We start from the raw sequence: 59,221 nt of genomic DNA on the forward strand, positions 1-59,221 counted from the left end.
GTTTTGCAAGTACAGTCGAAGCCTTAAATTGCCTTTTTGGGTCCGGGCGATCTCGGGGAGGGGGGGGGGGAGAGGACCGAGCGCTGTGGCAGTATTCACCCATCCTACCTGGACTGGAACGAGCTGAAAGTCAGCCTGGGACAAACGTGACTTTGAAATGGAAAAGATGGCGCAGGGAGCTCAGAGGACCGGTGTCACCGCTGGGGTGTCACTGGGGCTGGCGTTCGGAGGCGTCGGCTGGGGCCGGGAGCCCCGGGAAGGGGGTTTTCTCCTGGAGTGGAGGGAAACTTCTCCTTGCCTGATCCTTTTCTCTCTCGCTCCCATCCCACCTCCCCTTGACCTCCCTTTTCCCCTGCCTGCTCGCTTCCCTAGGATCAGATTTTCCACTTCGTACCAGACTGGCCACGCTTGTTTTAACAGCTTAAGTAGTAATTGCCGGGGCTGGGAGGGGGCAGGGGGGAAATGAGATAGTGTCTGCAGCCTGGAAAACCCTGGAGCTAAGGTGAAAGCCTGGTCAGGGAAGAGTCACGGAGACTTTTCTCCTTTTTTTTTGGGGGGGGGGGGGCTGGAAGTGTCTGTTCCCTCCCGCCAGCAGAGCTGAAACAAAGGCTGTGTGTGGTTTCAGGTGGGGTACGGACAGCCGGAGCCCATTAGGCTGGAGCAGTAGGGGCTGCCTTTGCTGCAGCTGTCTCTGCTCTGGAGGAGCAGGGCAAGAAAACACACTGCACAGCCTGAAGCTCGGGGGAAAGGCTAGACGGACCTTTAAGGGTCCCTGTTCCTTGGAGAAAGGGGAGGGAGCAGGTTGCTCTGGGCTGGGTCAGGTCTTTCCTAGCTGGCTGCGTTTATCTGAACCCACCTTCTCAATTCGAGGGTGTCTTGGGTTGGTCCCGCTGTCCTCTGCAGGGTTGTTACCGTGCAGGCTGTGAAGAAATGGTGACCTCCATCTGCCTGCACCCGAGGTGCTTGAAAATGAGGATGCACCTACCCATGGGTGCATTGGTGGGGCAGGAGCCCTCCTCCCTGGGTGCAGGGCGTTACCGGAGGGGGAGACATGGCACAAGTGCCCTTCCCTCCAGGACGGGGTGCTGAGCCGCTTCCTGCGCTCCCTTGTCTTGAAGGGAGAAGATGAGCCATAAAACTCGCATCCATGTCTGGGATCTTTGAAAGTGACCCCAAAAAATCCCCGTTTTGGGGTGCAGTGTGTGCTTGGATGCATGGAGGCGAACAGTTCGGGAGAGGCTGAAGTTATGGCTGCTTTAAGCCTTTAGATGGTGAAAGTCTATAGTGGGCTTGGTCCAGGGTGGGGAGAGTCACTTTTTTTCCACCTTCTGCTGAAGAAGCACTAGAAGAGGCTGGGCAGGGGTCCCCAGGTGTGGGTGTGGGTCTCAAGTCGTTGGGAGCTGCATTTCCAACCATGCGGCATCCAGCATCCCTCCGGCCGGCCTTGTGCCGCCAAGGCAAAGGTTCCTGGCGGGCGCTTGTCCCGGCCTCGCCGCTTTTGATCTTGGTGACACAGGGATCTCAGGCCCCCGCGTGAAACACGGGCCACCCCTCGGGGGCTGCTCCCCTGGCTCCGGAGAGGGGTCAGCAGGGCAGGAGCCGACCCAAACCCCAGCACTGGCACCTTCTCGGACTGTGTTGCTGTGACCACATGGACCCCAGCGTGGGGATGGGCGAAATCTGGGCTCCAGTTTTTCTCTTCCCCCCTTCCCTTCCCTCCTGCAGCAGCATCCTCAGAAGGACCCTGGGGCACCCCGAAGTGGCTCTATGCCCCCAGGCTGCATCCTCGGGGAGCGAGGTGCCATGGCAGCCTGCAACGCTGCCTCCCGGCTAGACCGAGGCGGGTTTGGGGGTCGGGGATCTCCATGCGTAACACTGCTGCAGGCAGCCGGGCGCTGGCAGTGCCCGCTCAGCAGCCGGTGTCTGGGGTCGGCTGGGGGGCTCCGGGGGGCTCTGGGCTGCCAGGGCAGGCGGGGTACGCCCCCGGCAGCTCCCAGGCCAGGCTGTCCTGATGCAATTCCCTGTTTGCAAAACACCTCATCAGCCTCCCCGCGAGTGTCCTGGGGCAGCGTAACCTCCTCTCCACGTCCAGGGCCAGCCGGACCCTCGGGTGGCTGCTTGGCCACGTAACCGGGGTGAGTGGGGTCCCCGGGCACAGCCACGGAACACGGTCCAGCCCTCCGTGTCTGGTCACGGCAAGCTGATTTCAGGCCCCCGGGGAGCCCCGGCACGGAGCCACTGGCAGCGCAGCCGTCTGCCGGCCCCGGCAGCCGCTCGGGCAGGGAAGTGGCAGCGGTTGCAGGTCGTGGCACTGTGTCAGTGGCACCAGCTGGAGATCAGCGTGCCGGGGCACGGCGGTTGTGTCCCGCTCGCACCAGCGTGGCGGGTGTCGAGAGCTCCCCCGAAACGCCTGGTCCAGTGCAATGGGGCTTCTCCTGGGAGCCTCAAGCGGGGGGAGCACCAAACCATCGCATGTAAAAACACCTCTGGGGCGCGGGCGGGTTGGTTTCCCCGCTAAAAATGTCAAGAAAAGGCTCCCCACCTTCTTTGGCCCCCCTCCACTGCCCCCCCAGTTCGCAGCCCTGCAGAAGGGAGGCTGGGGGTTCTGAGCTGCCCCCCCCCCCCCCCCCCCCCCGGGGCAAAACCCCCTCGGGTGGGTTTGCTGCTTCCCAGGAGCTGCAGAGCCTGCCTCGGCGCTGAGGCGGGTGGGTCACGGCTCTCGCCAGCGCCGGAAGAGTTAATGCTCCCAAAAATGCCGTGAAATGTGCCTGCTGCAGGTCAGTCTCCACCGGGGATTAGGGAAATCTGGCCGGTGAGCCAGGGCCGGCTCCTGCCAGCTTAGGGCCGGCTGCGGGACGTGCTCAGGGAGGCAGCGGCAGGATTGAAGCCCAGGCACAGCGTGCCGGAGCAGTCCCGCCGGGGTCTGGCACGGCCAGGCGCTGCCTTCCAGCTCGGAATAATACAGCCAGTTTAAAAAGCCTGGCCATAAATCAGCGGGGAGGGAAGGCTGGGAGCCGCCGCCAGGCTGGGTGAGCCCCTCCAGGGGGGCTGGGTGGGCACCCACCCTGCCGTGCTGCCGGGCGAGCCAGCGTCCTGTGCTTGGCGGCGCGGCACTCTCGGGATGCTGGCCGGCGAGCAGAGATGAGCAGGGTGGACACGTGCCGGCACCGGCACCCTGCTCCTGGGCACAAGGCTGCCTTTGCCCAGCGGGTGCCAAGAGGCGCGGTGCGGGGTGAGGGGCTCCCAGGCCAGCCCGGTCCCCGGCAGCCCCGCAGCGTGGGCTCCACGTGTCTCCCCGCCGGCGGCCCTGTCCGAGTGGACAACAGGCTCTGGCTGTTTTCTCATCCTGCAGGAATTCGGCTCCGTGGGCCGGGCAGGTTTTTTTTGTGTGTGTGTGTGTCCCCTCCTTTCACTCTCCCTCTTTGGAGACTTTCCGCATTCTGCCTTTGATCTCCCCCCTGTGTTTGCCCAGCCGATCGCTGGGCTCGCCGGGGTTAGAGGCTGAGGTCAGCGCCTTTCCCATTCCAAACACCCAGAAACATCAGTGGGAAGGGAGGGGATTCAGATTACAACCTTCCCATCCTCCCCTTCCACCCCACTCGCCCCGCTCGCCGTGCCGGCGGGGAGCCGGGATGGACTGAGCCCCTCTCGCCGAGGGACGCCGCTGCCACCGTGTCCCCGGCACCCCGAGAGCCGAGCGGCGGCGATGGATGGAGGTGGCGGGCAGCATCGCTGGTGGTCCGGCAGGCGCTGGGCGTGCTGAAGGGCAGAGGTTTGATCCTCTCCTCCTCCTCCTCCTCTTTGTCCCCCCGCCCGCCCGCCTTCTCCCTCGTCCCCTCCATCCTGAATGTGATTTATCCTGAGCCCTCGCCAGCGAGCCAGGCCGGCGGACCGGGGTGGCCAGATGCCTCCTCGCGGGAATTTTGGCCGCCCGGGCCGGAGCCGGCGAGCGGGTGGGCGGCAGCGTGCCCCCATGGGCATCACGCTCCTCCTGCCTTTGCTGGCGGTGGCAGCGGCCGGGCTGAGCCTGCAGCCGGGCAGGATGCGGCACCTGGGGGTCTGCCCCAACCAGCTGAACCCCAACCTGTGGGTAGATGCGCAGAGCACCTGTGAGCGGGAGTGCCAGGCTGACCAGGTGAGCGGGGGGGCTGCGGGGGCTGCGGGAGGGGGTGTGGGTGTGTGGGGGGACATCCCCAGGTCCCCTGAGGGAGATGCTTTGGGGTGCAGGTCCCGTGCCCGGTGGCACAGCCAGTTCAGTTGTTTCGGTGCAACGCGCTCAGCCTGGCTGCAACTTCACCCCCCCCCGAGCCCCTGCTGTTGGCAGGCGCAACGGATGCCCTGGGGCCACTCCCTGGCCCTCAGCAGGCGAAGAAACTGCTTGTAGCCCCCCATGTCCCACCCCGGGCTGTGCCCCGTGGCCAGGACACCCCCTCTGTGCACCCCCAGGATGCTCCCACCCAGCCGAGGGGAACGGGTGCCTGGGACAGGGACCTCCATCAGGCGGTGGACAGCCTCCCCCGGCCCCCTCTCCCGACTTTTCCCTGAGGTGAGGAGCCCACCCACAGACCAGGCTGCCCGTCCCAGAGAGCTGCGGCTCTGGGCTCCACAGCAGCAAGCAGGGGCACCAGCACCTCCACCCCGGTTAGGGCTGCCTGGACCCGGGGGGAGTGACTCCTTTGCAATTCATCTGTGCAATGAGTTCTGCCTCCCCTCAGCCAGCTAAAGCTGAGAGGGGTGAGACACTGTCTGCTGGGGGAGAAGGGGCTGTCATCACTGTCGTGCCCCCCCTGCTGGGGAGGGTCTGGGGGAGCTGAGGGGGGGCTGGGGCCAGCGCAGCCATTCTGGGGTGGTCTGGCTCTTACCCGGAGCCCAGCGATGCTGGGGGGTGCACAGGGCGGCGCAGGGGACACTTGCCCACCCGAAAGCCCCGTGTGGGGTGGGAGCAGCATGCACGGCCACTGCACGGCGGTGACTTCCACGTCCCAACCCCCGATTTCCTCTCCCGCCCCCCCGGCCAGGACTGCGAAGGCTTCGAGAAATGCTGCACCAACGTGTGCGGGCTGCGGAGCTGCGTGGCCGCCCGCTTTGCCGACGGCAGCCTGCCGGCGCTGGCGCTGGCGCCGGCAGCCTCGTGCGAGAGCTTCGTGTGCGCGCAGCAGGGCTCCGACTGCGACATCTGGGACGGGCAGCCCGTCTGCAAGTGCAAGGACCGCTGCGAGAAGGAGCCAAACTTCACCTGCGCCTCCGACGGCCTCACCTACTACAACAAGTGCTACATGGACGCCGAGGCGTGCCTGCGCGGCACCCGCCTCACCACCGTCCCCTGCAAGCACATCTTCACCTGGCCTGACACCAGCCCCGTGCCGCAGGAGACGACGGCGCGCCCCACGCCGGGAGCCGGCCCCGAGGTGCCGGTGCCCCCTGCCCTCTACAGCAACCCCTTCCACCAGTCGGTGCGTGCCGGCGGCACCGTCAGCTTCCGCTGCGACGTCAGCGGGCGCCCGCGGCCGGACATCACCTGGGAGAAGCAGAGCGAGCGGGAGGAGAACTTCATCATGCGGCCGGACCAGATGTACGGCAACGTGGTGGTCACCAACATCGGCCAGCTGGTCATCTACAACGCCCGCCACGAGGACGCCGGCATCTACACCTGCACAGCCAGGAACGCTGCTGGGCTGCTCCGCGCCGACTTCCCACTGTCGGTGGTCAGGCGGGAGCCGGGGGGGACTCCACAGGCTGGCAGCCCCCAGCCCTTCCCCAGCGCCGAGTGCCTGAAGGAGCCGGACCGGCGGCGGTGCGAGGCCCTGGAGGTGCGCTGGCACTTCGACGCCAAGCAGGGCTCCTGCCTCACCTTCCGCTACGGGGGCTGCGGGGCCAACAGGAACCATTTCGAGACCTACGAGGAGTGCCGGGCTGCCTGCTTGGGCAGCGCCCGCCCCACCTGCCTGCTGCCCATGGTGCAGGGCCCCTGCCAGAACTGGGAACCCCGCTGGGCGTACAACCACCTGCTGAAGCAGTGCCACTCCTTCGTCTACGGCGGCTGTGAGGGCAACACCAACAACTTCGAGAGCAAGGAGACCTGCGAGGACGTCTGCCCCTTCCCCAAGAGCCTGCAGTGCAAGGCTTGCCGCCTGAAGAGCAAGATGGTGCTGAGCCTCTGCCGCAGCGACTTCGCCATCGTGGGCCGGCTGATGGAGATCGTGGAGGACCAGGACTCCGGCATCGCCCGCTTCGCCCTCGAGGATGTCCTCAAGGATGAGAAGATGGGCCTCAAGTTCTTCAACATCAAGTACCTGGAGGTGACCTTGACTGACATGGACTGGAGCTGCCCCTGCCCCAACATGACGGCGGAGGACGGGCCGCTCATCATCATGGGTGAGGTGCACGACGGCATGGCCACGCTGGACCCCAGCAGCTACGTCCGGGCGGCCAACGACAAGCGGGTGAAGAAGATCTACGAGCTGATGGAGAAGAAAACCTGCGACCTCCTGAACCGCTTTCAGGACTAGGAGAGAGCCGGGACGTGCCGACGTGGGGGGGCCACTGTCGTGTAGTTCCCTACCAACCCCATGCTGAGCCCCAGCCCAGCTCCCACCTCCCCTGTAATTTATCTGCCGTATGTGTCCCCCCCCCCCCAGCCCGGCCAGCAGCAATAAAGGACTGGATTGGGTTGCAGAGGGGTGGGAGGTCTGCCAGGAACACCCCCCCCCCCCCGCCCCCCCCCCAAAAAAAACCCCTTCCCATCGCACCGAAGCCTCCAGGCCCAGGTGCCTTGGGTGTTCCTGGTGCAGGATCTGACCCCCCCCCATTGGCGCTGCAGCAGGGGGATTGGGGATGCTCTCCCCCGCCCCCAGTGTCAGTGCTGAAAGCATCAGGGAGCTGCTGGGGGGGGTGGCAAAGCCCTGGAGTTTATTGGTGGGAGGGATGGGGTCCTTGGGGTGGGGAAAGGGGGACAGGTCCCCCCGCCATTGGCACAGCATCCTCTGGGGAAACCGGCACTGAGCAAGAGGTCTCCCCCGCGCCCAGGGGTGCTGTGCCCCCCCCATGCCTATGCCCCCTGTGGCAGCTGCGGCAGCTCCTCTGGGCCAGGCTGGGGCGCCCCATTGCAAAGGGAGCCCCGAAGGGGCCAGGGGAGATGGATCCCCCCCCCCAGCCCACCAGCCAAGCCCAGCCCAGGCTGGGGCAAGTGGGGCACCGTCCCATCGCTGCTGTCCCCAGCCGTGGCTGGCACCGGTGCGGGGATGGTGTGACCCCTCGAGGAGGCATCAATGAGGGGGGGGGTGGCCGTGCCGGGAGATGCCGGGAGGTGCTGGAAGGTGGGGGCAGGTTACTGCTTGCGGAAGATGAGACTTTTGTTGTTGGCCGGCATGTCCACCTGGAAGCACAGAGCCGGGGGTCAGGGTGGGGGTCCCCACTGGTGCGGGGACTGTCCCCCCCCGGCAGACCCCAGCACCTACCATCCTCTCCAGGTGCAGCCCGTTGGCCTCAGCCAGCTGCCGCAGCAGCGCCGTGTCCCGAAGGCCCCAGGTGGGATTGCTGCCGGGGAGGGAGGCGTGGGTCAGACAGACGGACATCTCACCCCTGCGCTCCCTGAAGCATCCCCATCTCCCGGGGGTGCCCCCAGGTGGGGGGGGCTCCCCCCGGTCGATGCTTTAGGTCTTGTCTTGAAGGACCACGCTGGGAGGGAGTTCCTTGCGGCTGCAGGCAGCACAGGCAGGGCAGGCAGCATGGGCAGGACGGGCCATGAGCAGCCCTGGGCCCCCCCGACCCCCCCTTCCTACCTCTGCCTCAGGCTGCGGTCAAAGTCCACGTTGCTCTGGGGGCTGATCCGGCCATCCACGGCGTAGGGCTGCCAGGACACGAAGCCAGAGCTGCAGGCACGAGCCATCGTGTGTGTCCCCTGAGCTCCCCCCGCAGCCCATGGGCTGCTGTCCCCACCACACACAGAAGCCAAGCGAGAAGGGACATGGCCCCTGAGAGGGACCACGGGTCCCATCACCCACCGCGGGCCCCCCCAGACCCTGCCCTGGATGGGGCAAGGGAGGACAGGATCCCTCCCGTCCTGGGAGCGAACAGCCAAAGCCGCCCCATCCAGGGCTCAGCATGTGCCCCAAAAGGCTGAGACCCCCAAACCCGAGCCCCCCCCCCTTTCCCAGCCTCCCCACACCATGCCTAGAGCTGCCCTCCCATCTGCCCCCCCCCAGCATGCCCAGGGACACCCTGTGCCCGGTGGGATGCTCCCGCACCAAGACGGGTGCTCAGCCGAGCAGCACCCACCCCGTAGGTGAAGAGCACACCTCCAGGCTTCAGCAGCACCCCAGCACCCTTGAACAGGCCCTGGGGAAAGAGAGAGGTGGGGACTGGGTCAGGGGGCTGGTGACACCCCCCCGGGAGTCCCCTCCTTGGCCCTGGGACCCCCAGACCAGGGGACAGGGACCTGGCGAGGGCCGGCGTGGTTCCAGCCCTGCCCCGCTCACCTCGGTGCACCGCAGCTCCGCGATGTGCATCATGTTGATGCTGACGAGGAGGTCGAGGGTGGCGGGCTGGGTGCCCCCCCACGTCTCCCAGCCCTGTGAGACGTCCAGCAGGATGGGGGGCAGCACGTTGGGCACCTGCATGGCCTCCGCGTAGGCAGCGATGCTGTGGGCACCAAACCCCACGTCAACCCCAGCCGGGGCATTGCCTGCCCCCCCGCACATCCCCCCCACCAGCACCTGCTGCAGGCAGACCCGAAACCTGCCTGCCCCGGCTACCGGCAGCATCTCCCAGGTGGAGTCTCTGATGTCTAATAATAAGGTTGTGCTTGCAACACAGCCGGGGGGGGCTCTGCACAGGGCGAGGGGTCTGGTATCGCCGAGCTTTGCAACAGGCCAAAGGGTGACGGGGCTGCTGGGGGCGCTGCCGGGGCGGCCGGAGAACCGGCAGCAGCCAGACAACTGGCAGCAGATGGACCGAGAGACCCCTGCGCCTAAAAAATTTCCTAATTCACCATTGCCTCTCAGCAGGGCAGCCGCAGCACGCTGCCCTCCCGGCTGCCTGCATGCGCGCTGCCCGCGCCCACGTGCCCAGGCTGCCTGCGTGCTGCCTGCACCCACACGCCCGTGCTGCCTGCAGCACTGCCAGCACCCACGTGCTCAGGCTGCCTGCACGCCACCCCGCACCCACGCGCCTGGGCTGCCCGCAGCGCTGCCTGCACCCCTGCGCCCGGGCTGCCTGAACACCGCCAGTACCGCTGCACCAGTACCGTGTGATTTTGGTGTGATTTATACCCTTTTCGGCACATTTACCAGCCAGGTCTCAGTTCCCGAAGCGTCAGAGCAGGGAACCGCAGCCTCCCGGCCCCAGCCTGGGGATTATTTTTAACCAGGGCAGCGTGTGCTTGGTGCCGCTGCTGGAGAGGTGACGGGTGGGAAGGACGCCGGCTGCGCTCCCCCGGGACAGGCGCCGATTTTGGCACCGGGTTTATTTTTTTTCATGGGGGAATTCCTCCCCGCGCTGCAGAGCTGGGGTTTATTTTTGTTTCCTGAATGGAAACCGAGCCCTTCCAGCCAGGCGCTGCAATGCCTGGAATGGGCATTTGGCCACGGCCGGATCCGCACACGCCAACGCAGAGCAAATAAACACAGCCCGATGCGGCTTGCCGGGGCGGCGCAATGCCCGGAGTGGGGTGCGAGCCACCCACCACACACGGGTGGGAGCCACCGGGGTGTCCCAGTGAGCTGGGCATCAGGCCCGGCATCACCGGGGAGCATTGCGGCCCACGCGTGGGTAACAGGAGGGCGACTGCCGCTCAGCAATGCGTGGTCGGGCGCTTTGCAGGCAGGAATCGCTCCGCAGCGGGGTGGGCTGGCGGAGACTTGGATGTTGGGGCTTTTCTGGGAAAAATAAAGGACTGAGCCAGGGAGCCTGCGCTGTTTGGGAATCGGATGTCGGGGCTTTTCTGGGAAAAATATAGCAAGCATTGACTTGGGGAGCCTGGGCTGTCTGAGAGTTGAATATTGGGTCTTTTCTGGAAAAAAAATAAAGCATCAAGCACGGGAGCTTGGGCTGTCCCAGAGTTCAGTATCGCATCTTTTCTGGTTAAAAATAAGCATCGAGCTGGGGAGCCCGGGCTGTCTGAGGGTTGAATATTGGGTCTTTCCTGGACTGAAACACAGCACCGAGCTGGGGAGCCCAAGCACTCCAGCCGTGGGTCCGTCGGGAGGGGAAGGGGCTGGAGGCTGTGCTCCCCAGGGACCCCCCCCCGTGCTCCCCGCTCACCTGCGCAGCGCCCGGGGGTCGATGTCGGAGGGCTGCCAGAGGGTCTGCGGCAGCGCCCGGGCAAAGTGCGTGGCGTGCAGCCCCGCGCCCGCCCCCACCTCCAGCACCCGCAGGACGCCGGGTCCCGCGTGGGGGCCGGGCCCCACGTACTCCCGTAGCACCGCCAGGATCGGGCCCTTGTTGCGCTCCGCCGCCGCCGGCGCCTGCATGGCTGGAGCGGGCGCTGGCCGCAGTGCGGGGACTACAAGTCCCAGCCGCCCCCACGGGGACCGCCCCCACGCGCCGCGGGTGGAGCCTCCCACGGGGGGGGGGGGGAGAAACCGCCCCCACGCGCCGCGGGTGGAGCCTCCCACGGGGGGGGGGGGGGGGGGGGGGGAGAAAAAAAAACCCAAAAAGTGACAGTGCGGCTTTGCGCCGCCCGGGAATCGAACCCGGGTCGCAAGAATGGGAATCTTGCATGATACCACTACACCAGCGGCGCCGCTGGCCGAGGGGCCGCCCCGCCGGCACTCGGCCTGCCCACGCGCGACCGCGGGGCGGGGCGGAGCCCCCGGGGCGGCGTGGGGCGGCGCGTGCTGCCGCCCTCCCGCCACGCATGGGCCTTTCCCACCCTACTCCCACCACACCCAACAGGACCAGGTCGATGCTCCGCGTGGACACCCCAGGAAAATGGGGGTGCGTGGGACGCCCCGGCTGCGGGGAGCCGGAGGGGGGGCAGCGGGGTTACCCCGCGGCGTGAATCTTGGGCACACGGGACTCCCAGCGAAACCCCCGCCCGCCCCCAGCCCTTCTGCAACGACTCCCGCTGACGATGGACGCCTGGAAGGATCCAGCCGGAGCCCGAGGATCTGGGGTTTGGGGCTTCTGAGCGCGGGAGGGCTCGGGGCTGCACCGGTGCGCCCACGGGCACCCTATAAACCCCGGGCAGGTCTCAGGTGGGGAAACTGAGGCACAACTCCCCTGGGTGACAGGGCAGGTGACGAGCCGGTGGTGGGGTCCTCCTGGGTCACAGCCGTATTTAAGCACAGTAACGAGGGCCGCATCCTGTAGGGTTGGGGGGAGCCGCATGGGGGCTGACGGCTGCTGGGTGCCCCCCTGTGAGCCACCCACGGGTGGCTGGCACCCTGCAGGATCAGGCCCTGCTTTGCAGGATGCTCTTTTGGGGGGCCAGGCACCCTCCCGCACCGCCTCCCACCCCGGCAGGGCTGTGCCACCACAGCCATGTGGCCGGCAGGGTGGAAAGGCCAAGGTCACCCTTGTGGGGGGGCTTTGCTGCCCCCGGAGCAAGGCTGGAGCACCCCCTAAGACCCCGGTGGGTTTGTCACACAGCCTGTCCCCAAAACCCTGGATGCCACCCAGCTACGGGCAATGGTGTGGGGTGGCTGGGGACCGGCTGGGGGTCACATCCTGGGGCTGCACCTCCTGCCACATGGGGAGACCTCGGCACACCTTCCCTGCTCCAAAGGTCACCGCGATGGCCGGGACATGGCCGCCCGCCCCGGCTTCCCACCTTGCGGGGTGGCCCGCGGCTCCCGGGCGGTCATGGGGTGCGCGGCTCGGGGCTCACCAGGCTCGTTACAGTGCTGTCCCCATGGTGGTGGCACAGCCTCTGTCTCTGCACTCCCTCGCTGTCCCCTGCCTGGGTCCTATGTGTCCGGGAGTGACTCCTACATCTCCCCCGTGTGTCCCATGGCTCCAGTGTCCCCTGTCTCCGGAACGACCCCGTGCATGTCCCCTCTGTGTTCCCTGTGACTCCTGTGTCCCCTGCGTGCCTGTGCCATCTTGTGTCCCGCGCGTCTCCTGTGCCCTGTCTCCTACTTGACCCGTGTGTGCACCCTATGTGTCCCATGCGTGTCGCGTGTCTCCCACCCCCCACGCGTACCCTCTGCCTGTCCCATGCGTGTCCCCTGTGTGTCCCCATGTCCCACGTGTGCCCCCGTGTCCCCTGTGTGCCCTCCACATCCCACGAATGCCCCCTATGTGTCCCGCGTGTGTCCCATGGGTCCCCACATCCCACGTGTCCCCCCTTATGTGCCCCGTGCGTGTCCCCCCCCGGCCCACGCGTGCCCCCTATGTGTCCCGCGCGCGCCCCGCGTATCCCCCCCACGCCCCAACGTCTCCCCCCCCCCTCCCCGCCTCTGCCTCCGACGCCTCCCACGCGCGCCTCCCCCCCGTCCCTCACACGCCTCTGTAGGTGCCCCGTTCCCCGCGCCCCCCGCCCCGGCTCCACCGCCCGCCCCCCGCGCTCCGCTGCCCCCCCCCCCCGGCCCGCCCCGCGCGGGCCCTTTAAGGGCGGGGGCGTGTCGCGGCGGCCGGCCCGGCCCGGCCCGTTAAAGGCCCGGCGAGGGGCGCGCGCCGCACTCGGGCGGGGGCGGCGGGGCCGGTGCGGGGCCGGGGCCGGTGCGGGGCCGCGGCCGCAGGATGTACACGCTGACGCGCGGCCCCAGCAAGCTGGCCACGCAGCGCCGCACAGGTACCGGGGACCCCGGGGAAGGGGGGCGCGGGGGGGGGTGGGGTGGGTGGCGGTGCGTGGGCACCGGCCCCGGCCCCGTCCCGCTCCGCTTCCCCCCGGGCCGCTCTGACGCCCCGCCGCCGCCCGCAGGTCCGACGCAGCAGGCGGTGGAGAGCAGCAAGCTGGGCGAGCTGCGGGGCCGGCCTCAGCCCGGCGCCTGGCCCCCCGCCAGGTGAGCCCCGCGGCGGCGGCGGCGGCGGCCGCCGTGACCTTGGGGAAAGGTTACCGGGGCGGCCGGGCCGCGCCGCCGGGGGAGGGGCCGCCGGTGGGTGGGTGGGCCCGGCGCCGTCGCTCGGTGCCCGCATGCCGGGACGTGCGGGGGGTTGCGGCGCTGCCGGTCCCCGCCCGCTTCCCACGGGGACTGTCCACTCGTGGCGTGGGCCGCCCCTCGGGGGGGGGGGGTGGGGGGAACGGGACCGGAGTTGGTCGTCCCCGTCTCGTCCTCCCCCCAAAAAGCACGGGGGAACGGGATTCGTGGCCAGTGGAGCGGGCAAAGTGCAGGCAGCGGCGGGCTGGGGGGGCACCGCGCTGCCTGGGGTGCTGCTGCCTGCGTGTGGGTGCCGAGGGGAGCCGGGGGCCGGGCCGGGCTGGGGTTGTGCAACCCACCCGCAAACCCCGGGGGAGGCACCGATTGCACAAACCCGCTGGCGGAACCGGTGCCGGGCGAGTGCCCGCACCGCGCCGGGGACCGGTGTGTAACCGCCTGGTCCCCGGGGCTGGCGGGTCCCAGCTGCAGCCCTGGATTCATGGAGGCCGTGGTGGCCCACGGGAGGGTTTGGAGGTTGCCCTGGAGGAAGGGAGGGAGGGAAGGGGACAGCTTTTGGGTGAAACTCCCAGCTTGTAGCAGGAATAACTGGAGCTGTTGGGCAGGTGTCGGAGGGGATTTAAGCAGCTGGAGGGGTGATGGCTTCTCCTCCTAAGGAGATGCTTTCTCAGCTGGAGAGCTGGGGCCAAACCCCAGCCTGGCAGAGTAGGCAGCTCCGCTCTGTCGGGCAGGGCTGTGGGGCCCGTACAGCTCTGCCCGTTTCCTCCAGCTTCAAGAAATGGATGAGAAAAGCCTCCCCTCCAGCTCCCCTCCTTCCTGGGATCTTTCACTAATTAACCGGTGTGGCTGCTACCACGCTTATCCTCCTTCAGTCAGGTTGGTTGGGCATGCTCCTGGCTGCCGCCATGCCCGCAGCAGGCGGGGATGCCTGCCCGGTGCCCCCCGGCCACGTGTGGTGTGGGGTGCGTTACCCTGCCCCAGGCTTTGCCTGCAGAACTGCCAGGGGAGGCGCGGGCAGGGGCTGCCTGTTCTAGGTCTCACCTGCCCTGCAAACCGTAACCCGTCTGCGCTCCCGGGCCCCTTAGACTTTGTCCCGTGACAAACGTGGCCGTTGCAGATGTGTCCCGCCCTGAAGCTGGGCAGAAAAGCCAAAATACTGAAGTTTTGCACTGAACGTGCCCACGAGTCTCATCCCAAACCTTTCCTTTTGATCTGCCCAGTTTTGCTGTTTCCAGGCTGGGGCTGGTTTAAGTGCCCTGCTCTCGGGAGGGGATCCCAGCTCTGAGGAAGCCTGACCTGCTCCCACTTGGCAGAGGGTTTTGTCCCAGTCCTGGGACACCTCGGGCATATGCTGGGGGCTGGGGCTGCTTCAGCAAACCGGGGTGCTTGGCCTGTGGAGAACGGCATGACGGCGCATCCCCCTGCCCAGTGCCTAACTGGATTTCATTTCCATTTTCCTGATATTTCGGCAATTTTGGTGGCAGATGTTTTATTTTAGGGACTGCACTTGTTGCTGGGGCTGGAGGATGAGTGGGAGACTGGCAGGGCGTGCTTTTCCCTGGGGAGCTCCCCTCGCTTGCACCCCTCTCTGCACAGGAACCCCCTCTCCCAGGGGGCTGCGTCCCTTTTGGTCCCTTCCCTGTGGGACAGGGCTGAACGGGTCTGGCTGGCTGCAACTGTGGCCCTGGCCTCGCCAGGGCTGTGGGCAACTGTGCATGCTACGGGGCAACCTGGGGCATCTGAACAACCCCTGTCCTTGCTCCAAACCATGGTGGGAAGAGCTGCCTGTCCCCCCTCACCTCCCCCTGGCTTCCCTCGACAGCCCAGCCCAGAAACTCATCTTCAACAGAGTGAATGGCAAGAGGCCACAGGTGCTGCCGCAGCAGGTCTCGGCCCCCGAGGAGTGCTACACGCTGGCCCATGAGGAGAACGTCCGCTTCGTCTATGAAGGTGAGGGCAGAGGGTCCGTGGGGGCAGGCACCTGCTTGCTGTCGCATCCCTGGGGGGGGGGGGGGCTGGAGGATGTGGGGTCCTTCCTGAGGCAGCTGCATTGTGCTGGGGACCTCGATGCCAGGGATGGGGTCCCCAGCCTGGGCAGCTGCCCTCCCTTGCACCAGCTCCTGCTCCTCTCCCGCAGCCCCTCCGGGCTGGGAAATCCCCATCCCAAAACCATCCACTGCCTGTTTTCCACCCACCCCCAGCCTGGCAGCAGGTAGAGCAGCAGCTGGACGGCAGCCGGAGCGGGGAGAGCACCTGCGGCCCTGTGCAGTACGTAGAGAAAACCCCCAGCCCTGGACTGAAAAGTAAGTTGGAAGCAGTCGTGGCACTCGGGGGTACATTGGACTCATGGGTGCGATGAGCTGGTGTGGGCTCAGTTGGGTACCTGAGCAGGGCTGCGATGGGAAGAGAAGGAGGATCCCAGTGCTGGATGTGCCAGAGGGGCTGGGTTGGGTCTGTCCTGCCAGTGCTGAGGCCGCTCGAGGGGTGCTGGGGGGCAGCTGGCCCCCAGCACTGTGGTGGGGATGTCCCACGGTGCCCTGTCGGAAGAGCCCAAGCAAGCAGGACGCCTGGTTGATGACTCTTCTGGAAATCATGCCTTTTCCAGCCACCAAGGTGGGCTCAACATTGTGCTGGAGAGGAGCCCCCCAGGTCCCACCGTGGGGACCTGCCTCTCCCGGGGCCAAGCAGGACCAAGCTGGAGCGCAGCGGGACGGGGACAACGTGCTTCTCTGATGGCAGCTGGAGTAAGGGCTGTGAACACAGCCTGGGGGCTCCTGCAGCGGCCAAGAAGTCCCCAAGAAGAGAAGGTCCCTGTAAATCCAGCCTGGCCTTTTGGGGACAGGGCACAGGGGTGGGGGAAGTTTTGGGTGTCACTTTTTTTTCCAGTGGCAAATGGTATGGCTTAGCAGGAGCACCCAGAGCTCTGCTCCCTGCTCCAGCTGCTCTGCTATGCTCTGCTCTCTCCCTCCCCTCTCTTTCAGACTTTGTTCCCATCGACCTGGAGGAGTGGTGGGCACAGCAATTTCTGGCCAAAATCGAAAACTGCTCATAAAAGGGAAGAAAGGTTTGGGTTGGTTTTTTTTTTTGAGAGACAAAGCTGAGAGCATCTGGTCAGAACCCAGAATCGGTGGCATTTTAGAACCACGTTTTTAAAAGATGACTGAAATCAAGTGACCCACGCTGCCAGGCCAGTGGGACCGGACCACAGCCATGCCTGGCCGCGCGCCCCTTCCCTGCGCCCAGCGTGGAGGAGCAGCATGCGGCCCCAGCCAGGATTCCTTAAGTGCCAGTTCTCGGACCGCTGCAGCTCCTGCAGCCGCCAGCTCCCAGGGACACTGTGGTGCCATGCTGGGGACAAGGGAGCGGATCCCTCCTCTGCGGCCGTAGCCACGGGGAGGACAGCAGGGTGCTGTAGCAGGACCGCCAGACAATAAAGTGCTGAAACTGCCAGTGGAGAGGCACTTGCGGGATGGGGAGGATGTGTTTGCAGGAGGTGGTGGAGCAGCTGGGGTGCAGCATCGTGCCCTGGGCTGGCGTGGAACGGGGCATCCCTGTGGAGGGGGCATGCTCCTGGCTGAGCGGGCACTGTGCTGCTCTGGAGGCAAAGGGCTTATCTCCCTGTTTTCCTTGGAGCTGTATCCTTGCCCCAGTGCTCCCTCATCTCCCTGGGCTCTGCCAGGGGCTGGTGCTGTCTTGGGTGTATGTGGGGAGGGGGGGGGGACATGACATATGGGCATGGGCAGGGTGCTGAGCAGCCTGGTTGTGGTGCAGGAATGAGGGTGCCAGGGCAAGGCCCCCACTGCTATGGAGGCCCTTGACATTGCTCTGACAAAAGCTATTTTGAGCCCCAAGCTCAAGGTCTCCCCCTTGCCCATGGCTGTTGGGGTGTGGTGGGGGGCTAAGAAAGGGTGGTTGTGGTGGAAGGGATGGGGATCCCCACTTCTGCTCCCAGAGGCATCTGGCACACAAAAACCCCTCAGCACATGGGCTTTTCCAGGCTCGACTGAGCCCTTCCAGGTCAGGTTTTGGAGGATGACCCTCCCTTCCCCTATGTCCTCCCCCCAAGGTAGAGAGCAGGAGGCCAGCAAAGCCTAAGCAGCCCAAGCCCACCAGGGCTGGAGCTGCTCTCTGACGCCAAAGGAGGCCAGGAAACGCCCGCGGGAAAAAAAACAAAAAATCTTTATTATTCCTATGATGGGAATAACAACCACACTGCAGCCAGAGGGGAGCAGCAGCCACCTGGGACCTGTGATGCTTCTGCCACTACACGTGGTCGCTGCAGCCTGGGAGGCCAGAGAGTTGCCAACAGCAGCCGTGACCCTGCCAGCACAAAGCCTGAGCAGTGCCCGTCTGATGAGCAATCCTGGTCCTGCCTCCTGCCCCCGGGGTAGTTCACTGCAGCTGTAACTGAAACAGAGTGAGCAGCACCATGCGCAGCCGGCAGCTCCGGCCTTGGCGAGCGGGGAGGGGTGTTACAGCACCGTGTGACCGAGAGACGCTGCTTCGTTAAGACTCTCTTCGTTGAGGCCAGGATGACCCCAGCGGTGGTGGGCTGGTGCCAGGGGATGCCATCCTTGCCACTGACTCCTCTAGCACTGGCTCGGCCGTGGCGTTCATGGGCACTGCAGGGGTTACGCTGCTTCTGTGCCACCTGCCCCGGGAGCAAGCCTGGCAGGGGGGTCACCGGTACCCCAACAGGACATGCTGGGGGGGGGTGGGGTGTCCCAGCTGTCCTGCCTGCTGCTGCTGTCCTCGGGGTGGTGCCAGCCTGTGGTACCTGGCATAAGCCCACATTGCAATTTGGCATCTAGCCCTCCCACAACCCCCACTTTCCCACTGCTCCCCATCCCAGGCAAAGCCCTGGAGGCTCCGCTGCATCCTGCCATATCCCCCCCCGCCCCCCCAAAAAAAACCCGCAGTTACTGGGAGCCCCAGCGCTTTCCTAATGGCTCCAGGCACCCTCCCACCAGAAAGCATCCCCACCCCCCGCTTTTCTTGCACAGGTGCTGCCCCCAGGAAGGTCGCTGGTGCTGGGGTTTTCCCAGTGCATGGTGGCCCCCCCCCCCCCCCCCCCCGGCAGCGGCTGGCTCTGCCGCCTGCAGGGATGCTCCCAGGGAGCAAACCCTCCATGCCAGCAGCTCCGAAGGGCTCTGAGGTGTCCCAGGGATGCCATTCACCTGCTGGCTGCTTGCTAATAAAAACACACATCGTTAAGATCCAGGGAAATTCATAGTAACATGATGCACCATCGGTTTGAACAACAACATTAGGCAAAGGGAAAAAAAGGGAACAGGAAAGAATGAGTCAGTCACAGGAACAAAACAAAAACCCAACCCAAAAATATAACCCAACCCCTGACAATGCAATCACTAGAAGGGAATCAGCACCCCTCGCCATAAATATTAATTCATTTTATATGTGCAATTGTGTGTATTACTATAGTGCAAATAGCTCTGCATTGATCGCGGAGCAGCCGGCCCGAAGGGGACTGCCCCCAGGTGACACAGGGACTACTTAAGGACAGACAAGAATCAACACGGATTTAAAACAAACAAACAAAAAAAAGCAACCCAACCACTGGGAAATGCCAAAAAAAAAAAGAAATCCCAGTTGCTGCCTCTGACTCGGCGCAGGCAGGGCTGGGCAGTGCTGGTGCCTAATGCACCGTGCCCAGCAGCATCCCCCATGGCTGGGCAAGGGCAGGACAGTGCCTTCGCTGCCGGAGCAGCCTGGCATGGTGCGGAGGGGATGGGGACGAGGGGGGGGGGGGGGGTACGCGGGACAGGCGTGCTCTGGTCGGAGCTGTGTGGGGTGTAAGGGGAGAGCACAGCAGGACACGGGCGCAGCAAGAGCATCGCTGGCCTTCAAAACCGGTCCTGTGGCTGCGGAGCACGCTGCAGGGCAGTGCTGCTGGTTAAACCTTTTCACGGACGCAATAGTGAGCCCAGCAGCGTCCCCAGGCACCCTGTGACACCTCTCGCCCATCGCTGCCGTCAGCCCGAGCTACGGCTCTGCAGCGTAGCACCATCACATGCTGTCCCAAGGGGCCGAGCTCTGGGCACTTCTCCATTAACACATCCTCCCTCCCGCCCAGCGCCAGCACCCGGCACCGCAGAGCCAGCTCCCCCTGCACGGCTCGGGCCGGTGCCAGCTCCTCGGGACAGGCTTGCCTCCACCCATGGGCAAGCAGGCAGGAGGGCACAGCGTTTTCTAAGAGGTTAAAGGAGACGGAGCCTCCTCCGTGCCACGCAGGGGACAGAGGGGAGGCTTGCCTTGTCCGCTCCAGCTAGACACAAAGTGCTTCTAAGGGCAACCAGAGCGCATCCTAATTAACCCAGCGAACGGTTTGGATCTAAGCTATTTGACAGCCTCCTGTTAAACCACGAGCAAACCACCTAACGATACACGTCGACATGCGGGCGAAGACCACGAAGCAGCGTCCTGACAGGTGCGAGCGCTGGGCAGGGAAGAGGGGCACGGGGGGGGGTGGAGCACGGTGCTGTTTGGGGACAGCATCCCACTCCTCCTCTGCCAGCCCAATTCCCAACACCCATCTCCACCCATCCAGGCTTCCCCCTGCTTTTTGGGCTTTTTTTTTTTTTTGCTGTATAGATGGGAATGAAGGCTGGAGACTGGAAGTGTCACATGCACACACACACACTCACACACAGACCCGCGCCGGCGCTGCGGCGGCACGCGATGCACACGCACCACTTGTGGTCCCGACAGCAGAAGGTACGACGCCATCCTCTCCCCCCTCCCCGGTGAAAAGTTTCTTACATTTATACATTATTTAAGACACGCCGATATATAAATTACTGTCTCTATATATACTATGTATAGGCAGCAGGGCCAGTCCATGACGAAGGGCACCAGTGGGGGCTTCTGCTCATTTCCCTCTGTCCTCTGTGTAGTGCTGGAAGCGAGTGAAGCTCATGAAGACTTGCTCCAGGGATATCTGGCTCACGGAATAGTCTTCCAAGCGATACTTCTCTTTGGCTTTCTCCAAGGCCCCGAAGACCTACGAGGGAGGGCACGGCAGTTATTGCAGGGCACCTCGGCTGCGGGAGAACCCCGCGGGTTGCGACTGAGAACGCGGAGGAAGCTTTTTCCTCCGGGGAGACGCGGGGGAAGCGAAACCCTCCCTGGCGGGAGGGCGGTGGGGAGCCAGGAGACGGATTATTTAGCAGAGTACCTGACCCCATTTAAAAATATATGATGTTGTGTATATATACAGTTTACATAGATATATGATACATACATACATATGTGTGTGTGTGTATGGTTTTTTATATATCCCTGGGCTGGGATCCCAGCCCAAGGTTTCTGCTCAAAACATTATATATATAAAATATATATATACACTAAAAACTATATAGTATACTATATATACTATACATAACTATCTGTATATAGTATATATTTATGTATAAGGTATATATAAAAATAAAGTAAAATATAGTATATTTTTATGTAATCTGTATACTATGTACTCTGTATATAGTATATATACTCTATACAATATACTGTATACTATACACTATACTATATACTCTATATATAGTATATAGAGTATGTATGCTATATACTCTATATAGAGAGTATATAGAGCATACAGAGCATATAGAGTATATAGTATACAGATATATATAAAAACCTATATATACTTTTATACTGTATATAAAAACTCTGTATACTATATAAATATATAACTGTATACTACATATTTATATATAGATAGTACATAACTATCTGTATATACTATATAAAAAAAACCTATGTACACGGTATACAGATAGTTATATATTCTCTCTCTCTATATATATATGTGTGTTTTTATATATGTATCCCTGAGCTGGGATCCAACAGGGTCCATGGCTCGGCCTCCCGCCCGCAGCCCCAGGCGGGACAGCACCGGTGACCGTGTGCGGCAGCGCCAGAAGCCGGGGTGCAAGGCGCTTCCTCGGGCCAAGGGGCAGCAGCAGGGAGCGGAGAGGTGCTGGTGGGTCGATGCTGTGACCGCCAGTGCCACGTTCCCAGCAGGGAGATGCGGGGTGGGAAGGATGCAACGACCAAACACATCCCTTCCAGCACCCTCCAGAGCCTTCACGAAATATTTTGAGAGGTACAAACAAAGGCAAAATCAGCTCTTGCTCCCCGGGGAGACCCTGCTTTCCCTTTGGAGGGCTGCGGTCAAGGGCAGCCAGTTCGGGGGGGTGGGATGGAGCGGTCCCGGCTCAGCACGCACGGTGCGTGCCGGGTGCTCGCACACTGACCATACATGCAGGTGACCTGTTTGGGCCAGGAGGTGGGAAAGGGTCAGGGAGAAAAACCACTTTTTAATTAGCTTGTTTTTTATAAGTCACCTGGATTTTGGACAGAGAGTGGCTCTGGAAGAAAAGGAAGATGAGCTGAGCGTGAAAGCAAAGCATCAAGAGCATGCGAAGGGACAGGACTAGGGCTGCCCCTCCAGCCTCCTCCTGCAAAGCGGTGGGACGTGCTCCAGCACCCCCTTACCTGTGCCCAGCTGAGGTTCTTGTTGGTCAAGTGATAATGTACCATGCCCTGGTGCTCGTGTTTCAGGACACTGCCTGGGAGAGATGAGCAAGGAGAGGCTCTGAGTTAGGAAACTCACTGAAGCTCACGAGCAGCATCCTGCCCTGCCCTGGAGGGCAACCGCTCCAGCAGCTCACGGTACCTGGGAAAGTCTTCTCCACAAAGGCCTTGAAGGCCTGCAGCTCACCCTCCTCCTCACTCCGCGTTTTGGCCAGCAAGGTGTAGCCGCTGCCGAACTTGCTTTTCAGGTGCTGGGGGCTGCCCAGGCATTTGAACTGCCCGTTCACCATGATGGCCAGCCGCGTGCACAGGGCCTCGCACTCCTCCATGCTGCAGGACAGAAGAGGACTTGTTCAGCAGGGCAGGAGCACCGAGACAGAACAGCAGAGGCTTCTGGGAAGGGGCTGGAGGTGGATTCTCTCCTCTCCAGGCTTTGGGAGGAGGGAGATTTGTGTAAAGCCAGCCACTGCTGGCTGTGGGAGTGCCCAACCACCAGGCCCTGGAGGTGGGTCCCATCCCCTGGACCCCACCACCCTCCTGGCCGCTCCCTGATCTCTCAGGCCAAGCCCTGCCTGGACAGGTGTCACCTGTGGGAGGTGAAGATGATGGATTTGCCACACTCCCGCGTCCGCGTCACTGCGTCCCAGAGCAAACGTCGGGCCACAGGGTCCATGCCGGTGGAGGGCTCATCCAGGAAGATCACGGGGGGACCACCGATGAGGGCAATGCCAGCACTCAGCTTCCGCTTGTTACCACCACTGCGGAAGGAGACGGGAATGGGGACAGAGACCCGATACGAGCACAGGGAGAGGCCCACAAGACGAGGGGCAGAGGGCATGGGGTGTCTCCATGTCTCCTCTCACCTGTAGGTCCTCACAAGCTTGTCGGCGTGGGGCTCCAGGAGCAGCCCTCTCAGCATGTTCTCCACGCAGCTGCCGATGTAGCGCTCGGGGATGCCCCGCAGCCGGGCATACATGCTCAGGGTCTCGCGGCCCGTCATGTGGTCCAGGAGGGCATCGAACTGCGGGCAGTAGCCGATCCGCTGCTGGACCTTGGGGCAAGAGGAACCCAACGGGGATTAGCTCACAGGCAGCTCTCTGCAAGGAGGTGTCCAAGCCAGAAGGTGCCTTGGCACCCACAGGGCTTTGCTGCATCTCTGCAAGGTTTTTGCTCAAAGCGACGGGGACTGAGCTGCAGCTCCGAAACCACAGGTGAAACGAGAAGGAAATTCCTCCATCGCTGGAGCAGCCAGTCTGGCGGGGATGGACACACGCAGCGCACCTCGGGACGGCAACTGCGTGGCCTCACGCTGCATTTCCCAAGCTGGTTCCTCATTGTGAGGGGCCATTTCAGGTGGCCCAGGCTCTCAGGAGGAGGAAAGCACTGGAGGGTCTGTACCTTCCCCATATCCTAGTCTCCTCTGGGGACAAGAGCCCAACAGAAGGCAGAGTCCCAGGGGAGGAAGCAAGCAGGGCCATGCTTGCAGGGCAGACCCTCCCCGTGTTCTCCTTGCCTGACGTTGTCTGGAGCTGACAGTGGTAGAGGTATCCAGGGATGGAACTGAAAGCCTGACCCCTGCTCATCTCTTGCTTTTCTAAAGGGAGTGGGCAATTCCCAGCAAGCAGACCTCTAGCAGGGGTCTGGAAAGGTTTGACCCGCTTGTTTTAGAGAGACCGTCATCCCACTGTGATCACTAACTCACATTTTTCACATTTCCAGCTACAGAGCTAAAACCCTTTGAGGAAGGGTTTGCCACCTCCCCAAGGTTTGGCTTCTATTTGTTTCACATCTGTCATCCCAGTGGAGAGGGGACTGCTTCCACGTGGCCAAGTAACGAAGAGCTAGGCCAGACAAGGACGCAGCGTCCCTGGGATATTACCTCCACCCCTGGCAACTGCAACTGTGTCCTCCTCAGAGGCACTTGCAAGGTGACCCAGCCCAGGCAGACGCAGGACTGTTTGTAATGCCGCCCTCCGCCCCTGCAGCCCTCGGTACCTTCTTGATGTTGGCCAGAATGCTGTGGCCATCCACAAAGGCGTCCCCCGACGTGATGCTCTCGTCACCAGTCAGCATCTTGAAGGTGGTGGTTTTGCCCGCTCCATTGAAGCCAAGAAGGCCAAAGCATTCCCCTTTGCTGACCGCTAAGGAGATCCTGTCCACTGCCAGCAGGGACTCCCGGCTGTCGTAGACCTGGTGGAGACCAACACACAAGCCACACCAGTCACTGCCCGATGGCACAAGGCAAGCGGTGGCTTTATCAGCCGTGAGGACCACGGCTCAGGTGGCAGCAGGATGCTCAGGCACGACCACGCTCTCCTCACCTTGGTGAGCTCCTTGATGACCAGAGGGCTGCTGAGGGATGACAGCAGTTCTGGTGGTGACTCCAAAACCTTCTTCCTCTCATCTGCCACATCCCGGTCCTCTGGCAGCACAGACACCCTGTTCAGCAGTGCCACCTAAACACGGGGGAGAAAAAACACTCTTTGCCACCTGGATGCTGTGGGACAAATGGGTTCCTCCAGTGCCCCCAACCCGGGCAGGATCCATCCCTTCGATCAGCCACCTCCTGGGACGCCTCACTCCCTTTGCCAACCCATACACTCAACAGGATCGGTCCCTCCAAGCAACCTGCTCCGGGGATGCTCCCTGGGAAGATGATTTAGGTGAAGAGGGCCTGTCTCCAGCTTGCAGGGACTCCTGGGCTTGGTTTGGAAAGCACCTTACTTCTTCCTCCCACACACTTCAGCTCACCCATTTCCGCCGCCTGCAGATGCCACAGACCAAAGTTCTCAGTCTCCAGAGAAGGTTTGTCTCAATGAGGAAAAGGAGGAAGAGGAAGGAGAAACCCTGGATGGTCAAGGACGTCAGGTATCGTCCGATCCCAGGCGTCTCCCAGGAAAAGCAGTTCATCTGATAACTGATATCTGAGCAGAGATGGAACAAAATCAAGACTTGGGTCAACCCACACTCTGGGGAGGGGCAGATATGCTCCAGAGAAAGCTGTGAGCCCAAAGCTTTGCCAGGCTTATCTCTATCCCAGCCCACACTGGCTCCCTGCCCACAGCTCTTTCCAACGCTTCCCACAAGAGGATTCAGGTCTGGAGGGGATCTGGCAGAAGATGCCCAAGGGGAGGCATGCAGAGGAGATCAAGTCACTCTTGGGACTGGGATCTCTTTACTTGTCTAGCCCACATTTTCCTCCAAATCATTAGTAAGGAAAAGATTCCTTAATTGGATCACCTATGAGTGTCAAACGCTGCCCAGTTTTTGCTTTAAAATGGTACCTGGAGCTGCTGCCCAGGTTGGGTTAGAGGCCCCATGATACTGCCCAGCTCCACCACCCACCCCACAGAAACCCCCCAGTGCGGCTACAGTGGGATGGCCAGGATGGGCAGGTGAGGACCAACACAGAGACTCACTGAACGCCTTGCAGATGAAGATGGCTTCAACGGAGGAGGTACAAAACTGAATGAACTCGTAGTTCTGGTAGAAGTCACTGATGCATTGGCCCAAGCAGTAATTGGGTAAGACGAGAAAGACTTTATCCAGGGTTTTGGAGAGGTCCACCAAGCCCAGCTCTGAAAGAGGAGCACAGGAGGATCAACAGATTGGAGTTAGCTGGTTTTCAAGAAAGACCCCGATACTTCCAAGTTCAGAAGGAAGACCAACAAATTTTGTCACGTTTAATGGGTGAGAATGGACTGTCATAGGGTTTTTTGCTAGTGTGGGGACAGCCCTGGGGTGAAAAAGTCCCCTTGGGGGCTGGAACTTCTTGGTGACGGCAGGGTGCAGTGCTGGGCAGGCACAAAGGGCAGAGACGCACCTGGGATGCTCATGATGGTGACTGCGAGGAAGGTGGCCGTGCCTGAGAGGATGTTGAAGATGGTGAGACGGGTGTAGGCCGTGGCTGCCACCGAGAAGAAGAAGCTGAGGAGGTACATGAGGGGGATGATGGCCCAGCCATAAAGGAGGAAGATCAGCATCACATCAACGAGGTGGCTGTCTTGGGTGAAGGCTTGCACGTCAAAGGCTTGGAATATCACCTAGGGCACACCAATGCGAGGAGAATGCACGCTTGTCTTGACCACAAGCGATGTCTCCTTGTCTCAACGGCCCAGGCAGCAAGGTAATGGCAGCACCACACTGACCCGGATAACCCCTCACACATGGTTCCTACCAGCAGCCCGTGCCTGTCCGCAGGGGAAGCCCTCTTTCTGCAGACTGGGATGCAGAAGGGCAGATCTGGGGAATTCCTCTCCATGCTCCCATGTATTTGAGATTTTCTAGTGCCCACACCCAAGTGTTCGGGTACCAGAGGCTGCAGGCAACTGACCCAGCTGGTTGGCCATGGCCCAGCTCCCAGCAGGACCAAGGGACAGCTTTCTTGCTGGTCCTTTCTATTAATTGAGACAATGCCAGTGGCCTCATCCTTTTCCCTGCACCCACACACATCCCAGCTCTCCCGGAGGAGCAGCACCCAGAGCTCCCACCCAAGGACAGGACAGGAGGGTACCAGGGTGTCAGGGGTGACTCACCAGCATCAGAGCACAAGGGATGAGGAAGTTGATGATGTCCCAGAGCAGGGCGGAAAGCCAGAAGTTGACCACGTAGACGCCGCTGACAAACTGGACGTGCTTGGCTTTGATGGCCCGCTCGCTGACCAGCAGCAGAGCGAAGGTGCTGGCAAGTGAGGCCATGCCGTACAGCAAGTTGATGGCAATGGCGAACCCGGTCTGGCCTCTGCAGGGAGAGCAGCGGGGCAGGTTAGGACAGGGACAGCTCAACAAACCAACGCTGAGGCTACACGGGGACAGCACACCCACACCGTGCTTCTTGTGGAGGCTACGCTCACCCAGCAAGCCAGCATGCAGAAGAAACACCCCATAATAAAAGCGCACCTCAGTAGGATGAGCATCTCCCACGCACAGCCCACCTAGCACACCACAAACCTCCACCCTGCCTTTGCAAGGTCCCACGCATGTCCCCTCTCGTACAGGTGAGGTTCAGAGACCCTGGATGCAGGATTTCATGAAGTGTACGGCCATACAGCACCCTCTGCTCTGAACACCCGAGGAAAACCAACCCCAACCAGTATCTAGGGGGGAACACCCAACCACTGAGATATGTGCACAGGGTGATGTGGCTGCCAGGCTCAGGCAGGTAAGTCATCTACACAGCTTTGCTCTCCTGACCTCCCGAGTACAATCACAGCTACATTTGGGTCTGAAAAGCTCCAGCCTGGCTCCTCCACCCACGCCAGTACAACCAAGCCAATCTGCACCCACAGAAGTCACAAGCCCTAGCAGGAAAGCAAGCGCCGTGCCATCAGACATACTCCATGAGCTGGTCTTTGGCCTTCTCGGTGATGTTGCGGGGCTGAGGGTAGTTGGTGACTGTGATGGAGGCGTTGGGGCCCGCCAGTACCCTGAAGACAGCATTGTCGGCCAGCATAAGGGCCGTGGCGGGGGAGTGATATGCCTGATTGTTGAAGAGGGCAGTGACCACCGTGCGGTTCCTGGCTCCTTCGAAGGAGGCGGCTGCGATGTAGTGCTCGTTGAAGGCTCCCCCTTCCTCGGAGGCTCTTGAGATGAGGTACTCCTCCAGGTCACCTGCCAAACACCACAGCTTTACGAGCAGGCCCCATCATGTGAGAGCTAACTGGGGCCAACTGGAAAAGACCCCAAGCAGCCCCAGCCCTGGTGGCCCACCCTAGCCCCGATGATGGCCACAAACACAGGGTTATGGAGAACACAGCTCTGCTTGGGTGAGGAGGGGTCCTGCCAACTGTGGGACCCTCCCGTGCAGGAGAGGATACAAGGGGATACGTCAGATACGCCGCAGCTGCGGCCTGAGCCACCCACACCAAGGGCCTTGGCAAGAGAAGCCTGTGGCTCCTGCACACCCTGCCGGGCATCGCCTGCTCCATGGGTGCTCCATGAACCCTCACCCAGCACCTCCAGCGGTGACTGACGCTGGGCGTCCAGCAGCTCCACATACTGCTCCGCCAACCTCTGCGACAGACCCGAAGTGGACGAGATGGAGAAAGGCACGATGGTCTGGCCGTAGGGCTCCAGCGTCAGTCTCAGCAGGGAGGAGTCCCTGGGACCCGGGAAGGTCTTGGCCACGACGAGGGCAAAGGCAGTGAAGATCAGAGGCACGAGGAACTGCGCTGCCACCATCTTCCAGTTGCGCCAGCTGTACATGGCTCGCTTCATGAACATGGCGTAGAACTGCTGGCAGCACAGGTAGAACTGGGAGGGGAGAAGTCAGGTCAACGCGAGCCCTGCCAGCTGCGGACAGCCCCGCCGGCCACATCACCCCATGCTGCTGATGGGGGGATCGACCCCAAAACCACCTCCCCGTCCTGCACGTGAGTCCATAGCAGAGCCTGCTCTCCAGCCAAGCCTGTAAAGGGATCAGCAGGGCAGCTGCTTGACTCCAGCACAGCAGGTCAGCCCATCAAACTCCATGGCTTCCCAACGGGATGCAGTCACTTTGGGATCTCAGGTGTTAAAAGCAGCTTCAGCCATGACCTTTACCTTCCTCCACCTCTCAGCATTTGAGGTTCACAAATAGGATTACTGCAACACAGCTGCCTGCCAAAGTGCCTGGCTGAGACGCCTGGGAGCTCCAAAGCCCCTGCAAGCACCTTCTTTGCTTTTTAAACTCATAAACATCTTTCTCCCCTTCTGCCTTTGAGACATGCCCTTGAGAAGCGCAGGGAAATTTACCACAGGCACATAGGCAGCAGGCCACGAAGGGCTGCCAGGGATCTGAAACACAAGCCTAGTGAGGGAAGGAAGATGGTTTTTCTCATCTCCCTGCTGGAAATCCCAAGTGATGTAGCAACGGCATGTGAAAACCACTTTAGATCACCTGGTACACCTTCAAGAGCATCTCTGTAGACCTCAGGATTGACATGAAGAGGACAACCCTAAAAATAATTTGCCCTAAAGATGCAGATTCCAATTTGATCTTCCATTTTGATCTTCCAAACCACATGCAACGAGACCAGCCGTGGGGGAGGCTCCACCTGATAACCCCGCTCCAAAAACCCCCTTCACATGCCCTCTCCCCATTCCCGCTGCACTGACGCCCCCAGCACTCACCCCGGCGTTGAGCTTGATGCTGGAGCAGTCCTCCGTAATGAGTGCTCCGCTGTCGTCCGTCATATCTGTCATGCCGCTGAGGCTGCTGGAGTCATCCATGGCCCAGTCGTTGGAGCGTCTCTCGTGCTGGTACTGGAGAGCAGGCAGCTGGATGGCCTGGATATCCATGCTGGAGTCCACAAGCTTCCCAACCCTGCGCCAGGAGGGAAAGCAGGTGATGAAATACAGGATCAAGCTGTTCTGAGCTGGGGGAAGCCAAACCCAAGAGACAAAACCCAACACGTGCCCCAGAGAGCTGTGTAGGACACCGCCGTCACTGAAGCATACCGGGACTGGTCATCACCAGATGACACACCACTGGGGCCAGCCTCCCTCCTGCCTACCTCAGGAAGACTTCCTCCATGGTGGTGACCGAGGCACCATAGCTGGCGATGCCCAGCTCCTCCCGCTTCTGCTCCAGCTCCGTGAACAGGGCCTCAAACCTGAACGGAGAAGCAAGTCATTAGACGCTGACGCTCATGAGAGGGGGCACTCAGAGGTTAAGACCCTCTGGGCATTGGTCCTGCAGCTGGTTTGAGTCCTGCAGCCAGCTCCGGGGCTGCCTGCAGCACTAAGCACCCCACTCTCCCCAAGAGCAGCTTTTGGGCTCCATCATCTGCTCCTTCTTGCCACGGGCAGCCTCAGCTATCCATATATTTGATTTCGGAGCCAAACCAGCCTGCCTCATTTGTGCCACCCTCCACACCGCAGCCGTCACCAGCTATCAGCAACCAGTGCTGTCCCATGCAGTTGCTGCACGGGCAGTGACACGGTGGGCATGGGGGCAGGAGAGCGATGCGCCAGCAGACACAGGGGAGGACGGCGGTGAAAGGAGGAACCGAACCCGATTTTCCAAGACCACCGCTGACGCAGAGAGCAGCTCCCCTTTCCAACAAGCCTGTGACAACAGTGTGTGCCCCAGTGTGTGCAGACAAGGGGACCCACCTGGGGAGGGCAAGCAGGGGACGATGGCGTTACCTGTGCGTGCTCTCCTTGGGCAGGATGAAGGACAGCTCTGCCCCAGCATTGCTCTCCATGGTGGCATTGGGCACATACTGACAGATGAGGCGGGAGATCTCCCCGAGGTTACAGTAGGGCTCCTTCACCATCACCATGTGGTATCCCGCCCCTGGGCAGAGCCACAAGAGAAGGGAGAGGGTAAATCGCAGCCCAGCCTGGCCCTGGGGTGCTGGAACAGAGAGGGATGCTAAGGCACCGCAGAGCATTGACGACTTTGCCTGGGCTATGGACACAATGCAGGAGCAAGTGTGGGGATGGGCCTCAGAAGAGGCAGAACAGCACGACGGGGAGCAAGCAGCCATCAGACAAGGAGCAACGGGTCCCCTTCCCTGCCCTATATCCCCCTCCCGCTCCTCCCTGGCAAGGAGAAGACATCGAGCACGGCCTGCCTGCTCCTCCCTTACCATATTTACGCTTGAGGAAGAGTGAGGAGCCACAGCACTGCAGCTCGCCCTTGGCCATGATAGCTATGCGGTCCCCCAGCAGGTCAGCCTCATCCATGAAGTGGGTGGTCAGCAGGATGGTGCGGTTGCTCCTCTGCTGCTGCAGGAGGTCCCACGTGGCCCTGCGAGAGGCTGGGTCCATCCCTGACGTTGGCTCATCCAGCATCACCACCTGCACACAGGAGATGGGTGCTGGCCAAAAAGGGCTGGGAGAGGCACAGCAGCGCAGGAGGGGGCAACTGCAGGGCCCAGAAGGAGCCTTGACCTCACAACATGCATACGATGATCTTCCTTGGGGGAGCAGCTACCAGGCAGCAGAGCTGCGCTGCAGCCTCAGGGCATTGTCCTCAGTCGTCCTCCTTCGTGGGGGTGCTCCTGCCCCTTCCTCACTGTCCCTGCATCTCCCACTGGCTCACCATGAGTGAGGAACAACCTCAGAGCCACTAGAAGGACCTAAGCTGGCCCCAGGGAGAATAGTTCGAGGTGAGCCCCACCAAAGATGCTTGCCTTGGAGTCCCCAATGAGGGCGATGCCAATGGAGAGCTTGCGCTTCATGCCACCAGAGAGCGCCTTGGTCAGAGAGCGGCGCTTGTCCTCCAGGTTGAGGATCCTCAGGATGTGGTTGATCTCCTCGGGGCACTTGGAGGGTGGGTACCCCTTCAGCTGCCAGACAGGGGGAAGGGAGGGTTAAGCCTGCCTGCAGGGGTAAGTGAATCTGGCGAAGACCCTTCCCACCACATCAGCCATCGGCTGCTAAACACCACCACACAGTGGGGGGTTCCACGGAGCCATGCTGCCCGCGACCCTCCACTCCTCCATCAGCCAAGCAGGGAGCTCCTGCCTGCAGATGAGGTGGAAAGAGGAGGCAAGGGCTGTTCTGCTTATCATAGAATCATAGAAGAGTTTGGGTTGGAAGGGACGTTTAAAGGTCATCTAGTCCAAGTCCCTGCAATGAGCAGGGACATCTTCAACTAGATCAGGTTGCTCAGAGCCCCGTCCAACCTGACCTGGAATGTTTCCAGGGATGGGGCATCTACTGGTCCATCTGGGCAACCTGGTCCAGTGTCTCACCACTCTCATCGTAAAAAATTTCTTCTTTGTATCTAGTCTGAATCTCCCCTCTTTTAGTTTAAAACCATTCCCCCTTGTCCTATTGCTACAAGCCCTACTACAAAGTCTGTCCCCATCTTTCTTATAAGCCCCCTTTAAGTACTGAAAGGCCGCAATAAGGTCTCCCTGGAGCCTTCTCTTCTGAAGGCTGAACAACCCCAACTCTCTCAGCCTTTCCTCATAGGAGAGGTCTTCCACCCTCTGATCTGGACCCACTTGATGGATCTCACCACGCTTTCCCAGCCTCAAGAAGCCACAAGGTGGCTGCAGGGTGCCTCCCCCAGGGCTGGCTCCCAGGGGCCCAGCAGCGCTCCCCCCAAGCGCCGTGCTCACCCCTGCATAGAAGTGGAGGTGCTCTTCCACCGTCATGTTGTCGAAGAGGACGTCGTGCTGGGGGCACAAGCCCAGGCTGCGGCGGATGAGGACCATGTCCTGGGAGATCTCGTAGCCGTTGATGTACGCCTGCCCGCCCGTTGGAGAGTGCAGACCTGGGAGGAGCGAAATGCAGCGGCCTCGGCTCAGGGCTGAGAATAACCCCGGGCGGCAAAGAGCCAGCGGAAAGGCGGGGGTCCTGCCAAGCATCCCGCCCCCCCCGCAGCTTTCTGCCAAAAGTCGGAGCAAGCCAGTCTCTTGCTCAAGCTGGGGTATGGCAGCTTTCTCCTCCCGCCCGCAGGGTGGGCTGCATGGCATCCATAGGCGGGAGGTGGACCTGGCAGTGCTGCCAGAGCGGGCAGGCAAGGAGTGAAGCGGGCAGGCAAGCCTGGCTCTCAGCCTGGCAGAGGTCCAGGCGAGGCCAGGGCAGACCTCCAGGGAAGGTCCTGTGAGCACCCTGAGCTGGCAGGAGCAGCACAGATGACAGAGAACAGGGAAGAAAGGACCATCAAAGGTCACCATGTCCACCATGCCAAAACAGGCTGCCCGGAGCTCAGCAGCTCAGGAACGGTGAAGACCAGTTCTTGGCCCGTACCCTCTCCGCCTTATCACGGCAAAACCTACAGAGACCCATCTTACAGCAGGTCCTTTCTCTTCTCAGGACCCTCCAACACAAAGACTGGCTGTCATTTCCCCCACTCTCATGGAGGGCTGAGCAGGGACCCCCACCCTCCCTCCATCTCCCCAGGCAGCAACATGCCTCTCACTACCCCGGCATCCCTGGCCAACAGCTGAGTGAACTGAAGGTGCTCCAGGGAAGAGCAAAAACCCCTCCCCTACCTCAGAGATGGGGTTCAGCTCCTCTTTGCAAGTCAAGCCATCAGCCCCACAGCAGGATGCGGCTCCTACCTGTGAGCATGGAGAGAGTGGTGGTCTTCCCAGCACCGTTGTGTCCCAACAGGACGGTGATCTGCCCTTCATACATGTTCACCGTTAAGTCCTTGACTGCCTCTTTCATCTTGTTTCCCACTTTGAAGACCTGCGGAGATCACGTTAACGAGTTAATGCTGTGCTCGAGGCAAGTGCTCTCAGATCTGCCCCCTCCGCTCGACCCGGCAGTCAAAGCCCGTGATGCTCATGTGGTGTTGGCATTAGACAACAGGTCTAGTTCAGGTTAAATATAGATGTCACTGCACCTGCAAGTACCTAACACTTCAGCCCGCCACAAAATGCAGCCAGCTCTCGGGAAGAGCCTCACCTGCCTTACAGCAGTGAAGCAACACAGCCCTGGGTGAGGAGGGCAGCAAAATGATAAGGAAGCTGCCTGCAGGCAGCAGTTTTTACAAAAACAACATTATGATGTGTTTGTGCTGTGCCGGACAGTCGGTACCTTGGAAAGGTGCTTTATTTTGATTCCTGACACGAGGTCGGCAGGTTCCTCCTCAATGTACTGGCTCTTCAGGGCTTTCTCAGGGTCCTCCTCCTCCTCCTTCTCTTTTCCCACAACAGTCCTGGGGCGCCCGCACCAGTATGAGGGCTGATGGAAGAAGGCAGCGAGAGAGAAACTCAGGCACAGGCAGAGACCCCCCAGTCTCGTCCACCCTCCTCCTCCCACGCAGATGCCTCCCAGGGATCTGCAAGACCACTCTCCTTGGCCTGGGAATTGCCAACCAGCACATCTTCAGCAGGCAGGTCAGACAGAGGATGAAACTGCTCCTCCTGCCCTGCTGCCTTCCCCCGGTTCTCCCTTACAGCAGGATTGCCTGTGATTACACAGGCAGCTTTTCCCCAAATTCATTCCCATGGAAAAGGTCAGTACTTCGATGAGAAGCAAAACTGCTCAGGCAGAAGCACCCTGCCCAGAAGAGCCCACGCAATGGAGGATCAACCCCTCCAAAAGCCTTGACACACACTAAAGGCAAAAAGCCTGGGGTCCAGCTGCTGCAATTACAGCCTTTTTTTTGACCAGGCTCTCCAGGAATGAAAGTAAGTGTTTGGGACCTTAAATCCCTGTGGAAATAGCAATTCAACAACTCCTGGGCCCAAAATCAGCATCCCGCTGTGGCTTTTGGCAGACAGCTGTATCTCCGCCACCCTGGTCTAGCTGCAAGAGGGAGTGGGATGCTGGAGTGAAACCATGCTGGGATAAGGAATTTAGAGGGGAGGAGGAAAAACCTCCTGATCAAGTAACAAGGGATACGGCCACAGGATCAAAACTGTGTCGCTGTGGCTTAATGAATCCTCAGCAGCCAGCGGAGCTGCGGTAATCACTGCAGCTACAGCCGCTGAAGGTGATGCCAAGCATTTGACTTGGCAGAGGGCAGCTCAGCTGACGGGGTGACAGTCATCACCCATCCCCTGGTACTAGCACGTGGGGGCTGGCAGGGGGAGGCAGACCACCCAGGTCCACCTGCTGGGGGAGTTTCAAATGACTGGATCTGGTTGCTCACACCCGGGGCTTCTCTCTGATGCCCTCGCTTGGGGCATGGAGACGCTTAACAACACCCTGCATGCCAACAAGTGTCAGGATAAAGATTTAAAGCCAAGACCACCTTCATATTCAGTAAAAAAATACAGCTGCATCAGCCTTTACTGAGGACGTGCTGCAGACCCCTTGATTTTGGAGGCCAGATGGTGCCACCCTTGTACGTTAGTCTAGCCCACTGCGTAGCACAGAAGCAGGGACCATCCCCGAGACATGCCCATCAAGCCCGCTGGAAGGGGTGCGTAAGCAGTGCTCACCGTCAAGAAGAAGTACCACGGCTGAGGCACGCCGTACTCCCCTGGAAAGACGGCCTCCACGTACCAGGCCACCACGCCGTAGAGCACCGAGTCCAGGAGCAGCATCCCCAGCACTTGGGCTAAGGTAAAGTTGTCGTCCACGCTGACGGGTTTCATGAGGTCCCTCCACTGAATGCCGGTCCCTGCAACGCACATGGGGCACTGCCTACCTCTGCAACCCCAGAAGGACAAAGTGCTCTCCCAGACTGTCAGATAGCATCCCTGTCCTAATTCACTGCTCGGTGACGAGGAGCCCATGCACGGCTCTACAATCCCTTCTACAGATGGAGGGAAAAGACACAGAAGAAAGCGCGCTGACATCTCGAGGCTCCCCACCCCATCACGCTTCTTCCATCACATCCTCTGCAGCTGCCCTGGGAAGAAGCAAACTCTTCTCCAGCCATTGCCCCTCCGTCACCGCAGCCACCTTTTTAGTGCCACCACTTTGCAAGAGCATGGCCGCTGCTGGAACCAACAGCAAATTCTTATTAACACAGAAATTAAAGATATATATTGGGAAGGAGGAAATGCAATGGATTCCCATCCCTTAGAACAGAATTCACGTGGTAACTAAAGCGATGATGGCATTTTGCACAACCCAGACTGCCAGGGGCATGGGTTCAGAGGGGCAGAGCCCTGGTGCTGGTAAGACCTGCGGGAGCAATCAGCAATTAGCCCTCCTGCTCTCATTAGGAGCAGGAAAGTGCTTCTCCCTGACTTCTTTCCACCCTTCACGCCACATGCAAGCCAGTCCCAACCCACCACAAAAAAAGGCTGGCTCCTCTCCCGAGGGACGGGAGGCACTTGCTCACCTTTTCCTTCAAACATGCCTATGAGCTGTGCCCCCATGGCCATGGCGACGTTGGAGATGAGGCAGGACGCCAGCTTCTGGCTGTGGGACATCAGGTCGTAGCGGGGCGAGATGAAGAAGTAAGGGATGTAGGAGAAAAAGTAGAGGAAGCCACCAGCGGCAGCCGCGACGTTTGCTGCCAGCACAGAGAAAAGCAGGAGGGAAAACATCAATAATACGGTGATGCCACCGAATATTTCTCACCAGCTTTCCATCCATGAAGATTCAAGCCTTTGGCACAAAGGATGGTTACAGGGGGGCAGGATGAGGAGTTGCCCAAGTCCCGTGGCGAGGCAGGAGCAGCGCCGGACCCCGACCCCGCGGTGGGCAGCTGCAGAAGCACCCTGCCCATCCCAGACCAGAGCGTCCTGGGGCCAAGACAGCCAGATGATGCCCTAATGCATGAGCTTGTCTGGTTTGGGAAGCGACAGTACACACATCCCTTCCCACGCACCGTGGGGAAAATGCAGCCAAAAAAGGGAAGAAAGGCCCCCGCTCCGCATGTCGAAGCAACTTATCCAACACAGAGCCTTGTGCAACCTCACGTAACTCTGGAGCTGCCCTGCTTTGAGCGGGATGGACTGAAGACCTCCAGAGCTGCCTCCCAACCAAAACTAAGCAAAGATTTTACAGCACGAGGCCCATAATGCCCCCCCAGCCCCGCGGGTCAGCAACGCAAGGAGGCAGCCGGGGAGGGACTCACCTCTCGAGAAGAAGGTGCTCACCATGAAGTTGAAGGAGATGGAGGAGATGGAGAAGATGGCGAGGAAGGCGAACACCAGTGTGGGGTCGCTGTTGGTGAGCACCGCTCCCTGTTTGCTCACCTACCGAGAAAATCTGGTTACGCCCAGGGCTGGCGAAGCCGGCCATGGCTGCAGGCACGTGTGGACAGCCGAGACCTGATGTTCTCCATGGGTTAAAGACAAACTGAGAGACGGGTGAGAATGCCCAGGCCCTCCTAGACCACTCCAGAGGGAAGAAATATGGGTTGCCCTTGTGTGATGCAGGGTCTAAGAGGCAGAGGACGCCTTGCTCAGCATCCAGGCAGCCACCTCCTGCTTCTCATGGTGTGGGTACAAGCAGAGAGGAGAGCTCAAGTCCCTCCAAGGGCACGCAAGGCTGCAGGAGTGGGGTGGTCCTGCTCTGCGTGGGACTGCCTAGGCCTCCCCGGTGCCCGTGGGGCTCCCACCCCTCAGCCCCCTCCTGAGGAGGTCACCCCTGCCGTGAAAGGCAGCTGTGGGGGGCAGCTCTGCCCACCCAGCTCTGGAAAAGGCCAACTCCAGCCTTCGCTACACACATGGAGGAGTCCTGAGATACCAGGACGGTCCAGCCCACAGCGGAGGAGCCTTGTCATCCCTGTGCCCTGCCAGCACAGAGCTTCTGGCCTGCAGAACAGTGGCCTGGGGAAAGACACTCACCTTGACACAGAAGAGCACGGTGACGAAAAACACAGACACCAGGAGGAAGAGGAAGAACATGAGGAACCAGGCACTCCAGTGCAACCAGTTGCTGAGGCCCATCATGTGCATGTACTCCTGCGGGGAGGTCACGCCGTCACCCGGGGCTGCACCCACACTTCCCGGGCACGGCCAGGGGCGAGGTGGAGGCCCTGGTCAGGGTGGTGGTGGTGGCTTTGCCCTGTAGCACTGGCGAAGGAAGTGGCAGCCCCAGGTCCCACCGAAGTGGTCCCGCACAGCCTTCAGCATCACATGGTGACCCCCAACTCCCTGGACAGGGGCTGCCACCACCACAGGAGAACATCTCCCCAAAGAGCTGAGCTGAACCCGAAACCACAGCAGCTGAGGCCAGCGGGGCCACCACGGTCACCCGGCAGTGGGGCAGAGGACAGGACAACCCAATGCCCAGGGGAAGCCAAGCCCTGCACACTCAGCCCTGCTGTCACAACATCAGCCGAGCTCCAACCGCCCCCACAACACAACTCAGACACACGGGTTTCTCCATTCAGAAGCCAAAGATCTTGTTTCCCAGACACTGAACTCTTGAATCTACAAAACTCTTGAATCCACTAGTGTTGCCCTCTCTCCCAGCCACCTTCCAGGCCAAGAGAAACACCAGCCCTTCGGTCCGGCAGCCTTGGCCGCACAGCAGGGAGAGCCGAGCTGCGTCCTGGAGGCAGGATTAGCGACATTCCTCCCTGGGGCTTGCTAATCTGCTGCCATCCCCACCTCCTGCTCGCTGGCTCCAAACCTGACGGGGATTTTGTTCCTAATTTAAAGGCAGCATCCGTTGGGAAACGCCGCAGAGGGAGGGCAGCACCCAGATGTCCCACTGCTCACGTTACCTTCAGCTTCTTCTCCTTCTCGTGCACGACAGCGCGGACGATGTTGAGCGAGGTGTAGGTGAAGCTGAGCATGAGCAGCAGGGGCAGCTGGTTCTGGATGGCGAGGAGGAAGAGGTCGTTGACGTACGCTGGGTAGGGGAAGCGCTGCACCACCACCGTGATGTTCTCCAGCAGGCTGGTGGAGCTGGCGTTGGCGTGGTACTGCATGATGGCTCTGTCCACCGCGTGCTGCACTGCCAGGAAACCTTCTCGGATATAGCCTGCACGGCAAAAACGACACGGGGGAATAGAGACGGGTCTGGGTTTTGGAGGGAGGCGCTGGCAGGAGAGAAACAGCCTTTGCGGGAGGGATTGCTTGGGAAGAAGGACAGGACACAAAAAAAGAGCTTGTAGGAAAAGCAAAATAACCATCACTATCGACACGCTCCTGCCGGCACAGAGGGGCTCAGGAAGGATTTAAATCACAGCAATTTACATCTCTCATAATCATCATTTCAAAGCAGCTGGCAGGAAAACTCGATTTGAACTGCAGTGGCCTTTCTGCAGGCACGGCTTTATTTTTGTAAGGGGGGAGATTCTCCATCATCGTTCACCACCACCAATGTCGCTGAGCTTGTATTTGGTCCCTTTTTTTTGTAAACCAAGAGAATATGGGATACTACGCAGGTTTTGGTGAGGAGGAATATATCCCATTACTCACACATTTGGCTTGAATTTTTGTGCGTTAGAAAACAGTGAAAGATCTTTAATTTTCAACTAGTTTATTTTTATGTGGGATTCCTGCCACGTTACTTGAATGGAAACTCAAGTTCTGCTTACAAAGCCCCTAACGAGCATTTTGAAAGTTAGTTGCTTAAAATGACCTAGACAGAGAAGGAAAAAGTAAGAACATGAGATCATGAACTATGTTTTATAGTAACTAATTTACTAAACAAACACTGTAGCGAGGGAACTGATCTGGGCTCCTGGTCACCCCGTCCTGCAGAACACTTGAACCAGCAGATATCGTCCTCTCGGGCGCAGGTTTATTTACACTGCGTGAGCAAAACCCGTTCGCCCGCTTTCTCGGCCTCTCACTCTCTTCCTTGACATCGCTGTTGAACGATGGAAGGAGAAACCCAGCCGAGGGGAATATCCCTTTGCGGCCGCAGAGGAAGCTGCCAAAAAATCAAGTCCTAAGGCAGCGCCAGCTCCAGCGCTGTCCCCGCTGTCTCCTACCCGGTCAGTGGTTTGGCTTTCCTTAAAAACCTACGCTCAAACCACAGAACTGCTCCATTTACTTTTAAAGTATTTAAGCAGCACGATAAACACTGAGCAGTTTGGGCCCTGAAATAAATTTTCCGTTAAAAATAGAAAAGGAAAAAAAATATTAAATTTAAAAAAATTCACGTAAGTTAAAATTTATTCTTATCCAAGCCCGCTCGGCAGAGGTACCCAGAGGCCAGCAGTGCCCAAGAAGCCCCAGGATAAAATTTAAATAAATATTATAAATGAGAAATATAATAAATAAATATTAAAAACATCGAACTAAAATTAAATTAATTAATTTTAAAAATAATTTAATTTAATTAATTTTTAAACATTAAACTATTTATTTGAAAGCTCAGAGCCTCAGTGAATCTCTGTAACGAGCGGAGCTGCTGGACAGAAAATTCCACCCATCTCTTTGGCCGTGAAGCAGCCCGCGGCAGAGGAGGGGCGGCCCTCACCCGGCGTCCCCCCATCGGCAAACTTGGCCTCCCGGGGCCCGGGCAGCTGGAAGAGCGGGAAGAGGTAGCTGGTGTGCCAGTCCCGGTCCAGGTTGGGGTTCAGACCCGTCTGCTCGCTCCGTGGGGCATTCCTCGGGCTGTACTTGAAGCGCAGCTCGTAGTCGACCTGGAAGGAGCACACAAAGGGCGTCGCAGGCGGGACGGAAAGAGCGAGGTCTGGATCGCAGAGGGCGGGAGGATGCCGTCTCCCCGCGTCCTCGTCCCCCCCCCCCGCCCCGGCTCCACTCACCTGGAGGGGCAGCGGGGCCGTGCTCTGATGGAAGCGGTGCTTGAACACGACAGCGGCCAGCACGCTGCCCGAGCGATTGTCCGACTTGACGTACTCCTCAAAGTCCCTCTCTGAGGCGAAGCCCTGAGCTGCAGAGGGGGGAAAGACGGAGATGCGGGCACAGAGCACAGCAACTCAACGCGGGCTGACGCTCAACCATCTCCGAAAACATCATTTTGGTCCAAGACACGAGGGATGCGCTCCAGCCAGAGCTGGGAAACACCGCTGCTGTCAGACCCGGGGGATTCATATGGGATGCTGCTGTACCCACCACCAGGAGTCAGCTCTCCTTTCAGAGAAAATCCTAACGTTATCTTCAGTTTGGAACATGAAGCGCTAAAATTTTCTATGCCACAAGATTTCCAAAAATACTTTGTCTCAGGGAAGTGACAGCCACATTCTTTAACTATTTTAGGGCAATATTTTTCTAGATGGAAACTGCAACACAACGCGACCAAAAATCAAAACAAAATCCTGTAGTTTTAGTGAAACAAAAATAAAACCGTTGCCTTGAAGTTCTGATAAAATTGGTGCATCCCTGGAACAGAGCATCAGGATTTATCAGAGTAAAAATTCGTACCAATTTCTGGGGTGGAAGCCGCAGCCCCTGGCCCCTGCTCACCTCTGATGCTGATGGGTAAAGCTCTCTCCACCGCCTCGGCGATGCTCCTGACGGCGCTGCTGTTGGAGGGGACGTAAGCCAGCTCCCAGGGGTTGCTGGCGTGCCGGCGGTAGAAGAAGCCTGGCAGGTCATCCACGGTCTCGGGGGGGTAGACGGTGGCGTTGGGGTGGCTGATGGAGTGCACCCGGTGTCGCAGCGCTATCAGGATGGCGGCGAAGAGCAGCGGCAGGCAGATTTCAATGACTGTCACCAAGATCTGCCGTTTCTGCAGGAAAGATAAAGATTAAAAAAAAAAAAATGTAAACACTGAAGGTAGATCAAACACAGTAACGAGGTTCAGGGCATGTAAATGCCACGTAGCAGAAGCGTTCTTGCATTTCCCAAGGTTTCACAACCCGGGTTTTTCCGGAGCCCAGGAACGCCACTGCACCGGTTCCCGCGTCCTTCAGGACCTTCCAGCCAAGCTGTCCCCTTCCCTAAGCGCCGCTCCATCTCAAACCACCCTCCTTTAGAGCCTTCCCTGACCTGCTGCTGGGTTTGAATGAGCTGAGCTGGTCGTTTGCCCTTTCCCCCTGCAACGGGGCTCTGCCCAGGAGCAGGCAGCACTCGGGGCTTGCCTACAGCACTCCTGCAGGCAACCGCAGCGACGCACCTCCTGCGAAGAGGGCCTGTGCCGTGGGACCAGCCGCAGCCGGGAGAGCGGAGAGAAGAGCTTTCACCAAAGCAGAGCAACCTTGCCCGACAGGGCTGGGAGCTAAAAATACCGTAACTAAACGAAAGGCTGGGACGAGCAAGCAGGGGGGAGGTAAAGCAGGGCAAAGCTAACGCAGTCAGTGAAGTTTTTTCTGCGGAGCTTAGCGGCTGCAGGCAGCAGGACACGGGCTCTGCGTCCCAGCCTGGGATGGGGCCTGGCAGAACCTCTGGCTACAGGCATCGGTACCCTCACGCAGCACGGAGAACATACCCACGAGCTCAGCCTTCACCCCAAGGCCTGTCTGCCCTAAACACAGTGGCTCATTTATTATTTTTATTTATTTATTTATTTTTAATTGAGGTTCAAGCAACCAGACAATGAACTCGAGTCCGGTGAACGCACTCGGGCAGCCAAGCCAGCGGTTTCGCCCAGGGCTACCTCTCCTGCAAACTTCCCGCTAGCTACTAACGCATGCCACCAATCCGGGTTAATTAGCATTTAAAACTCTGCTCATCCCAGGGGAACCGGGGTCATCTCTGACTGGAGGGGCAGGGGGAGCAGCGGTCCCAACCAGTGCCATGCACGGCCACGTCCCTGCAGCGTGACCCCCCTGACCTGTTTTACGGCAGGAGCCAGGACACACTGCTGACCGATGGACTTATGCTCGTAAAATCACTACAGAGGTCACGCTCGCTTGCAGGGAGGGCAGCTACTCCCACTGAAGCTGCATCACCCAGCTGGGGCAGGGATGGGAGAAGGAGGCAGCACCCAGAGCTCGGCCAGGCACACCACGTCCCACCATGAGCAGGAGGGCATGGCTCAGCCCTGTGCCCAGCGCAGCGGCAGCAGCCAGGCAGGTCTGGGTAGCAGAGGTGAAATTTGAACCTAGCCGCCTTATTTCCTCCTGCAAACCGAGCTGCCTTCACCCGAGCCCAGCCCAGGTGCAAGTGCAGCACAGCACACCGAACCTCAATCACCCCTCAATCACCGCAGTGACAGCTAAAGAGATGTCCCCGGCAGCAGGGAGCAGCTCTGGGCACAGGGATTCACAGCTGCTCACCTGGAGCACGTGCCCAGAGCAGCAGCGGCATTAACCTCTTCTGAGGGCTCTGGCTAAGACAGGCTTTACAAGACCAGGGGGGGTTTTTTACCCTTCCCTCCACCAGGCTGGAAAGAAGAACAACACAACGCACAAGAGGAGCACCAAGAGGTTTATTCTCGCAACTTTGCTGTTTCAGCAAGTGGTTTTTATCCGATGGCACAGCCCCTCCCTGACATCTCTGCACACTCAGTGCTGTCAAACCGCCTCCTGCCTGGCCCCACGGCTGCCGGCACAGCGGTGCTGCGGCCCGGGGCGCAGCGGTGGGCTGCGGTGCTGTAAAAAACACGCCTGCAGACGCCGGGCACCCGTACAGGGTGAGCACACTGTAGGCAGGGTACGGCTCAGCCCATGTCAGGGCTCCTCACTTGCCTGTTCTCCTGCCTGCGCTGACCACGTGCTGGAGGCAGCACCCTGGCTGCCACAAAAGCTCCTTCAGCTCTGCAAACACCAAGCATCGAGCTGTGCTGACCATGGAGTTATACCTCCCGTCCCTCTGCAGAGTGGAAGAAGGTTTTATTTTTTAAATGGGGGGGAGAAAAAAGCAGCAAGTGGGGCACGCTAAGGTGAGCACAGTCTCTGGTGGGGCAGGAACGGAGCCCTGAGGACAGACCAGCCCAGACCTCCCGGGAAGGGGGACAGTCTGCCCTGCAGCAGCTGGGGTGAATTGGCTCTCTGCCGGTTTGTCAGGAGGGGGCACGCGGGCATACAGCCACACAGCCGCTCCCCCCATCGCCCCGGCTCTCAGCACCCACTGCCAAAGCCAAAAACCCCTCTCCGGGCTTCCCCTGGGAGGAGCTGCCCGCTCTGACCACAGCAAGGGACGAGCCACTGCTGCAGCCAGCCCCGGCAGCACAGCCAGGAGGCAGCAGCTCCGAGCAGGCAGGGAAAAAGGAGCCTTTCCAAAGGCCACGCTAATAAAAGCGAATGTTGCAGATGTCTGATGGTTTTATAATGCAGCTCTGGCAGACCAGCTGCCTCCCGCTGATTTACTACTGTATTAACCCTCTCTCAGTCTCCCGGGCTGTCTCCAGAACAGTTGCCTGGCTCCCTGAACTTGCAGGCTAACACACATTTACCAGCGCAGGCTTTTGCTGCCGCAGAAGTCATTTAAGCTGCCGTATTCCAGAGGTGACGGGGATACTCATCCATAATCACTACCTCCACCTGGCCAGGGCTGCCCCAGCTTTGAGCAAGCCACGTGTCCCAGCATCCATCTTCACACCGGTGATGATGGCTTGGGAGCTCTGTGCCTTCATCGGGAGCACATTTTTTTGGTGGAGGGGAGCAAAGGCTCCAGGTCGTATTCTGGCACGGTAGATCCGAGTCAGCTTGTGGCCTCAGAAAACACGACAAGAGGTGCCCCCACCCCAGTGCACACCCAGAAGATGCTGTTCCCCTTCAGAGGGGATGGGGGATTGTCCTACACGTGCCTGGGGTGTACAAGGGGAGATTCACGGGGCTGGCCATCACGCACACCCACGGAACACGCTCCTGACTGCAAATCAGACCTGCTGCTGGTCCCTTCGGTCACATCCGAGCCCTGCTGCCTACTCCCTGCCCTGCTGGAAGGCCAGGCGCAGGCAGCCCAGCCAGCCCTTCCCTCTTCCTTTTGTTTATTTTTAAAGCAATGTCGTGCTGATCTGTAGAAGGGCAATTGAAAGCGTAAAGCCAGGCTGCAGCGATCTCTGCTCCCTCCTCTTCCGCTGCCCTCTGCCAGGGCCGGCTCTGGGTCCCAGTGGAGCCGCAGCTTCCGCCCAGGAGCACCCGCACGCTGCTTAAAGGCGCTGCGGCAGCAGGCGAGATGCTGCCGGTCAGCAGGGCAAGGAGGCCCCGAGGTCCCGAAAGCCCTCATCATTAGCCAGCTGCCATGCAGCGAGTCGGGCTGGGAGCAGATGCCAGGACAACGGTAGTTTAATTTTTTAAGACCCCCAGACGCTGCTTCTGAGGGCTGTAGAAAGTAATGGAGGAGAAAAAAGATCTGGGCCCTGGTGGGTTGACAGGCGTCGTTCAGCAATCACCACCTCCAGAGGAGGCTGTGTAACGAGAGAGCTCAAGAAACCCACTGTCGCACAGGAGGGTGCCTGGGTTATCCTGCCCCACGAGACGGGGGTGCTGAACTCATGGCCGGACTGCAGAAGGAGGGGAACGGCACAGTGTGCACTCGAGGGGACAGGGACAACTGAGCTCGCAGCCCTGCCCGTCTCTCCCCGGCACAAAAGCAGGATGACACCACATGCACACACAGATCTGTTTTCCTCTAGGAAATGCCTTGGGCCCGTGGTGAAGGTTTGCTGGAGAATCAAGACCCCGGGCAAGCTCTGATGTACCCACGTTTAGCGATAACAGAGGCAGCGCCCTGAGAGCGTGGCGCCAGCCTACCTGCAGAATGTAGTTCTTCCAGAGCAGCAGCCCAAACTGCCTGAGAACAACCATCCTCCCATCAGAAGGGGACCACCACCGCCGCTCCGCAGGACCCTGGAAGAGAGGAGAGAGCCGTGAATGCCGGGTGCTCATGGACCTGGGCGGCAGGAGGGCAGCAGCATCCCGCATCCCACCCGTCGGCAACCCAAGGGCAGCTCTCTGTTTCCAGCCCGATGTCGTGACAGCTGGCTCAGCCCCAAACAGGGGAAAATAACTGTCAGGCGCCCTCTCCAAGGGTCATTACTGACCCATAAGAGCCTGAGCTCGTGGTTTCTGGAGTGACCCATTCCCAGTCATCGGCATGACCCAAGCTGCAAGAGAGGAAGGCTGCTGTTTAGAAACCCAACCCACGAGCACCAGCGGTCCTTCACCCAGCAGCAGGCAGCTTTCCTTAACCAGGTTACAGAACTGCAAACACCGGCCCGAGGAAGGCCACCAAACTCCTCACGGTCCATTATTTTGGGACTGGTGAAGGTTTCAAATTGTGCCTCCACCTCCTGCAATGTGAAGGGTTGGTTTTGCAATATTAACGGTGCTTTCCCAGCAGAAACTCTCCTTGGAGAGGCGAGGATGAGAAAAGGGTAGGGAAGCGGAAGGGAAGGTCAGCGCTCGGGGACAATACACTTGAGGACAATACACCCGCATCCTCCCCCTCTTTTAGGAAGCATCTGCCATCCCTCCAAGTTGTTTTTGTCTCCATTTGCAGCAGCGTTTCCTGACAAAGCATCGCTGTCCCACCAGGGACACGCTCGCAGAGAGTCACCCAGCAGCGTGGCACAGAGAAGGGGCCGCCCTGGCACAAGCAGAGCCGCCTGCCCATGCTGCCGGACGCAGGGCAGCCTCCAGCCGAGCAGCCCCGAGGCCTCCGAGCACAGCAAAACCCCTCTTCCCACAGTGACGGGGCCAACCCGGGTCACAGCGGCGCCTGCCGCACCCTCCACGAGAGGGCAGCTGCCGGGTTCGTCCCCGAGAGCCTGCGCTCCAGACCCTGGCAGCACCGAAAGCCTCTGCAGAGACAAGGACGGACACATTACCTACCAGCAATGCCCCGGGAGACGCTCAACATCACATTCTCCAGTCCCGGCCAGGACGGCATCAGCTCCTCGGACCCAGCCAGCACCCACCAACCTCAACAGGGAGTTTAGGGTGCTGCAGCGAGGGGAGAGGGGAGGCTGGCAACCCAGCCTGCCCAACCTTTGCTCCCAGACCGGTGACTGGTAAATGCACACTGTGAGCACAGCACTGACAGCTGAGCTGTAGCGAGAGCAAGCTAAAAGCCACGTAGGTCTGCGGACAAAGAAACAAGCAGTCATCTACCTAGCCTGCCCTAGGCAACTACCTCCTTGAGCCCTCCAGAAACATCCTCCTGGCTTGGCACGCACCTTCCCATCCCCAAACCAAAACCCAGGTGCGTTCTCAGGGCAAAAAAAAACACCTTCTTTTTGCCACTCCGTGTGCAGAAGTCAGATTCCCGCAACAGCAACAAACATCCGTGCTCAAGTGTCCTGCTCTGGGACCCAGAAAAAAAAGCAGAAGAGGTCCACTCCTGCAGTCCCGAAAAGCCCGTCAGACCCCCCAGAAAAGCCCGTCAGACCCCCTCCAAGCAGCAAGCGGGGAAGGAACAGCAAAGGGGACTTTGCAAAGGTAGCTGCTGCCAGATTTCAGCTTAAACACCTTCAAGCTCATCACAAAGCGCCATGTCTCCAGCTGGCCTCCGGTCCACACGTCCCTGGCAGAAATGCCACCAGTCTGCCATAGAATCCCTATAGCTGGTCCCCCAGCCCTACGTACCCACATACTGCACGCGGCAGGATCCGACACACCTCCAAACGAGCCCCCAGGAGCAGAAACCTTCTTCCCACACTCGCTTGAAGGGAATCCACAGCAAATCAAGGGAGTCAAACTTTTTTGCTTGTTTTAAAGAAGACAAGCGCAACAGGTCAGGCTGGAGAAGGCTGCCGCCCTCGCAGAGATCCCACCTCCTGCTCCTGCGTCTCTCCTGGCTGCTCGCCCCACCGCACCCTCGCAAGCTGGACTCCCCCGACCGCCCACGCAGGTCTTACGGCTGCCATCGGGGCCGGTACATCACTGAGAAAATGTCAAGCAGCTCTTGGGTAACACAAACACTACGCAAAGGCAGAAAACTTCATTATTGCCAATAAATATTTTCCAAGCTTTTTAGGGTCCCAAGAAAACCCGTACTGGACCTTTCACTTACTGGAGAATGACAGAAGGAAGAAGCTCAGTTACAACAGGGCTACTCTTAGCAGGTTTGAGAGGAAAAAAACGCTTTCCAGGCTCTGGACATCCACAAAAATGATTTTTTTCCAATGTAGAAGGGAAAGCCTTTTTTGGAAGGTGCTGCCTGGATCAGCCCTGAGATGCCTGTGACCACAGGCAGTTCAGGCAGGGGCCCCGTCTGCCCACCCTGCCCGCGTCTGGGACCACCTTTGGCAGGAAAGGAGGGTTGTGCACAGCCGGTTCAAGACGACCTCAGAGGCACTGAGACGCCCTGCAATGCACGCGCCTACTCACGCGGCGGCAGGTCGGGTTTTCCCCTCCGGAGATGCTCTCCTGCCTGACCTCAGCACTCCGCGCTGCGAGATAAGACTGAATTTCCCAGCAAGAGGCACAGACAAAGATCTGGGGGAAGAGAGAGACGACCACCACCAGCTTCTGGGAGAACAACTCAGTTCCTCTCCCCCTTGCTGGAAATACCCTGCTCTCCATGCCCGACCGCAGTGGGAGGAAGAGTCTCCCAAATATGTGAGCGCAGATTTGCTCTGGCCATCCCCAGGGAGGTCAGTGAGGAAGGAGACCCTCCCTGCCTGCCTGCCCACAACCCGCAGCCCAGACGGGTGGAAGCCAGACAGGTCCTCGCCGCCTGGCCGGCACCACCAGCCCCTGCCACAATGCTGAGCGCAGCGCAGAGCCGTGCCGGATAACGTGGCGGCCGTGCCAGCTGCCAGCCTGGACCGGAGCTCTCCTGCCGGTGGATTTAGATGAGGACGGGCTGAGGATTGGCAGGGATCAAGGCCACAGCATCCCACCTCCTGACCCACTTCCACGCCGCCTCGTTGCCAGAGGCCAACCATCCCCAGCCGCCGTCTCAGCAGAAAGGGCTGGGTGAGCCGAGCAAAGGCCACGTGCTCCCGGGAGCTGGCAGTTATTTTAGAGCACTCGCTGCATTTCTGCTCTTCTGATGTCCCGTTCCCATAGAAACGAGGCCTGGAAATGGCAGACGTTGCCTTTTTTTTTTTTCTTAATAAAATTGGCGTTTCTCCCCACCAACTTGCAGAGGCACCATGTCATCCCTAGAAGATGAGCTGCAGACCCTGCCAGGCGCCTCCATCTCCGTGGCTGTGCTGAGGACCGCTCGGTGCCTGGGGTGGTGGCATCATATCCCCGGCAAGAGCTATCGGTACCCGGGTACTTTTCATGCTGCTGCCGGAGCGGGAAACACCGCTCTGCTCCCTGCAGCATCTGTGCTGGAAACTAAAAGCATGAGCACCCGTGGCAGGTGGAAGGATTTTTTTTGGCCAGTGTTTTCAGGAAGAGCGAGTGATTTCTGATGCCTGCACGTCTGGGAAGTCCTGTCTCCTGCGGTCGGGTCCAGCAAAAAGCAACTGGGGCCGGCAGCCGCCAGACCAGCCACGGATGTCTGGAGGCATGCAGCCCTCGCTGCTGTTTTTTCTTCCTCCTCTCGCCGTTCACAGAGATGCAAGAGTCATGCCACAGCCAGACCAGAAAAAAAACCCACCTACCGCAGCAAGAGAGGTTGTGCAAACAGAGCAATAAAACTTTCTAGGAGGCTGCAAGCCCGGCGGGGTGCAAGGGGCTGCTGACCCAGCACAGGCACCGAGCACGCGGGACCCAGCAGCCTCACAGCCCTCTGCAAAACCAGGAGTCCACCGAGTCCCCTACGGATCCATTTTTTCCCCAGACGGGAACTTCAGGCCTCAAAATATAGAAGTAAACACAAACAGCGCTGGGGCTGGGTCCCGCTTGCAGAACCAGGGGGTCGGGTTTATACCCGGCCACTGCCCTGGAGTGAGGCAAGGAGGGGGCCGGTGGGCCCGGGGAGCCTGGCAGGCGCCCGAGTGACTGAATCGCGTCCACAAGAAGCCCCCATGCTCGGGCAGCAGCAGGAGAGGAGGGAAGAAGCTGCTGCATCAGAGCTGGTCGTACCCTTTGCTTTAAAAACATTGTCGCTGGTTTGTCCAGAGAATTTGCAGTTGCAAGTAAAGAGCCAAACTCTACAAATTCAGTGGCCTCGTGGGTTTGGCAAAGGAACAAGGCCTGGAGCACGACGGGGGAGTTTCTCGTGAGCCCTCGTGCAAACCACCCTGTGCCTCTCAGCCGCCCAGCCCGGGCCGGGCAGGACACACCACGCGACCCAGGCGCGCAGAGAGCCCACGGAAACAACGCTCGGGTGAGCTCCCTTCCCTCGGGGGCTACCTGCGCTTGGGCCCTGCTTGCCACGGGCCAAGAGCGGATGCAGAAATAGCCTGTGAAGCAGTGGTTTCACACGCCTGAACCCCGGAGACCCAAGCTGCGGCTTATTTATACTTTCAGGAAGCCGCCTGTATCGGCGGTACCTGCTTGGCCAGAAGCCCCGGGGTGCAGCCGGGCGCCAGCGGGTGCTCGCTCGGTCACTGGCAGCCCCCAAGAGCCGGTGTCCCAGCCCCGCAGTGCAACGGGGAGGGGTGACCCAGGGCACCCCCCTGCACCAGCCACGGCCGAAGACGACGGCCAGGTCACCGACAACGCGCAGCCCTTCTCCCGGGCGTCAGGAGCGATGCAGGCCCGTACGTGCATCCCCGGCGGAGTCTGGCAGGGGCGCGGCGCTGCCTGCGAGGGAGCTGGGCACATGGCCTCCCCCATCCCGCCTCCGGCCCAGCATCCCCAGGCCCCGCCGGTCCCCGGGGCGGGGGGGGGGGGACGGGACGCGATCCGCGCCGGCCGCACCCGGGGACGGCGAGGTCTGAGCACCCGGGCGCTGAGCCCGGGTGAGCTCGCCCCGGGACCTCGCGGGCCCCGGCCCCACGCAGGAGGCACCCGCCGGGACCGGGCTGGAGCGCGGAGGCGCCCACGGCGGCTGCAGCGGGCGGAGCCGGGCGAAGGGCCCCGGAGGCTGCCGCAGCCCCGGGCGGGGCCCGTCGCCGACCGGCCGCGGAAAGGCCGCTGCCCCCGCGCACCCACCCCGCCGGGCCGGCGGCCCCCGGGGTCTCCCGCCCCGCCGGCGCTCACCCACCGGCCGGCACCCGCTCGCTCAGTCACTCGCTCACTCACCGGGCCGGGCGGCTCCGGCTGCGGCTGCGGCTCCGTCCCGCGGCCCCGCCCGCCCCGACAGCCGGGACCCGCCCCGCCCCGCGCACGCGCCGCACCGGCGGGCGGGGCCAGGGCGCGCGGCGGCGGCGGCGGCGGCGGCGGCGGGGGAGGGGGGAGAGGGGGGTGTGTGTGTCATCGTGTGTGTGTGTGTGTGTGTGTGTGTGTGTGTGTGAGTGTGTGTGTGTGAGAGTGTGTGTGTGAGAGTGAGTGTGTGTGTGTGAGTGTGTGTGTGAGAGTGTGTGTGTGTGAGAGTGTGTGTGTGTGAGAGTGTGTGCGTGCACGTGTGTGTGCGCGGGCACACGCGTGTGTTTCACCGCGTGTGTGTGGCTGTGGGTGTATCACCGTGTGTGCGGGTCTGGGTGTATCACTGTGTGTGCGTTACGGTGCGCACACGTGTGTGTGTGTGTGTGTGTATTTCTGTGTGCGTGCATTACTGCGCGTGTGCGTTGCTCTGTGTGTGTGCGCATACAGCTGGGGCATTGCATGTATGCACAGAAGTGTGTGCGTGTGCACTGGTGCGTGTGTACAGGGCATTGTGCGTATGCACGGGGGGGTGGGTGTGCACTGGACACAGACGTGGGAATGTGTGTGCGCGCACACACGCGTTCAGGGCAGTGCACATGAGCGTGTGTCCCAGTGCAGAGCTGCACGTGTGCCCAGGAGTGCCTGCAGGAACACCGCTGTCTGTAGGGGAACACCTGAGTGTGTGTGTGTAAGGGGCTGTGGGTGTGCGAGGGGCCTGTGTGTGTGTGTGTGTGTAGGGGACCATGCGTGTGTACATGACACAGGGGCCCGCGTGCTCCGTCAGGGGCTGCAGGTGTGAGCGGCCGTGTGTGGCCGTGCTGCAGCGGCCGTTTGGGCTGAACCCTCCCTGGTTCCTGGTCTGTGCTGGCGTGCCTGCGTCTCCGTCCGTCCACCCGTCCCAATCCCGGACGGCAGTGCTCCACGCTGTCCCCTGCCACAGTTTTTGGGAGCACACGCCAGCTCCGGCCCTATCCGGCTGGGCAGCGTGCGTGGGAACGCAGCGCTCCGGGGCCACTCGGGCAGCCCTGCCCGGCCCCGCTGCCGGCTGCCAAGTTGGCAGGCGAAGGGGCTGGAGGAGCAAGCCTGGCTGCTGATGCCGGGAACACCGAAGGGGGGAAAGTTTGCCGTGGGCACGTTACAGGAGAGGGAGGAGGAAGAGGAGGGTGGGGAGAGGGGATGGGGACAGGCACAGCCACGGCTTGATGCAGCTCTGCTGTGTGAACAGGGGCGTGGGGTCCCCCTTGGGCAGCTGCCTGGTGCTATGAAGCGCCTGGGGGGTATTTGGGGTGCCACGGTGACCTTCGCCCCCTCCATGCCATGGCAGGCAGGGGAGCAGGGCAGCCTCGAGCTGCTGCCTTTCTCCATGTGATAAAGAGAAGCAATTTGGGGGGGGGTCTCCATTTAGATGAACGCTGCAGCTTTGAGCGTGACTGCCCTGGAGATGGTTTTCTCCTGCGATCTTTTCACCTCGATTGGTGTGGGGTTTCATAGTCATCCGCCATGCCCCAGCTGGCCCCTGGGAGAGGAGAAAATAAACGAAGAAACAGAACCGGGGCAAGGGTGAAGCTGTCTCAGTAAGGGAGAGAGGGACAGCAGTATCAGCTTTAAAAATAGCCATGTATGAACAGAGAGCGACGCCCCGTGACTGCACTGCCGGGACCCATCGAGCTGGAAGGGGAGACCCCACACACCGCCTCCGTGGCTTTGCTCCTGTCACTAGCCCAAGCTGAGGTTTGGCTTGTCAGAGCACCCGGAGCAAGTTGCAACCGTGGGTCTGGCCCTGTAACAGTCGCCCACTGGGTTTCTCCCCACCGGCTGTGTTCTGCCTGGAGGGTGCTGCTGCTGCACTGGATGGGGTGGCCGCAGAAGCAGCGTCCCCACTGGCTGGCCTGCGCTCGGGTCCCATCTCCCACTGGCCTGCACTGTGCGAGATGCACAGACCCTGCGCCCGTCTGCAGAACCACAGCCGGGAGCCGTGTCACCGCACTCCCCCAGCTCATACAACAGACACCAGCGGAGCTGAAGCCCGTCTGCCAGGGACAACCAAGCAGCCACCAGACCACAGCAAAGCTTTCCTGCTCACATTCTCATCTACTTAGCAGCATCCAGCAAAGCTCATTACAGGGCTCAGAGGCAGGAAGGAGCCAGCCCGGCTCAGCGAGTTGCCATCCCTCAGCAGAGCCACACGTGCACTTTGAAATGTGAATAATGCAGGTTGGCTGGGCGTGGGGATGGCGCATGCCTTCCCACCGAGCGTGGTCTGGCTGAGGGCTCGTCATCTCTCCGTTTGCCTTCCCCCATCACTTGTCACCATGTTGCACAGCATCCTGCTGCAACCGCAAGGGGAATGGCGTGATGAAGGTCTCACCGCAGCGTGGGGACCCTGGCCCCGTCTCAGATGATGCCTGCAGCCAGCAGAAGGTCGTAGGTGACCATGGCGCTGGGGAGGATCTGGGACAGTCGGTGCCTCGTGTCAGCCCGGGCTGAGCCACCTGTCCACACCCCTGCTCAAGCCCGGGTTTGATCCTCCCCGATTACAGCAGCGTCGGTTCTCCCCATGACCTTCCCTATTGCTTCATGCAGCTCCTCTCTGTGCCTGCCTTTGAAGGAAGCTGAGCGATTAAATCAAAACAAAAGTCTTGCCAAAGAAAGTATTTACAGGCTCCTCATGGCTCCTAGAACAGAAGATGGGAGATGTTGCAATGAGGTGCAGTGGCATCGCGGTGACTCAGCTCACGCTCGGGACAGAGAGCGTGCAGGAGACGTGGTGGCGGACTGAGCAGGGACACAGGAGAAACCCGGAGGACGCTGGCAGAAAAGGGCAGCGGGGTATCAGGCAGCTGGGGAGTGCTTGCCTGGGGGACGTCCCTCTGTGAGGTCTCCCATCACTGTCTCATCAGCATCTGAAAGGAGGAATCAGCCCCTGTGCTGGCAGGCCAAGCCTGCCAACCCCATTCCTGCTACCTGCTGGTGGCTTGCGTGTCCCCGAGGTCACTGGATCAAGCTGTTCTCCACCATCTTCCTTTGTTGGCTGTCATCACCCCCCATCTACCTAGGGGTTATTCCCAGGGGGCAGCCGCTGGGGCCACCCCATCACCAGCAGCGGGGATGCCCATCGCGCTGTTTCAGACCGTCTGCCTGGTTCAGAAACGCCAGCCCTGCCCACCCCATACCTGGTTTTTCAGGGTTAAACCTGTTTCAAAGGTGCCGGCTGGTGTCAGGAAACCATCTTATCTGCCCCTTGAGGCAATGCCTCCCCTTCACCATCCAAACAACATCCAAAATGCAGGATGGGTTGGCAGAGGCGCTGTGGGGGGATGTGCCGGCAAGTCCCCAGCGCAGCCGTGCCAGCTTGAACACACGGCCCAGACCTGGCACAGGGTGTGCTGGCTCCTCATCTCACCTCCTGCAGCCAGCAGCAAAATGCAGATGTTGGGAAGAGGAACCGTGCTAAATAATTTCTCCTTCAGTTCCTCTGCTTTCTCCATGGCCCTGCCACCCCAGGGTGGTATCCGGGCAAGGACTTTGGCTGGTGTTCACTACCGCTGCCTTTGTGCCACCTCCTCTGCATTGCTCCTTGCCCTCCATCCTAGCCTCCTGCTGCCCTGCTGCTCCCTGCGAGGGCAGGAGGGAGTGTGAGCGGGGCAGACACCCCGTAACGCCCGGCAGCACCTTCCTCCAGGGCAGCTGGTGGCTTGGGGACATGCAGCGAGGGCTTCCCTGGACACCACATCCCGTGAGCCGCCGGGGCCAGGGACAAACCGACTTCTGCTGAGAGTGTTTCCCATCTTGTCCTAGTTTCTTCCCACTCCTTAACTTCGCTGCAGTGCTGGATGGTGCAATCCTGGGACTGGCATTTTTTACCCTTGAGCGCCTCCGCCCAGGAGTGAAACGCCGGGATGATGGTTCCCATGAAAGTGGGGGAGCGGATCCAGCACCTTCTGCTCCCCCAGACTCACCAGAAGAGCCCCGCTCCTCCCTGTCTCCCAGTGCCAGCAGCATGCAGGACCACAAAACCTCCTGCCCTGCTCCCGGGCGTTATCAGCAGCGCGACATCAAGGGTTTGCTGCTGTAGAAGGGGAGTGTGTGTGCGCACACACAAATGCTCAAATCTTTGCTGGCCACGGGCAGAGGGATCTGCTCTGCAAAGCCAGGCAGGCTGGGAACAACCATTTTTCTTGGGAACACCGGCTGCATAAAAGCAGAAGGGACGAGGGGGTCCCATCTGATGTTATTCCAGGGAAAGGTGTGTCCTTGTTGCTTCCCAAGCACGACCCCGAGGGTTGCTGCAGCTCGTCCTCCCTGGCACCTGCAGTGCCTGTGCAGTGGTGAAGAGGTCCGACTTAGCCTGCCTGCGAGACCACCGCGGGGGGCTTGGGGAGGAGCGGCTGTGCCCCCGCGTCCTGGGGGGAATGAAGCGACCTTGCTGCCTTGCCCAGGTGCAGGTGCTTCTTCGGACAAGGACCAGATCTCTCGGGCTCCTTTCCTCCGGGGGTGGATTCCCTCTTCCCTTGCCCCCCAAGGCATGCCAGCTTGCAGCCCCCCAACCTTGGCTGCCAGGTTGGAGTCTCCTAGTGTGTCACTCTGCTCTGGAAGTGCTGGGGAGGTGTGCAGGGAAGACGGACTCCCCTTGCACTGCTCAGCCACAGGAAGATTTCCGTGGGCTGGGAAGGTTGGCAGGGGAGGAAGCTTTCCAGGATCCCTTGCTGCTCTTCCCAATCCCTGCCCTCCTCGAACTACGATTTCCCTGGCAGAGTTCTGCAAGGAGCTGGCGCAGTCTCTGGCTGCACCAGCCTCCTGCAAAGTGTCCCCGGGGTGTCCCTGCTCCGTCCCCGTGTCCCTGCTGGGGGTTACAGAACTCAGTGCCCTTCATAGACCCTGTTGCACCACCGGCATGGGGGAGACATGGCTGGAAACATCCGCTACCGCTGCTCCTCCGTGCCTGGCTGAGCATCCTGCTGCGGTCGGAGAGGAGGTGGATGGAGCTGGGGAGGCGGCACAGCCCAGGACACGTGTGGGCAGGCTCTGCCTGCACTGCCCAGCCGCTGCCCGAGGGCGGGCTGGTTGTCCCTTCTCCCCAGAGAGGCAGCCGGTGTCCCCGCGGCCGCTTCCCGTGGGCATGCAGGCAGCCCTGCTGCGCCAACAGCCAGCACCTCTTAATGGCGGCTGGATTGGAACGGGCAGTTTGGAGCCGAAAGGCTCCCGAGGCCTCTCCCGGGACTGTAGCACCACTGCGCAAGCGGCATCACTTCACTTCAGGATCAAAGAGGTGTGTAAATGCAAAGGAACAGCCTCATTTCATTAAGAGCAATTGAAGAACTGGCAGCTTTGGGCGCTCTGTCAAGCTCATAGATCTCTGCCAGCACATAAATCCGGTAAGTCACGCGCTCAGGCTGCTGGCAGCTGTGCTGGGAAGCGAGAGGTGAGATAAGGGAGACATAACTGAGCCGACACCAAGGAAATCCCTGAAGGGAGGAGATAGGGATCTTTCTGTTGCCACCCCAGCTGCCTGCACGTTCCCGGGCACAGGGCACAGCAGCACGGATCATCCTCAGCACACAAAGGCCAGAGGGAGACAGGTCTTGTCCTAAAAGTTTAGACATTTCCCTCTTCCAAGACCAAGGGAGAGTTAAAAATTCACCTAAAACACTGCTTTAGAGGAAGCTGGATCCAGGGCAGGCAGTGCTGCTGGCTCAGTGAGGGTGGGCAGGTTTCTGGCTATGTGGGTTGGATATCGGCTTAGAAAAAAACTAGAGAAACTTTCAGGATAGAGGAAGCATCTCTGGGAAAGATGAGCTCTGGCTAAAGGAAAACAGAGCCGGGGTGCTAGCCCTTAAAATGAACACCATCATAGGAGGGGTTTTAAATCGAGGATAGTGGGTGAGATGAGTGGGCAGTGGGGTGGGGAATCATCCAGAGGTAAATTCATAACTCTGTCCCTTCAATAAAGGAATGAGAAAAGTCAGAAAAAAGGGACATTAAAAAACCCGGCTGCCAGGAGAAGATCAAATGCTCTGCGACGGCTGCGGTCCCGGCCAGGAGAGGAGAGCAGCCTGTTTTAGATGAGGATAAGGCACTGGGAAACCCCAGGGTGCAGTGATGGGGACAGCCCAGGGGCAAGAGTGGAGAAGAAGCTGGTGGAGGGCTGGTGTGTGAGCAGGGCGAGGGGAGGCGTTGGCTCAAGGGAGTTAAACGGGTTATGCTCATCAGGAATCCGCAAGAATCCACAGGGAGTGGACCACGAAACACGGAGGATGAACAGAGAAGGGCATTAGGGCTTGCCTATAAACCACCCAGAGAGGATGGGGACAATACCCCCAAAATGCTGAGGGAGGCTACGAGGCTGTGAGGGCAAGAAACCACTGCCTGAGGAGACCTGAAGTGGGGAAGCGTCACAGCAAAGCCGTCCTAAATGGCTGCATCTGGAGCCCCCAGTTAGAGAACCACAAAAAGAGGCACCCCTGAGCCATAAACTGGTGTAGTCAAGGGTGTAAAACCTCTGCAGGCTTACCTATCCTTGCCAGAAGGAACTACATAAAATAAAGAAACTGGTTGGAAGAAGTGAGAACCAAATACAAAGGAAAATACTTGCAAACAACAGGGAGATACCGTCTAGCCAGTGTGGATGTGTGGCTCCTAGCAAAAGAGGTCCTAATGCAATACCATGGGGAACCTGCAGGAGGATGGTTTAACAGCAAAGCGAGCTAGCCAAAATACAAATAAATAGTAAAATTAAAATGAATAAAACGGAATAAAATAAAAATTCTTCAAAAACTGGCATTTTCTTTTTCAAACCAGGAAAACAGCAACATGCAAAACCCCCAGCAAGTTAAAAACCGCATTCACACAGATGAAAATGTATTTTGAGCACGATTTGCTTACCACATAAAAATTAACACCAGTGTATTTTTGCAAACCCATCAGAAGCAGGACGTCCGCTGGAAACCCACTGCAGCTGGCGGGGGACTGGGCTGGTGCGTGCTCGGGGCAGAGCCCGCACCCGCAGCGGGATGCAGGCAGCAGGTCCCCCACCTCCCCAGCACGGGAGAGGGAGGTGGCAAACGCCGGGCTAATTTTTAGGAAGGGCTCCACAGGGATCCAGGAAACACTGGGATCTTAAACCTGACTTTGGTTTTTGCTCAGGCAAATTTGCTGAAAGATGGAAGAAAAAATGGCATTAGAACATGTATGAATAAACATGCAACGTTGAGACAACGTCCGGCACAGGCTGGAGGAGGGAAGTCTTGCTAGAATTACGTGGAAGATGTAAATAATGGTGAATCAGATGATATATAAACAACGATTTTTGCAAAACTTTGACAAAATCTCTCTCCAAAAGCTCTTCAGGACGTTAAGGTGGATTAACAGTGAGGTTTTGCTTGTAAACTAACTGCTTAAAAGTAGGAATAAATGGACAGGATCTGTGCCAGACCTGTGCTAGTCAACACACGCATAAAAGAGAGCAGATCTTGCTGACACTATACAGTGTTTCGATGGTCAAATCTAAAGCCGACGGTGAAGAGCTGGAAAGGGATCGCACGATGTCAAGCGGCTGAGCAGGCAGACATCAAATGCAATTCAATATAATTAAATTCGAGGCAAGGTAAAAGTAACCCTATGTGTACACAGCCATGGGCTCTAAATGAGCTTTGTCATTCAGGAAAGAGATGCTGGAGTCCTTGCAGGGGCTTCGCCTGCATGCTCTGCGGTGGTAACCAAGGGAAAAGGGCATCAGGAAGGAATTGCTGATGGGATTGCTGTGATGTGCGAGCACGGCTAGGGCAGCTGGCAGAGGACAGGGCAGTGAGGCAGAGAAGCAGCCGAGCAGGGAGACGGAGCAGCTCCCACGGGGGAGAGACCCGGTGCACACCGCAGCCTGGCAGGGCCACAGGGAAGGGACCTGGTAAGGGGTCACTGAGAGGGGGAAAAAGGGAAGGAATATTTTCATTTCCTAGAGCAGAGCTTCAAAGAGCACCACAGGGCTGGATCTGGTTTAAAACGACGGGAAGCACTTTTCAAACTGTGCATTACCATGCTGTGGGAGGCTGCCTCTGCTGCGGAGATCAAGCGTGCAAATGCATTCAAAAGGGAACAGGAGGGCGCGCAGAGGGTTGGTTTGCTGGGGCTGTGGCAAGTCCAGGATGCTCCCAGGCCGCTCCTGGCTGAAGAGGACAAGGACAAGGTCCCCGTTGCTTGCTCTGACTCAGCCTTTGAATGGTCCCAGGTCTCCCCACCCTGGTCCTACCCCGCTGCAGCTGCGCTCCCCCAGTGTCCAGAGCCTGGTACCTGCCCCAAGTAAGCAGCAAAGCTCGACCTCAGGGTCTGCTCCGCCCTGCTCTCCGGAGGCTCTCCAGGAGTCGGTCCCCCTCTGCAGCCCAAAAATCCAGGATGGTTTTCAATGCCCGAGGCAGGAAAGAGGGAGCAAATTCCTGCTGAGCCGAGACCAGGCGGAAGATGCAATGCCGACGGACACAATCCCCTACAGCATAACTGCAGGCACCCAGCTCGCCCTGCCGCACTGCTGATGCAAATTACCAGTTATGAAGTAGAGAAAATTGCTATCTATTTCCCCTTTCATCCATCTATTATGGCTTTCTTTTTTATTGCTAATTATTACTTTCAATAAGTCACTGAAGTAGGGTGGGGGTTTCTCTTCTGTGATGCTAGCTTGATGGCTCTTGGAAATAAATCTTAAAGAATTGTCTTTTTCCACAATTTTCTGTCTGCCTTTTCCCATCACTGTTTTTTCTCCGCGTTTTTCTTGTCTTTATGGAGTTTGACTTTTTAAAGCACCATGTATTTTTGTCTACTGAATGGATTATTCTCTGCCCAAATTGAATGTAATCAGGTCGTGATCATTGTTCCCTAGGCAACCACCAATGAAATTATAGAGCTATGATCATGAATTAACACTGTTTAAAAAGTTTTAAAAAAATAAAACAGTAACTGCAAGGCTTAATAAATCATTGCTGAAACAAGGCATTCACAGTGGTGCCACCAGTCACCATGAAGGGCTTTAGCACTTGGAGAACGTTAGGAACAGGTTCTGGTGTTCGGAGGGGCCGGGAGGAGGCGACCAGTCCACGGCAGGATGAGGTCTGTGCAGAATACCTTGTCCGGAGACGCATCTTCCAAGCCCCAGGGCGCTGTGGTAGGCTCAGTCATGGGGTTGATACCCCATACGTTATTTTATTCTACCTTCTGCCACCGCTCTCCTCGCCATCCGCACACAGAGCTCATTCCTCATTCCCCACTCAGCTTTTGTGAGAGCAACTGCCGCCACTCGGCTCTTCATCGTGTGAGCCGTCGCCTTCCAGTTCCCCCTCGCCCCTGTTCGCACCCCTTGGCCGTGGTGTTCGGACGGCTCACTG

The 59,221-nt window shown here is 59.7% G+C and overlaps 4 protein-coding genes and 1 non-coding gene across 5 annotated transcripts; 2 read left to right on the plus strand and 3 right to left on the minus strand.

Annotated features, from left to right (window-relative positions):
- The first annotated feature begins 3,710 nt into the window (after positions 1-3,710).
- WFIKKN1 (WAP, follistatin/kazal, immunoglobulin, kunitz and netrin domain containing 1) lies at positions 3,711-6,515 on the plus strand. Its single transcript, XM_076351130.1, has 3 exons — positions 3,711-3,772; positions 3,865-4,135; positions 5,019-6,515. The coding sequence occupies exons 1-3, from the start codon at positions 3,711-3,713 to the stop codon at positions 6,507-6,509; spliced, it is 1,824 nt and encodes a 607-aa protein (XP_076207245.1). The 3' UTR covers positions 6,510-6,515.
- Positions 6,516-6,890: 375 nt separating this feature from the next.
- On the minus strand, positions 6,891-10,481 carry METTL26 (methyltransferase like 26). Its single transcript, XM_076350839.1, has 6 exons — positions 10,261-10,481; positions 8,478-8,640; positions 8,278-8,337; positions 7,782-7,849; positions 7,458-7,536; positions 6,891-7,375 (listed from the first exon to the last, which is right to left on the minus strand). The coding sequence occupies exons 1-6, from the start codon at positions 10,467-10,469 to the stop codon at positions 7,328-7,330; spliced, it is 627 nt and encodes a 208-aa protein (XP_076206954.1). The 5' UTR covers positions 10,470-10,481; the 3' UTR covers positions 6,891-7,327.
- A 189-nt stretch (positions 10,482-10,670) lies between these two features.
- Positions 10,671-10,741, minus strand: TRNAG-CCC (transfer RNA glycine (anticodon CCC)). The gene has a single exon. It is a non-coding gene; the product is annotated as a tRNA-Gly (tRNA).
- A 1,896-nt stretch (positions 10,742-12,637) lies between these two features.
- Positions 12,638-16,487, plus strand: MCRIP2 (MAPK regulated corepressor interacting protein 2). Its single transcript, XM_076351058.1, has 5 exons — positions 12,638-12,733; positions 12,863-12,944; positions 14,860-14,987; positions 15,239-15,340; positions 16,019-16,487. Exons 1-5 carry the CDS (start codon positions 12,682-12,684, stop codon positions 16,087-16,089), a joined length of 435 nt encoding a protein of 144 aa, XP_076207173.1. The 5' UTR covers positions 12,638-12,681; the 3' UTR covers positions 16,090-16,487.
- A 1,760-nt stretch (positions 16,488-18,247) lies between these two features.
- On the minus strand, positions 18,248-49,817 carry ABCA3 (ATP binding cassette subfamily A member 3). The gene is made up of 31 exons (XM_076350625.1): positions 49,788-49,817; positions 44,454-44,549; positions 40,279-40,543; positions 39,618-39,745; positions 39,329-39,494; positions 37,620-37,879; positions 36,736-36,852; positions 36,021-36,141; positions 35,280-35,453; positions 34,429-34,610; positions 33,077-33,223; positions 32,596-32,725; positions 31,648-31,802; positions 30,712-30,867; positions 30,166-30,376; positions 29,720-29,870; positions 29,086-29,184; positions 28,703-28,895; positions 27,541-27,844; positions 26,929-27,202; positions 26,129-26,333; positions 25,417-25,636; positions 25,013-25,171; positions 24,345-24,517; positions 23,915-24,049; positions 23,589-23,783; positions 22,457-22,644; positions 22,181-22,351; positions 21,736-21,923; positions 21,555-21,628; positions 18,248-20,058 (listed from the first exon to the last, which is right to left on the minus strand). Exons 2-31 carry the CDS (start codon positions 44,505-44,507, stop codon positions 19,927-19,929), a joined length of 5,127 nt encoding a protein of 1,708 aa, XP_076206740.1. The 5' UTR covers positions 44,508-44,549; positions 49,788-49,817; the 3' UTR covers positions 18,248-19,926.
- Between the last annotated feature and the right edge of the window lie 9,404 nt (positions 49,818-59,221).

Source organism: Aptenodytes patagonicus, chromosome 13 (genome assembly GCF_965638725.1).
Source record: "Aptenodytes patagonicus chromosome 13, bAptPat1.pri.cur, whole genome shotgun sequence".
Lineage (NCBI taxonomy): Eukaryota > Metazoa > Chordata > Aves > Sphenisciformes > Spheniscidae > Aptenodytes > Aptenodytes patagonicus.

Coding starts and splice junctions, on each gene's coding strand:
- WFIKKN1 (XM_076351130.1), top strand. CDS start 3,711: ATGGAGGTGGCGGGCAGCATCGCTGGTGGTCCGGCAGGCGCTGGGCGT. Junction 3,773..3,864: donor GGGCGTGCTGAAGGGCAGAG/GTTTGATCCTCT, acceptor ATTTATCCTGAG/CCCTCGCCAGCGAGCCAGGC. Junction 4,136..5,018: donor GGGAGTGCCAGGCTGACCAG/GTGAGCGGGGGG, acceptor CCCCCCGGCCAG/GACTGCGAAGGCTTCGAGAA.
- METTL26 (XM_076350839.1), bottom strand. CDS start 10,469: ATGCAGGCGCCGGCGGCGGCGGAGCGCAACAAGGGCCCGATCCTGGCG. Junction 8,338..8,477: donor CGGAGCTGCGGTGCACCGAG/GTGAGCGGGGCA, acceptor CTCTTTCCCCAG/GGCCTGTTCAAGGGTGCTGG. Junction 7,537..7,781: donor GACCGCAGCCTGAGGCAGAG/GTAGGAAGGGGG, acceptor CCTCCCCGGCAG/CAATCCCACCTGGGGCCTTC.
- MCRIP2 (XM_076351058.1), top strand. CDS start 12,682: ATGTACACGCTGACGCGCGGCCCCAGCAAGCTGGCCACGCAGCGCCGC. Junction 12,945..14,859: donor GGCGCCTGGCCCCCCGCCAG/GTGAGCCCCGCG, acceptor TTCCCTCGACAG/CCCAGCCCAGAAACTCATCT. Junction 15,341..16,018: donor CCCCAGCCCTGGACTGAAAA/GTAAGTTGGAAG, acceptor CCTCTCTTTCAG/ACTTTGTTCCCATCGACCTG.
- ABCA3 (XM_076350625.1), bottom strand. CDS start 44,507: ATGGTTGTTCTCAGGCAGTTTGGGCTGCTGCTCTGGAAGAACTACATT. Junction 37,880..39,328: donor TGCCGATGGGGGGACGCCGG/GTGAGGGCCGCC, acceptor TTTGCCGTGCAG/GCTATATCCGAGAAGGTTTC. Junction 31,803..32,595: donor CACTCTCTCCATGCTCACAG/GTAGGAGCCGCA, acceptor CGCTCCTCCCAG/GTCTGCACTCTCCAACGGGC.